The sequence below is a fragment of the Camelina sativa genome, chromosome 2, assembly GCF_030686135.1.
Source record: "Camelina sativa cultivar CO46 ecotype springtype chromosome 2, ASM3068613v1".
Classification (NCBI taxonomy): Eukaryota; Viridiplantae; Streptophyta; class Magnoliopsida; order Brassicales; family Brassicaceae; genus Camelina; species Camelina sativa.
This window is the reverse complement of record NC_141881.1, coordinates 12,797,256-12,869,344: the sequence shown is the minus strand read 5'-3', so window position 1 is coordinate 12,869,344 and position 72,089 is coordinate 12,797,256. Positions and strand designations below refer to the sequence as shown.

The following is a 72,089-nucleotide window of genomic DNA, read 5'->3' as shown; positions in this document are numbered from 1 at the left end:
GCTACAGAATCAGGTTGCATAAAGACTATCTAACATTATATGATCGCTTTGGAAATCTTTTGTTGAAAGCTAGTAGATTCAGAATCGGCTCTACAAAGTTGCCATGTAAGCAATTGAAACACCAAGGTATCTTCAGCTGATGGAGCTAGATGATTCAACAAAATGGCATTCACGATTAGGACACATAGATGTTAACACCATCAAAGTGATGATTAAGAAGGAGTTAGTCATAGGCATACCAAATATACCGATTGAGAAAGAAACCTGTGTGTCGTGCTTACTAGGAAAACATACCAGGCAATCGTTTCGACAAGCGACTTCATATTGTGCATCTAAGGTACTAGAGCTCATACATGGAGAGTTGTGTGGTCCCATTACACCATCTACAACCGCTGGTAACAGATACATCTTCGTCTTAATTGACGATCACTCTAGATATATGTGGTCGCTTCTTTTAAAAGAAAAGGGTGAAGCTTTCCAAAGATTCAAGAACTTCAAGAAACTGATTGAGCAAGAAACATGAGCTACCATTAAGACTTTCCGAACGGACAGAGGAGGAGAGTTTCTATCTCATGAGTTTCAAACATTCTGCACCGACCATGGTATCGTAAGGCATCTAACCGCGCCATATACTCCTCAACAAAACGGAGTTGTTGAACGACGGAACCTGTTACTTGAGATGATGAGAAGTTTGCTAAAACTCATGAGGGTCTCTAACTATCTTTGGGGAGAGGCGGTGAGACATGCGACGTATCTCATTAACCGAGTCGCAACAAGAGCTATGGTCCTGCAGACTCCGTATGAGGTAATGAAGGGCAAGAACCAAGCTTAGATCATCTTCGTCTATTCAGATGTATTTGTTACGCTAAAATCGATCTTCCCTATAGCCTCCACTTTGTTGATTACCATAGCGCCCTCGTCCTCTACCTCTTCCATAAAAACGTCCTCCCTGTCTTCGTCCTCTTCCAGCACCATAATGATATTGGTATGATTGTGTATCCATATTAGCATACAAGAGTTTTCCTTGATCACTGGATTGATCTTCATCATCTTCAGCTCGAATTCTCTCTTTGTATGCTTTCAGCCACCCCACAATATCTTCAAAGCTTATAGTGTTGAGGTCGAGAACTTGCCCAAGTGCAGCGATGATCTGTATATACCGTTTCCAAGGCAAACTCATGAGAAATTTTGTCACAATTTTGGATTCGTTGATGTTCTCTCCTAAGGCTGCGGATTTAGTGGCTATCTCAGAGAGCTTGCCGGCAAGGACATCGATGGTGTCTATTTATTTCATCTTGATTCTTTCGAATTCAGCCATGAGCTGTAAATGAGCCTCCTTCACCCTGTCAGCTCCAACATGTCTTGCCTTTATCGCATCCCAAATTGCTTTGGATGTATCAAGATCTCCTACTGCAAGATTAAAGCCTCCAGTATAGACTGGAAGAGCAACGCTCTTGCCAAATAATCTTTCTCTTTGTCGCTAGTTCCTGGTTTGACAGCTTCCCACACCTTATGCACTTTAAGTGCAATCCTCATATGCATGGACCAGACCGTGTAATTAGTCGTATTGAGCATCAGACATTGGATAGACGAGAGACCGCCTTCCTTGGTTTGAAATCAACAATTTCACTCATCTTGAAAAGTAACCAAGGATGCTTAGTTTCAATATTGCTCTGATACCAATTATTGAATATAAGCACCTAAGATTTAAGAGATTGTTTAGAAAAGACTTCTTCTTATATTGCTTTAGAAACTGACTCAAAACTAAAGCTCACAAAACTCTCTCAAAACTCATAAGTTATGCAACACTTTTGCATCTCCTTATATATAGAGTTTCATAAACTAATCATAACCCTTTTAGGATATATATAAGTCTAGATAACTCCTAAACTAATGTTTTGATAATCCTATTCCTTTAATAACCATATCTTGGTAGGATTAGGTTTTAACTTGTGGCTCAAGCTTTCTTCAAGCTTAAGCCAACAAGGATCTGGCAACCCAAACTCATCTGTTCTGGTGTAACTGCTATGACCCTCTCTACTTTGTGTCACAGCCTGTCAACCAAACTCCCTTCCTCGCTCTCGCAATGAGTTCTGTTTGGCACAAGCGACTAGGGTATCTGAGTAGCTATTCTCTTTGTCGTTTAGTATTCTCTCCCTCTTTGATTTCAAGCAATAAATGCACTAACAGTCCAATGTGTCACACCTGCCAACTTGGCAAACACACTAGACTGCCATTTTTTTCTTCTACTTCTCTTGTTTCTTCTCCTTTTGAGATTATTCATTCCAATTTGTGGACCTCTCCTGTGACAATTTTTAGTGGAATAAAATATTATTTGCGTTTTCTTGATCATTATTCTCAATTTGTTTGGATTTATCCTCTTAAACGCAGAAGCGATATGTTCAGCAGATATCTCCACTTCACGGCTTATGTTAACACGTAGTTTCAATGGTCCATCAACGTTCAATGCGACAATGGTGGGGAGTACAACAATTGCCCAATGTTGGAGTATCTTGCATCTGAAGGCACAACTATCTATTTCTCATGCCCTCACACGTCACATCAGAACGACAAGGAAGAACAGATGCTTCGTAAAATTAAAAATATTGTTCGTATATTGCTTGTTCAAGCATCCATGCCACTGAACTTTTGGGTTGAGGCGCTTCACACAGTTGTGTATCTGTTGAACATCATCCCTTCCGCAGCCATCCAAAATGAGGTTTCATTTTCTCGGTTGTTCAAAACACCAGTCTCCAATACTCACCTTCGTATCTTTGGTTATCTTTGCTATCCAAACCTTCTTTCCGTCACATCACACAAACTCGCCTCGTTCGACTGCATGTGTTTTTCTTGGATACCCACATGATCATCGTGGTTATCGATGCTTAGAGTTCTCCACTCAAAAAATAATTTTCTCTCGGCATGTTATCTTTGACAAAAATGTGTTTCCTTTCTCCTCACCTCTGCAGCCAAACGACCAGCCACAAGTTGTGCCTCTTATGCCACCATCTCCAATTCCTCGAAAAATCTCTCTTCCACCCCCTCAGCCAAATTTGCAGCTCATTAACCCAGTGAGTTCTCCTCCCCCTCCTCTGTCAAATATGTAGCCCAATAATCCACCTCCATCCCATCCCATCCCATGACCACTCGAAACAAAAGAGGTATAACAAAGGCGACACATCGGCTTAATCTTAATGTTTTGACAATATCTCCACTTCCTTTCTCTCATATTCAGGCTGCTAAAGATTCAAATTGGAACAGAGCCATTACCTCAGAACATTGAGCTCAAATTAAAAATAGGACGTGGGATCTTGTTACACGACCAGTTGCTAATAATATTAACTTTTATATGTTGCTTTACAGGCACAAATATGATGTACATGGCAACCTTGTGCGATACAAAGCTCACCTCGTTGCTAATGCCCGCTCAGAGCAAGTTGGCATGGATTGTGATGAAACCTTCAGTTTCGTGGTTAAGCCGGCTTCCATAAGCGCAGTTCCTGGGGTTGCGGTCTTGCGACTGGCCTTTTCATCAGCTGGATGTTAAAAACGCTTTTCTCAATGGGGGTCTTGAAGAAATGATCTACATGCATCAACCCCACTTTGATCACTTGAAATCTAATCACGTTTGCTTGTTGCGTAAGTCACTGTATAGACTTAAGCAAGCTCCTCACACTTGGTACAATCGCTTTGCCACCTATGCTAAACGGATTGGGTTCACGCAAAGTAAGTGTGATCAATCTCTCTTTGTGAACAAGGAACTGGCCTATCTTACTTTACGTTGACGACATCGTGCTCACAACATCTTCCTCACGCCTTTTTCACTCCATCATCTCCTCTCTCAATACCGACTTTGAAATGATGGACATAGGAAAACTTCACTATTTCCTTGGGATTGCGATAACATGTGATGCCTCCAGTTTGTTCTTACAGCAACAACAGTATGCCACTGAGATCTTTGCTTGGACTTGAATGTCCAACTGTAGTCTATGTACTACTCCGGTGGATACAAAACCCATGTTGCCGGTTGATGTCGGTCCACTAATCGTTGATGCCATGTTGTATCGCAGTCTTGCTGGTACCATTCAATATTTTACATTCACTCAACCAGTATCGCCAATGCTGTTCAACTAGTGTGCCTTTACATTCATGATCCCCGAGAGGAACATTTTAACGCATTAAAACGCGTTCTCCGGTATGTCAAAGTCACTTTAGCTCATGGCCTTTGATTGTATCGCTCTTCGGCGGACAACCTTGTTGCATATTTGGATGCTGATTGGACAGGTTGCTTCGACACGAGATGCTCCACCTCCGATTATTGTGTCTTTTTTGGTGATAACCTGATTTCCTGGTCGGCTAAGCGTTAGTAAACCGCTTCCCGGTCAAGTGTCGAAGCTGAGTATCGTGGAGTGGCCAATGCTCTGGCCGAGGCAACATGGCTTCAAAATTTATTTCTTTTGCTTCATCTTCCGCTTTCCAAGGCTATGATAGTCTATTTTAATAATGTTAGTGTCATTTACCTCTCTTCCAACCCAGTTTAACATCAGCGGACTAAACACATTTTGACATTCATTTTGTCCGGGAATGCGTTGCTCTCGGTCAGGTTCGCGTCCTTCATGTTCCGTCTGTCTATCAATATGCTGACATCTTCACCAAAGGATTACCTTCTCCTTTGTTCCTCGACTTTTGATCCAGCCTAAACGTTCGTCAACCTCCCGCTCTGACTGTGGGATTGTGTTAGAATAAGATATGACTATATCCAATATCTTTATTGTTGTATAGATTCTATTCGGTAGTTTAGATACTCTTGTACTCACTATATATATTGACATATCAATGAGACTAACGACTCACAGAGATTAAACAAAATCTTACAGATAAATCTTTCTTCGTTTTCTAAACCCTAGCTTCATCAAGGTTGTATAGTGCAAAACCACCATCATGTGGAAACAAAATCAGCCATGGAGATTTATCTTTTCAAGACAACGTTTGTTTCTAACACAAATACAAATTCGGGCTCACCATCTTAGCGCGGTTGAAATCCACAAAATTCAGACGTTCCAACATAGATCTTAATATGTCCATAGGAAACTCCCTACTAGTTGATAGAATGCTTTTTAATAAAAGTGGATATGTATATGTAAGATGTTGATTAAAAAATTTCGTTGAAGAAGAATTTATGGAATCAAAAGCCTATGAAATTGTTGCAGTGGAGATCTGAGGTAAAGGAGATTAGAGATGTAGAAGAATCTGTTGTTGCTGAAACCGAGTTCTTGTGCAGAACAAAGGGATTTTAGAATAAATTTATTGGAAAATGCCAAAAAAAACCGAAGTTATTTTTATGTGGACGTTTAATACCCAATTGTTTTGGATTGGAATAAAAATACACCAAATAATAAAAACATGTTATTTAAAACCCAAAACAATAAGTGTTGTTATTTTCGTACCCACAATTTTTCAACAAAATTAAAATTCCCATTTTACCCTAGTTATATAATTAACTATTAATTTTTAATATAAAAACTTTCGGTTTTCTGTTAACCATATCAAACCGGAAGTTAACCATAGTTATCTACTTCTTTCTCTCTTCTTCCTCCTCGTCTCTCTAATCGTCGCCCCTCCTCTTTTTCATCTTCAATCGCCATCTCTGCCTTCTTCTCATGTCCTTCTAGATAATGATGGACAAATCATTGAACCACACTCCATTAGTTCCTCTACTCCAAAAGAACCAAAGCTAAAATCAAATCTTCAAGAGAACAAAAAGAAGTAGAAGATGTAAAATTTACTTTACTTTTCATTCTGATTAACCCTACACCAATACCTAAATCGAAAAAATTGGAGAAATCATCTCCACAACTGAGAATTCTCAGCTTGATCCAAAGCAAAAACACAAATTTGTTGTCTTTAAATCGACACCTCTAATCTCCTGCCAGCGTTAATAAAAATAAGAATAGATCTGTTCTAGTGAGGACAAAGCTGTTCTTCCATGTACACTCTTTTTTTTTTTGGCTTACCCTTTCACCTTTAAAAAAAAAATTGAAACTTTGAGATTTTTTTGGCTCAGGCACGTAACGGAGGCTATACTAGTGGAGATTTCATGCCACCCAGACAGAATTTGCATGTTGTCAAACCTTCAACGTCGGTCGCTGATGGTAATTATGATGGCTAGCAGATTTAAATAGAGAATCTCACTAACCCTGCACTGATGGAGTGTGGTTCAATGATTTGTCCATCATCATCTGGCAGGAGATGAGAAGAAGGCAGAGACGGTGATTGAAGGTGAAAAGGAGGAGGAGCAACGACAATTAGCAAGAAGAGGAGGAAGAAGAGAGTAGGAAGTAGATAATCGGGATTAACTCTGGGTTTGATATGTTTAACAGAAAATTGAAAGTTTTTATATTAAAAATTAATAATTAATCAGATAATCGGCTTAAAATTGGAATTTTGATTTTGTTGAAAAATCGTAGGTATGAAAATAACAATACTTATTGTTTTGGGTTTTAAATGACACATTTTTATTATTTAGTCTATTTTTATTGAGAAATTCCTTTAAATACCACTTAAAAAGTTTTTTCCAAAAATATCACATTTTAGTTTTTTTCCAAAAATACCACATTTTAGTTTTTTTTCCAAAATTACCACAAACACAAAAAAAAATTGAATTTTAAGGATGTAGAATTATAATTTTTATGTTTGGGTTGACAAATTTAGTTTTAGGGTATAGCTTTTAGGGGTAGGGTTTAGTATTTATAATTTAGGAATTAGGTTTTAGTATTAGAACTTTACTTCAATTATGTGGTATTTTTGGAAAAAAATACATTTTAGTGGTATTTTTGGAAAAAAACTAAATTATGGTATTTTTGGAATAAAAACCTATTTTAGTGGTATTTATGACAATTGCCAATTTTATTCCAATTCAAAACAATTAAATATTAGACGTCTAAATAAAAATAATTTTTTGAAGTTTCTTTTAGCATTTTCTCCTATTTATATATTAACAAGAGCATTTGGGCCTCTCGCTAAGAATTCCAATGATCTGAAAGAGTTGTTTTTTGGAAAGTCATCATCTTATTATATTATATAAAGTTGGGTTTTGAAAGTTAGTCATTAACAAGATTTTGACATGTGTCAAGTTATCTATCTCAGATTTTGACATGTGTAAATATTAATATTTAATGGGAAAAATTTGATTAAAACAAAATAAAGTATTTTGTTATAAAAAATATTAATGTAAAAGATAATTATTAAAAATTACAGAAATTCGAAATTATAATATAATTTACTTATTTTTAATTTTAAGTTATTAATTCTACAAAAAAATAGAAAAAGGGATTAAAGAAAATATACAGTTAATTATTAATTCTAAATTTTTGGGACTACTCACTTCTATATAAACATAGATTGTCTTAAATTTAAATAATTTATTAAAAACACTGCTTTCAACTATGTTTAATTGGGAATTTTTTTAATGAGAAGTTAAATTTTTCTTATTTTTTTTTAAAACAAAATTTTCTCCTACTTTCTCCTTTTTCAGTTGGGAATAGGTAAGATTAATATGTTGACCCAAAAAAATATTAATATATGCGTCTTCTTTTCAAAATACTGTATTTTAAAATTTATTGTAGTATTTTTAGATTGTAATTAATATATGCGTCTTCTCAACTTTGATTGGTTGGTCATAAACCCTTCTTTTTTTGCAAACATAATTGTTACCATTATTTATTTAATCCCAAAGAGAGATAACGATTAGAAGTGCATCAACCTAATGGATGTATAAAATAGGCTAATCAAACACAAGCTTACAACAAACATAAATTGATAGATTGGAAAAACATAAATCATTGTTTATAGATCCATAGGAGCTCAAAGACTGTGACACCCTGGTTTGCGGAAAGGTTTAAAATAATTGATTTGGCCACATCACCAAAATGCACTTATTTGTTCGGTTAAGGGTCCTGAGAGAACTTCATGATGGGTGACCTTCCTGGAAGTGATTGTCAGAACTGTGCGAGTGAGGACAAAACACATGAAAAAATCATTTGTTGATTTGTAGGATCGGTAAACAAGTTTTTAAAGCCTCCTAGACATAACAAACCCGCCATCGAATATGGGTGGGTCCACAGGCTGGGAATAGATGTAGAGCCCATTTAGGAAGGTGGGTCCATGGACTAAGAGTGAACATGGGCTCACTAAGCAAGATGGCAGTTGAGGCGTTACAAAGATAGAGGCTACATCATGGTGTGTCAAAGACACGTCCACGAATACATTGAAAAATTTAACATTAATTACTATCAAAAGATTTTGTGACGATATAAATTTTTTTCTACTTTTATTGGTTGTCGGAGCAAGCTATTTTGATATAGCAAAAAGACGTGAACATGTTCTCTCCACACAGGAGGAGGGCAAAACCAAGGTTATCTCTATGGTGGAGAAGGTTGGACAAAAGGTTATCTCCCCAAGGGAGAAAGGTGGAGGAGGTTGGACACAAGGTTATCTCCCCAAGGGAGGAAGGCAGAGCCAATGTTCTCTCCATAGTGGAGGAGGTTGGACGTAAGGTTTTCTCCAAAAGGGATGAGGGCAGAGCTGAAGTTTTCTCTATGGTGGTCATACATTATTGTGATGATACATCATTGATTAGTATATTATGTAATATATTTTTTTATTCAAAATATTTTTTGAGCCAACAATTATAGTAATTAAAAAACTATATAGAAGTGAAAGTAAAATAGTTGGCTTAATGTGTTCATATAGACATTTTCTAGGTGGGGGATAAAGAATATATTTGTAATATAGAGTATATTTAGGCGTAAAAAATACACTTTTAATGGTAACATACATAAAAGATTTATAAATAGATATAAATCAGTGTATTATAAAAAAAAATTTATAAATAATGAATAATAAATTTTAATTTAATTTATAAAACTTTAAATGCGCACATCGGACGGATCCTCATTTAGTTATAAATACAAGAAAGTAAGTCACAAAGATTTTTGTGGAACCCATTGGTTTTTTTTTTCTTGTATCATATAAAGGGAACTTATCTTTTTTATATAACTTAATACTCGTCTATAAAAACATACTATACTAAGAACACGACCAGATGCTCAATTTGCACTCAAAAAAATTAAATAAATGAAAGTGATTTTAGTCTCTTTGTTCTTAACAACTTCCTTAGCCATTCTCTTTCTAAAACATATCCTCAAACGAACCACCAAGGCAAACCTACCACCGTCTCCGTGGCGGTTTCCGGTGATTGGAAACCTCCATCAGCTCAGCCTCCATCCCCACCGCTCTCTCCGTTCCCTTAGCCTCCGATATGGGCCGCTTATGCTTCTCCACTTCGGTCACGTCCCTATTATCCTAGTCTCTTCTGCTGAGGTAGCTAGTAATGTCATGAAAACACACGATATAAAGTTTGCCAATCGCCCGAAAACAAAAATGGTTGATATACTTCTTAATGGTGGGAGAGATTTTGTATTTTCTCCCTATGGAGAATATTGGAGGCAGATGAAGGTATTTTATTTCCTTAATGTTTTTTATTTTAATTTAGAGGTTTGTGTTGTCTTGAGGGAGAGAATAGGAAGTAGATTAAGGATCTTTTTCGTTCTCAATTTTAAAATAAATTATTTTTATGTCAATAAAAGTTTTGTGTTGTTTGTGTCGCAAAACTGCAAAAGCCATTCATACTTTCTTAATTAATACCCATTATTCTTTGTTTTTTAATAGCTTTATGGTAAAAATATATATGCGCATTCATCAACTAATAACCGACTCTAGAAATACACACAATTTTCTCGAGCTTCGAACAATTTACCAAAAATCCATTTTTCATGAAAGTTTGTTTGTAATTATTAAATTATAGATAGTGGAAGTCTCTCACCAATATTAAAATAATAATGGAAAGAAGGAGAGATAGGAAGCCTTCTAAAGACTCATTTCACCCATGTCAACATTTTATTGGTTTTGCTTTTTTTTTTATTTATTATAAATTTTAATTTAAGAGACTTATAGGGTTTCTACCAATGCTCTTACTCATAAAAGTTGTTAGAGACATATTCATTTTATTGAAAGTTTTTAAAATTTAGGATCAATATTAATCAGAAGAAAACAAAAGTAACGCTTTGAAAATTACCTCTTTTGTGACGATCTTAACGCTTTGAAAATTTGTATTCAGTTAAATTATTTGAAATTTGTTAATTTTATATTTTTGACGACCAACACCGAATCCTTAAGTTTTTACAGTATTATTTGTAATCGGGTCAAACCTGTTGTTGTGATTTGTGAGCATTATTATTTAAGTGAATCGAATTATATAATGCCATTAGAATTTTTAGAATTTTACACATGTTAATTATCTCCAATTAATGTCTCCATTGGGATGCATGTAACACATGTAGAGTATCAGGTCCTCCTCAACAGCAAAACAGTCAGGTCCTTTGAAAATATAAGAGAAGACGAAGTCAATGTGATGATGGAAAAGCTAGAGAAAGCGAGTTCTTCCTCTTCAACGGTAAATCTAAGCGAGCTCATCTCGGATCTTACAAACGATGTTATAACTAGAATTGTCTTCGGAAGAAAATATAGTTTTAAGGAAGGTAGTGAGTTTTGAAGGAGCATATTAAGGAAATTCATGGAGCTCTTTGGTGCTTTTCCTCTCGGCGAATACATTCCTAGCTTAGCATGGATCGATAGGGTACGAGGTCTTGATAACAAAGTAAAAGAAGTAAATAACCAGATTGATGGGTTTTTAGAAAGAGTGGTGCAAGAACATGAAGATGCTGATAAATTCAAGTCAAGTTTTTTTAGTATATTGCTAATGGTGCAAAGAGATAAGACCGCACAATTTGAGCGGGTTAAAAATTATGCTCTTTGTAAGGCAAACTCATGTTTTTCCTTTAAGAAAAGTGAAGCTTGCAGAATCAACTTAACTAATTTGTAAATTTATTTCTTTTTGTAGGATATATTGCTTGGGGGTTCGGCAACAACTTTCACACTACTTGAATGGACGATGACAGAGCTTATGAGACATCCAGAGTGTATGAAGAAACTCCAAGATGAAATTCGTTTAGTTCCAACGCGTAGTTTATATGTATCAGAGAAGGAAGTTGAGAAAATGAACTATCTACATGTTGTTATTAAGGAGGTCCTTAGGTTACATCCGCCGGCTCCATTACTTCCCCGGCTATTGAGTGAAGATGTCAAATTACATGGATATGACATAGCTGCAGGAACACAAGTAAGACTTTACATCTAATAAAATCCATATCGAAGTTCATGTCTAAATTAAAAATATGGTTGGTAAGAAGAAAAGATTATTTTGGGAACATAGGTGCTAATCAATTTGTGGACAATCCAAAGAGACACTAAAACATGGGGAGCAGATGCAGAAGAATTTAGACCGGAGAGGCATTTAGATTCACCTTTGGATTTTCAAGGACAAAATTTCAGTTTCATTCCATTTGGATCTGGGAGAAGGGGCTGTCCTGGAATCGACTTTGCCTTGGGTTTGGTCGAGGTGACACTTGCCAACCTAGTCAACCTGTTCGAGTGGAGAGTCAAGGGAGGTGGTAAGTGTAAAAACAAAGATGTAGCCAGTAATGAAAAGAACTTTCTTTCTTATTAAGAATCACTTAAATAATCTTACAAAGAGTGTTTAATCAGTTTTACACACAGCTAAATTAGCTTGTCACTGACCAATTCTTAATCTACCCAAAAACCCAAGAAAACCCCAAAGCTTTTTCTCTCTAGAGTCTTAACAATCTCTCAAGCGGCCAAACAACATGTTTGCCCTAACATCACAATATATAGGAACCACCCATAACCTACTTTCCTTAAACAGGATAAGCCCAAATCTTTTCCTTCACACGACAGTATCTTGATCTTCAATTAACAAATCCCCAAGTGTAATGCCACGTCATTCATCCGTTGTAACTTGGCAAGGCGCGAGCCAGAGTTCTACAATGCAGTCATGTATCATCAGAAATCTTCATGCTTACATTCTCCCCCTTTTTATCTGAATGTGACATCTCAAGCAAGTGACGATCAACCTGCTAGTTGTCAGTTTAAAAAAAAACAATCCAAGAATCTCACTTGAGAATGTTAGAGTTAGTGATTAGCTTCATAAAAGAGAAGAGAACAATAACATAAGCTGAGTCATTAGAATAGAGTACACAGACTGTATTCCACAAATAAAAGAAACATGAAACAAAAAACACAAAACACCAAGGCATACTTCAAGGACCCTAATCGAAACACAAACGCATTCTTAGTACACTCTCAGCTATCACTAACTCTCCCCCTCACTTGCTTCACCACCTCCATCAGATTCGACTGCATCATCATCACCATCACCATCGGACTCATCATCCTCACCATCACCATTGGCAGCATCATTCTCTCCATCGGATGCAACAATAGCATCATCGCCATCATCATCAGCGTCAGAATCAACCGGATCATCGTATTCTCCCCCTGCTTGAGTGCACATTCATATAAACCAGAAACAATGAAGACTAACACCGCAGGAACAAGGAAAGACAACACTTACCTGCAAGGCGTGCCTTCATCTTGAGGAGGGGTTCAATGACATCAGACAAATCATCTGCAAGCTCCATACGAGGTGTGATGTTGAGCGGAGTGTCCAACTGAGAGAAGTTTTTAGGATCGAGAGCAAAGTATTTAGGATCAACAGAGAACTTATCAGTGGGATACACAGGAACCTCACGTTGGAAGCATAAGAGTTGATAAATCAGATTCGAAAACGGAAGACGTGCGCTGCTGGGTCCTGAGTTACCACCAATCAAGCGAACGTGATCATAGACAAACTGACCAAAGTTGAAGGGTTGACCGGTGGCAATCATGTAAAGCAACTTAGACCTCTCATGCTGCAGAGAGTTCTTGTTGGTGGTAGGAGACCAATTAAAGCAACTAATCTTCTGCAACATGATCATTGGCTTGTCAAAACGAGAGGTGGTCAAATATTTCCACCGTTTAACATTCCCAGCAGACAACAGATCAGCAATCTCATTCATAGAGACATCGACACAAACAAGAGGCTTCTTGGGATCCACAGCAGTAATATCAATATCAAACATGCGATTGATAAGAGAGGGTGAGAATTCAAACATCATACCACGAAGATACACTTGTGTGAACCCATTTTTGCGAATATCCAAATCAGCAAGGTTGGCATAGAACTCATACACCACTTGGATATTAAACGGTTCCACATCTCGCACAGTGCGAAGCAATCCAGCCTTGTCAATCAACTGCTGAGCCTCATACATGGAAGATACACCCAAGGGAAGTATTTTTTGAGCAATAATCTTTCTCCCATCAAAATTCCGGTAACGGCGAACAGCTTGAGGCGAGGCAAACCGAAGATTGTGAGCGCGCTTTGTCGGTCTTGTCAAGATGGGGTGATGGCGGTCGCAAGCAGCAACAAGCAAGCGGTTGGAAGCACAACGAGCTGGAAAGGAGAGACAAGAAACACCAGCAAAAGGACATCCGGCAGCAATATCGAATGTGGGAGGACATACATCATCTTCGGGTACATCTGCAGACGCTGTAGCATCACTATCACCCAGATCCATGGGTTCGGACGGCGGTGGAACAACCGGAGGCGGAGACGACGAACCCGGAGCAGGCGAGTCATCACGAAGGACCAATTTGGGAACGGAGGTGCGACGACGAGAGGAGGAACGGCGAGGAGTGGTGGCGCGAGATGGCAAAACACGGCGAGATGAAGACGAGGACGCCATTGGAGTGAATCGACAGCGGAAACAGCGGAAACAAATCGGAGAACTCACACTGTCGAGGAGCGGCGGCAAGAGAGAACCAAATTGGAGAACTCAAAAACCAATGTGTTACAACAAGGGTTTGTAGAGAGAGAAGCCGAAAGAGCTCGGCGCAATGTTCAAAAAACAAAAGCAAGGCTTAATGGGCTGAAAAACAAAGCTTAAGAGCCTATCAGTAGTAACATGGCCGAAAGGCCTTAAGAAACCCATCATTCCAACAATCACTTTAACCAAAAATAACAATCATTCTAATCCATCGTTCTAATCCATCATTCCAACCCATTAAGACATTACGACTGCTGCAACCACACAACCACACGGAATCAGTGAAAATAAAAACCATCAAAGAAATCACCTCAAAAACCCCGAGACCCAGCTGGCATGACTATTAGGATCAAATTAGGAACAAATTGGAATGCAAGAGACTAATTACCATCAAGACTCAACAAGATCACATTGTCGTAGTTGTTCAGCACACGACCACCGTGAAGCTCAACTGTAAGGATCTCTAAACACGAGAATGAGGAGGACACCACTCTCCCAGATTAGTTATGGACTTTTAAACTCACCAATGGACATCACTTCCTTTGTACCGAACTTATCCCCTGTTTGGTGTGGACACTTATCACACTGTGGACCAGATAAGCTCACCCGTTCATCATGAATAAGACACAAGAGGATCATTGGATAATCTGTGCACAGGTAACAAGAGGAACAAATGAGGTAGATGAGCTCACCCGTTCATCATTATCAAGACACATGAGGATCATTGATCAATCTACGACATTGTGTTTTTTCCCTTTTTTTTTTTTTTTTTTCTTTTTTTTTTTTTTTGAGTTGAAGCTTTCGAACAAGTCCAGGAGACAGAAGTGGGTCATCACCACATCCATCGACAAGACACCCTTGAAACTACTCACAGAGCAAGAAGAAGGTGAGACTGAACTCCTTTGTACAATGATCACTTGAAGAGCAGAGCAGCTAGCATTCACCAATACTTAGAGAATTCTTTAGACATGTAAAAGTAGCAAGGTCAAGCGGTTTTGTGAATATATCAGCCAGCTGTTTCTCAGACTCAACATGAAGTAATTCCACAAGTTTTCTTTCAACTAATTCACGTATGAAATGGTGCCGAATATCGATATGTTTGGTACGTGTGTGCTGAACTGGGTTTTTTGCAATATTAATAGAACTGGTATTGTCACAATGAATTAGAAGGGTTGGTGTAGTGATACCATAGTCCGCCAGCATTTGTTTCATCCAGAGAAGTTGTGTGCAGCAGCTTCCCATTGCAATGTACTCAGACTCAGCCGTGGACATGGAAACAGAATTCTGCTTCTTGCTATGCCATGCGATGAGATTATTGCCTAAGAAAAAACAACCACCAGTTGTACTCCTGCGGTCGTCTGTAGAACCTGCCCAATCTGCATCACAAAAACCAACTAGACTCGAGTTAGTTTGTTTTGTATAGTACAATCCATGGTCCAGAGTACCTTTAACGAATTTGAGAATTCGTTTGACAGCTGCCAGATGTGACACACGTGGACTTGATTGATAACGAGCACATATTCCCACACTATAGCACAAATCAGGTCTGCTTGCAGTAAGATAGAGCAAACTTCCTATCATCCCACGGTAGAGCCTCTCATCCACTTTAGGACCATCTTCATCTCTGGTGAGAATGCACGAAGTACTCATCGGGGTGGTTTTAGGCTTACTAGTTTGCATTTCAAACCTTTTCACAAGCTGTTTAGCATATGTACTTTGAGAGATAAAGATGCCATCATCTGATTGGGTGATTTGCAACCCCAGAAAGTAACTCAGCTCACCACACATACTCATTTCAAACTCCTTCGTCATGGTCTTCACAAACATATCAACGAGTTCCTTTCTTGTGCTTCCAAAGACTATATCATCAACATAGATTTGAACAATGAGAATCCCAGAGGAAGTTTGATGTATGAAAAGTGTTTTATCAACACTCCCTCTTACAAAGCCCTTCTGCAGCAGGAACTGTGTTAACCTTTCATACCAAGCACGTGGAGCTTGCTTAAGACCATAGAGTGCCTTCTTTAGCTTGTAGACATAGTCAGGATGTTTGGGATCCTCAAACCCTTTTGGTTGTGACACATAGACCTCTTCTTGCAGCAACCCATTCAAGAATGCACTCTTGACATCCATTTGATAGAGCCGAATGTTGAATAAACATGCTATACCGAGTAACAATCTAATGGATTCTAGGCGTACCACTGGTGCAAATGTCTCATCAAAGTCGACACCTTCCACTTGTGAGTATCCCTGAGCTACCAATCTAGCTTTGTTACGCACAGTGTTTCCCTCATTGTCAATTTTATTCTTAAAAATCCATTTTGTGCCAACTACATTAACATGAGCAGGTTTTGGAACAAGATCCCACACATCAAGTCTTGTGAACTGTTCTAATTCTTCATGACAGGCATTGTACCAGAACTCATCATTAAGAGCTGCCTGAATATTCTTTGGTTCTAACTGAGACACAAAACAGAAGTGTTGAATCAGTTCGACCTATGCTACAAAGCAGGATTGTTGTAGCATTTCCCGAAAATTCAACTTGACATTTCGAGTTGTCCGCTCATCCATGTTTCCAATAATGTCTGCTGCTGAGTGATTTTTATGCACTTGTGGCTGATTTAACACATCCAATTCTTTTGATGATTGCTCCGTCTCAATTTTTTCACATGATCCCGACTCCTCCGTTTTCTTTTGAGTTTGTGGTTCTGCAGCAGGTAACTGTTGAACCTCTTGGTCATCATCTTCAAGTTGAACCAACGTAGGTCTACTCCTGTCATCAAATACAACATTGACTGAATCAACAACCATCCTTGTTCTCTTGTTAAAAACTCTGTAAGCAGTACTGTTAGTTGCATAGCCCAAGAACAGTCCTTCATCACTTCTAGAATCAAATTTACCCAGATGATCTTTATCATTTAGTATATAGCACACACATCCAAAAATATGAAAATAGGCTAAATTAGGTGATTTGCCTTTCCAGATTTCATATGGAGTGGTCTTGGTTCCAGGTTTAACATAGACTCTATTGATGACATAACATGCCGTGCTTACAGCCTCTGCCCAGAATTTTTGAGGAACATTGTTACCATGGAGCATAGCTCGAGCCATTTCTTGTAGAGTTCGATTTTTCCGTTCTACAACCCCATTCTGTTGTGGTGTTCTAGGTGCTGCATACTGATGACGAATACCTTGTCTGTGACAGAATTTCTCAAATTCCTCATTTTGAAACTCACCTCCATGATCACTTTTAATCTGAACAATACTACCTTTCTCAGTTTGAAGCTGTAATGCAAGGATCTTGAAACTCTCAACTGCTTCTGATTTTTCCCTTAAGAAGCGAACCCATGTATACCTTGAGAAATCATCTACCAAAACAACTGCTTCTTCCCATTTATGCTCTCTATCTGGACAGGACCCATGAGATCCATATGAATTAACTCAAGTACCTTCTTTGAAGCAATGTCCGGAATTCTTTTGTGATTCACCTTGATTTGTTTCCCTTTATTACATGCTTCACACACAGAATCAAGTTTGTCACCAAGTTTTGGTACTCCGCGAACCAGGCCTCCATTGACTATTTTGACAAGACTTTGCACATTCATGTGTCCTAATCTCTTGTGCCAAAGCTCAACTTCAGACACAGTTGCAGCTAAACATGTTGAAGAAGGTTTCCACATGTAACAATTATTGCCAGATCGAATCCCAAACAAAATGGTATTGTTGTTCTCATCTACTGCTTGACAATCAACTTTAGTGAAGATCACTCTCAACCCTTCATCACACAGTTGGCTAATACTGATCAGGTTAGCTTTTAATCCTTCCACATAATACACATTAATCAATGACGGCTGACCAATATCTTCAAGTTGTCCTTTACCTCTAATCGACCCTTTTCCACCATCACCAAAAGTTACCTTTCCTCCTGGTATTTCCTCATAAGCAGTCAAGATATTAGGATTTCCAGTCATGTGTCGTGAACATCCACTGTCAAAGTACCAAGGATTACCACCTTCACTGCTTGTAGAAGTAAAAGCTACTTGTGCTCTAGATGGTTCTTCTTCACTGATTATCATAGAGAGATTACAACACAGATTGATCTCCTCAGATTCTCGAATGGCCTGATCATACTTTTGTTCATTGTTCTCTGTCACCTTGCTGTACAGATCCTTTTTAGCCACCCAGACTTGAGAAAAGTGAAATGGATCGATAAAGCATTTTCTAGCCATCCAAAGCTCCTTGATTTATTTTTGAACTTGATACAGAATCTACGAACATGACCTGCATTGCCACAGTGAAAACAGATGAACTTATTCCTTCTTTGCTAGAAATCAGTCCAGTTTTGTTGAGGATTTCCAGACTTGACTTGAGGTTCTCTGGTTTTTGCAGGTACTACAACTCTCCTCTGTAGTTCAACATTGTTTAGAACAGTTGCTTCCACAGCATGCGTTACATTGCTTTTTACAAAGTTCACAGACTTATCTCTTGAAAGAAGTTCAAGGTCTTGTTGTTTGTTATACCCCAAACCTCGATGTTGAGATCCAACAGTTCCCATGGACAAAATTTCGTCTAGCTTGTTTCCACCATTGTTCAACATTCTGATTTTTTTGTAATTCTCGTTCAGCTCTCTTTCTAGTCTCGTTGATTTTTCTTTCTCTAAACCATATAGTTCTTGAAGATTTCTCAGTTTTCTCTCAACTAAGTCCTTTTCAGCAGGGAGAGGTTCCTTACAGATTGAAACTTCAGACTTGCATTCTCCTTCCAACATATTGACCTTGGCTTCCAACTGCAATTTTTCCTTAACAAGTAGCAATTTTTCATTGCACAGCTCAACCCAATTGTCGTAAAGTGCACAATAGCTTTCTTTCGTAATTGATTCTTCCTCATCATCATCTGAGCTCTCAGCAGGTACATCATCACTCTTAGCACTAAAGGCAAATAAATTCAACATCCCTTCTTCTTCATCGCTATCAGATTCTGAATCACTGAAACTAATAAACGACTTGTTCTTAGCTTTTTGTAAATTTGGACATTCTGTCTTCACATGTCCAAAACCTTTACATTCAAAACACTTCATCTCCTTCCTTTTTGTCAGAGGACATTCAGGTTTGTAGTGACCAAAACCACTGCACTCATGACATTGAACTTCTTTTCTGTGATCAGCCTTCTCTTTTTCTGTTCTATTGAAACGATTTCCAGACCTATCTCCGTCGTTCCTGTTCCAACGAGAAGTTTCTCTTCCTTGACCTTTCTCAACTCTCTTTAGAGCTTTCCCAAAGTTTCTAGCCATCAAGGACATGTTATCTTTGATTTCTTTCAGTTAGTCATTTGTATCATCTGCCTTGAATGCAATTCCTTTGCCATGAATTCTTTGTTCTTCAGCAACCTCCATCTCTTCTGACTTTAACATACCGACCAGATCTTCAAATTTCAAGGTATCAGTGTTTCCAGAGACTCTCATGACAGCTTTGTGTGCCGCGTACTTAGAAGGCAGACATCTAATTAGTTTCTTAACCAACTTAGTGTTCTTGTAGACTTTACCCATATTTTTAGCTTCATTGGCGATAGAACTCATTTTAGCACTGAATTGAGAAATTGTCTCCTCTGGATCCATCCTTAAAACTTCAAACTGCGAAGCAAGCTGATCCAATCTTGTTCTTTTAACACTTGAATTCCCTTCATGAGACTTTTGCAGAATGTCCCAAGCTTCTTTAGCAGACTCACACCCCTGAAAAAGTTTGAACTCATCATCATCAACAGCCCCAAATATTGCATTAAGTGCCCTTGCATTGTATTTGGACAAGCTCTTTTCTTCCACAGTCCAACGTGCCTTTGGTTTAATGATCTTGTCACCCGCTTCAGTCTTCTCATAGGGAGGTTCCCATCCTTCTTCAACAGCCGTCCAAACATCTTCACCCAGATTCCGGATCAGCTGAACCATACATACCTTCCATCGACCATAGCCTCTATCATCCAGCATGACAGGCTTTTGTTGTATCACCAGTTCATTAGCAGACTCCATCTTTTTCCCAGAATCTCAACCTGTGTTGAGTATAAAGCTCTCGTCGGTTGATCGCTCTGATACCAAATGTAAAAACAAAGATGTAGCCAGTAATGAAAAGAACTTCCTTTCTTATTAAGAATCACTTAAACAATCTTACAAAGAGTGTTTAATCAGTTTTACACACAGCTAAATTAGCTTGTCACTGACCAATTCTTAATCTACCCAAAAACCCAAGAAAACCCCAAAGCTTTTTCTCTTTAGAGTCTTAACAATCTCTCAAGCGGCCAAACAACATGTTTGCCCTAACATCACAATATATAGGAACCACCCATAACCTACTTTCCTTAAACAGGATAAGCCCAAATCTTTTCCTTGATACGACAGTATCTTGATCTTCAATTAACAAATCCCCAAGTGTAATGCCACGTCATTCATCCGTTGTAACTTGGCAAGGCGCGAGCCAGAGTTCTACAATGCAGTCATGTATCATCAGAAATCTTCATGCTTACAGTAAGCCTGATGTTTTTGAAGCAACTGGTATTGAAGTTTGCCGCAAGTTTCCTCTTATTGTATGTCCATCTTCTACTTTATTCTCTACGTAAGACTATTTCTGAAACGACTTATTTTTTTTTTCTGTTTTTTATACATTCATCAATGGTCCCATCTCCCATACTTATTAACAAGCCTACTGAATTAACCGAACCAATTATCAAGCAAACCATCGAATAAACCAACGAAAATAACTTAGACCAAATGAAGCAGGAATAACAAAACATCATAAATCGAGATTCAGGAAACCATCATCAACTTAACATCCGTTCTAACAACAATTATTTCAGGAAAACTAACATCCTAACACCAACCATAACAGAACAATCACAACACCAAAAAGTGCATAGATCATCATCTTCCTCATTGCCATAATTTCACTGTCATACTTTGCCTTTACCTGTATCAAACATAAAAAAATGCATAAATATTAGTATATTACCAAAAATATTTAGTGAGATATGTAATAGTAAAAAAATGATTGTAGAGATATTTTAGGAACAATCAGTTAATATGTCGGACTGGTGTGAAAATCAACAAAATCTAATACAATAATAAAATAATATTTTTTGGAATCTCTAAGAACTTTTTTTAATAAGATAACTAGGATTTAACTCGTGGTACACCACCAGATAATTATTTTATATATAATTTTTCTTTATTTTGTTTTACAAATAGAGTGAGTTTCTAAGATTTTTAGTATTGATGTTACAATGTTATATATGTTTTGGTGTTTTCTATAATAATTGAATAGTATTTGTTATTGGATTTATGTGGGTTGAATTTGAGACAACTATAATTATTTGAATATTTAAGACTATATGATATCTAATATTTAATGGTGACGTACGATTTTTTTCACTAATATATTTTTGCCTTTACCTTTCGCGTGTCTGGTTTGATTGGGACTTGTTTATGACTGTTGTTTGGTGATTTGAGATCTTATTGTTTGTGTGTATAGCCCAGTAGATAGGAGGATTTCTTCACTAAGTATTTTTGGAAATACTTATGCATCTCTTTTGTGTTGCGGTGCAGGTAAAGGCAAAGTGTTATCATGGAATCAAGGCGATGAAAAGAAAGATGTTCTAGTGGCTCGATTGATTGATGTTTGGATTCTGTTAGGTTGCTAGAGTCAAGTCAATAATATGTTGTTAGGATGCGGGTTTATTGCTTCTTAACATTGTTCGATTATGAGTTGTTGATTATTTATTGAATATTTGCTGGTTTAATGTATATGGTATTTTACTCTGGTTGAATGGTTTGTTGTAGGTTGTTAGTGGGTACGAGACCACTATATAATAATAATTATTATTAAAAAGTTGGTTGGTTTGTTTCCATATTAATTAAGGTTATTGCCAAAATTTACCAAAGTCTTTTCTTTTTCAAAATTCCAAAAAATTAATTATGTAAATAAGTATAATTTAAAGGGCACAACACCAAACATAATTGAAAAAGGTTAATATAGAGAATTTGATGATATTAATTTTTTTGTATATTAATGAGACTAAATATTTATATAAGTTGATGATATTAATAGGTCCTTATCATCGCTACCTTGGCCATCAAGTCAGCATAATCAACAATCAGTTTTGATCAGAGCATTATAATTAAAGTTCAGATAGGTTATTTGATTTATTTTATTGTTCAGTCCGGAATAACATGGTTGATTTATTCGTATATCAAAACGCACGATCAGAATTGTTGAGTGTGAAATAGACTTTTTTTTGTTGATCAACACCTTCTTAGTTGTCCGTCGACACTCGTGTTTGATAACACCAAGAACCCTATTGGTGTTGATCGGTACTTCTTCTGGTGTCAATAGCCACCTATCATGATCATACATGAACATCAACCTTAGTGTATGCGTTTATGTTGAAGACGATAAATACAAATGTACGATAAATTAACGATCTATTTGATATCTTGGAAGATCAACATATACTTTTATATCGAGAAAGCTGAAGATGTAGTCTCGGTAGCAGGTCGTTGCTGGTACAAAGAGCTGCGAGGAAACAAGACTCTGCATCTGTTAGGAGTCGTGTGATGCATGACAAGGAAGCGCAGCTTGTCATGATCGTGGTGAGCTGGATATGGAGATAAAACAGAATCGAGAGAGAAGTTATTTGGAAAATATACTTCTCAACATCTAAGGAAAGGATAAGCCTTGATGGACAAGCAATTGCCATAGAGGGAGATACGAAGACATTCGGGTTAGGATTGAGCGAGGTCAAGTATAAAAGGGCCTAGGCGTAGTCGTAGAAGTTTAACACTTCAGAACTTTTGGTGAGAGATTGTAAAACTTCAAGGCTATCAAAAAAGAGCTAAGAAGGTGAGTGTTGGAGTTATTCTCTTACATCTATACTAAGGTGAGTTTAGATAGAAAAGAGGAGAGTGCTTAGATTTATTCTTGTATTCATTAACTTGTTTATTAAGAATAAATATAAAAGTGTTGGCTTGGCGTGTTTCCAAGCAGAAATGTGTGTGTTGTAATCTCTATACCCTTTCAATTGGTATCAGAGCAGACACCTGATAAAAGTTTAATCGTCTTTTCAACAGGTGAGATCTTGTGACAAAGGTATGGAGAAATCACTAGGGTATGTTGCACTACCAAAAGTACTGAAACTGGATCCGGAGCACTATGGACATTGGATAGTATCGGTCAAGCAGGCTATTCAAAGCATTGACATGGAAGCCATGTTTGCTGTTGAAGATGGTTGGACAGAGCCGATGGATAAAGATGACAAAGGTGAATTGGTGGCCAAACCATGGAAAAATGGACTGAAGAGGAGAAAGCTGAAGCTAAGCACAATTCACAAGCCTTATTTGTGATCTTTAACTCATTGCCACTGGATCAGTTCAATAGTGTCCAAGGATGTGTGTTGGCTAAAGAGGCTTGGGATATACTTCAAGTTACCTTTGAAGGAACTAGCAGCGTGAAGCAAACACGTCTAGACTATCTGGCCTCAGATTTTGAGAATCTGTCGATGGGAGTAGGTGAAACCATTACCGGATTCGGTTAATTTCTATAGCACAAGAAGTTGTACTCTTGGGAAAGCGTTACAAGGATAAAAAGCTGGTGAAGATGTTTCTCAGGAGTTTGCCAGATAAGTTTCAACCACACAGATTTGCTATTGATGTATCGCAAAACTCTGATGAATTAAAATTCAGTCAAGTAGTTGGGATGATGCAATCGTTTGAGATGCAATTGAAGAAGAAAGAACAGCGTTTTTAACGATCATTTGTGTTGAAGGCTGTTGAAACGCAAAAAGATTCTGATACACAGGGTGCTGCAGATGAAGAAAAAGTGAGGCTACTGGTAAGAAAATTCTTCTGGAAGATGGAGCGAAGTCAGCGCAGAGGATATTCATCATCTGCTAGATCTGAATCAGAGAAGGATTTTAAAAGTGGTGATACAAGAACGACAATGCCTGGAGTGCGAAGGTTATGGACATCTAAGGATGGAGTGTCCTAACAATAAACGCAGAGGGTCACTCCAGTGTTATGGGTGCAAAGGATATGGACACATTAAGGATGAATGTCCTACCAAAGAAAGTAAATCTAAATCTTTGTCATCTGGAGAAATAGTGAGTAAGGTGATGAGGAGCAAGATGGTGAAATACTCAATAATTATGTTTTCCAGCTAGGAGTAATTGAGGAAGATGAGGATGTTGAGCCGACTGTGGAAGTCAAACAAACTGTTGCGTCTGACTCAAAAGACAACAAAGCAGAATTATCTGCTGAAGAACAAGTTGCTTTGCTTATCTTGAGTCTGATTCAGAAGAAGCTAGAGAATGATGAGTTGTTGGCTGAAAAAGAAGCCTTGACAATGAAACTAACTATACTGTCTACAGAACTTGAGGAAGAAAGAACCAAGTCTCAGAGATTTGAGAAACTATTGGAAGAACAGCTGAAAAACATCAGGATGCTGAGCAAAGGAACAAAGGATCTTGACACAATTCTGAGTAATGGGAGATTAGGTAATATGAAGTGGGGTCTTGGCTATCAAGGTGAAAATGGCTCAACGTCCACTAAATTTGACAAAGGTCTGAACTCAAGAGACAAACCTACTGAAGTCCAAGAACCGTCACTCAAGACACAAGTACCTGTACCTGCTAAGGATAATTATCATCAGACCAGAAGTGTCTTTCCTCAACGGAGGTTTCAGTCTGCATACAGAGCACAATACAGAGTCACTCCTAACATTCACCCGCTTGCTGCATACGGGTCAGCTGGCAATCCTTATTCAGTACAGCATGCGTATGGTCCAATCTTCAATGTTTATCGCAGTCAAAAGAATGGATGTTGGTACTGTGGAAATCTTAACCATTTTAAGGCACGGTGCTATGGGTACAACAATCGTTTGTCAAGGGTCGTACAACAAGAGCAGCACCACAGAATCATAAGAGCAAACAAGCCGCTGTATGCCAAGAAAAATTATTTGTACTGTAATGTTGCTCGTTAAGATGATAGATTTGGGTCTGATCAGACTAAATGGTACTTTGATGGTGGGTGTTCCAGACACATGACTAGGGCTCATACCAATCTGTCGGACTTTGAGGATGTTACAGCTGGAAGTGTTACCTTTGGAGATGGAGCAAAAGGAACAATCAAAGGTAAAGGTGTTAAAGGTGGAGAAACGCAGCCCTGTCTCAAAGATGTGTTTCTTGTTGATGGTTTGAAAGCAAATCTCATAAGTGTCAGTCAGCTGTGTGATAAAGGTCTGGATGTTACATTTACTAAACATCACTTTAAAACTGTTGATCAACAAGGGTCGGTGAATCTCGAAGGTAAGTGATCTGGTAATAATTGCTATATGTGGAAATCAACAAGTCATTGGTATCATATGTCTATAGATACATACACTGAACTGTGGCACCAGAAGCTGGGTCATCTGAACATTCGCACAATGCAAAAGCTGGCACATCAATAAATTGTGCGAGGAATACCGAAGCTCAAGACTGATCAACACTTTGTGTGTGGACCATGAAACAAAGGAAAAAAAAGTTAAGGTGTCAGACAAGCCTGTGTCTGATGTTCGAACCAGTCATGTTCTGGAGGTGGTTCACATGGATCTCATGGGTCCCATTCGTGTTCAAAGTATGACTGGGAAACTGTTTATTTTTCTCATGGTCGATTACTATTCTTGCTACACATGGGTCAGATTTCTTTGAGAGAAGTCTGATACACTTGAGGGCTTTTGGCTTCTTGCGTTACAAATCAAGGGGAAAAAATGGGCCATCAAGGCAATTCGCAGTGAACATGGTGGTGAGTTTCAAAATGATTTGTTCGATCATTTCTGCATAACACATGGTATTACTCACCATTTCTCAGCACCTATAACACCATAACAGGATGGTGTGGTTGAGCGCAAGAACCGAACCCTACTGGAGATGGTTCGTGCAATGCTTCATTGGAATCACATTTCTCAACACTTCTGGGATGAGGCTGTCAATACTGCTTGTTACACTATTAATCGTGTGTACGTTCGACCAACTACACTCAAGACACCCTATGAATTGTGGAAGGGCAAAATTCCTCAATTTGTTATTTTCATGTTTTTGGGTGTGTTTGCTACATATTAAATCACAAAGACCAAATGGGAAAGTTTGATTCCAGATGAAGGGTTGTTCATGGGATACTTGGAAAACAGCACAGTATTTCTTGTTTACAACAAACGTTTGCGCACTGTTCAGGAAACTGTGAATGTTGTCTTTGATGATATCTCTTTTCAACGAGTGTCTTTCATTCCTATCCCACACACCAACGATCTGGTAACTGCTGCTCCTGAGACATCCACTTCTGTTCTTGAACCTACTCTTGCTGCAGATGACACTATGGTACGTCCTCTTGTCCCCTCAGAGACATGTGCTCTTCCGGAGGTTTCTCAGGTGCATCGGAATCACTCCTTTAACGATTTTATTGGCGAGATTCAGGGGGAAGAGTTACTAGAGGAAAGCAGATCGATTTTCTGCATCTGGCTGGGAAAAAGCAGAAACCTGTCTCTGAACATGTATCCCAGAACTCTGAAGTAGTTTAGTTTGCCTATTTTGTTACCTCAATTGAGCCTAAGAATCATAAAGAAGCCTTGGTAGATGAATTCTGAATAGGTGCAATGCCGGAAGAGCTTGAACAGTTCACTCGCAGTAATGTGTGAGAACTCACAAGGAGACCAAATGATGTTAAAGTTGTAGGGACTAAGTGAATCTTTAAAAACAAGAGTGATGGAAATAAGTGTATTGTGAGAAACAAAACTCGCCTTGTTGCTCAGGGTTATTCACAAGTAGAAGGGGTTGATTTTGACGAGACTTTTGCACCAGTTTCAAGGTTGGAATCTATTCGTTTTTTGTTTGGAATGGCATGTGCTTTGAATTACATGCTGCATCAGATGGATGTCAAGAGTGTGTTTCTCAATGGAATCCTTCAAAAAGAAGTCTATGTGGAGCAACCCAAAGGTTTTGAGGATCCTCAGTATCCGCAACACGTGTACTGAAACGACCGACCTTTTTTTTTTCTTTTAATAAATAATAATTAATATAAATATATAAATAAACTACAACTAGTGATCCCATACCAACTAGCCACCTAACCACATTCACAATCAACAGCGGAACAATAACAAGCAATATCCAATAATAAACCAATAATACTCCAACAACAATCCAATATCATAGCATAAACAATAACCAAATACCAAACAACAAGAAACAAGGAACCAGCAACCTAGCAATGTTTCTAATGACTCAACTCTAGCAACCTAGCAATGCCAGACAACATCCAATCGAGTCCCTAGAACATCCTCCTCTTCATTGCCTTGATTTCACGATCACACTTTGCCTTTACCTGCACACCACAAACAACAATTGAGATGCGTAAGTATTACCATAAATACTTAGTGAGGCAATCCTCCCATTTACTGGGCTATACACACAAGCAACAATGATTCCAAAGTTCCAAAGCAAGCAACAAACAAACACACAAACCAGGAAAATCAAACATCGTCTCGCTGGAAGGGAGGTATCGACCGACACCAGCCTAGTGTCGACCAACACTGGCCTTGGTGTCGACCGACACTACCCCACAGTGTCGATCGATGCCCAATTTGCTGGTGTCCATCGACACCAAGTGGTGTCCATCGACACCCCTTCTGCAACTGCGATCCGCGCGAAGTTGAGAGTCGAATCTGACTCCCAAATCTCCTCCAACCTCGTCCAATACTCGAAACCCAGGTCTTATACCACCATAGGAACCTGTATCAACCAATCCCAGCAAGAAAAACACACAAACAAGCAACAACAAGCAACAACAAGGAAATCAAAGGCTTAGATTAGCCATGGTCATGCACTCACCTCTTGCAGGAAGTTTCTGACCAAGAATGGATGAATCCACACTCCCAGCAAGCTTCCCACACGTTCTAAGCCTTGAATCCTCACTCCCACAGCAAGATCTCACCCACAAAGCCTTGAAATCTCACAAAACTCCCAAAAACTCAAGAACGATGTTTTTCTCCTCTTTCTCTTGTTTTTCAGCGGCTAGACAACACACAACACGACCTAGGTCGTTTTCCCCACTTAATAACACGGTTTAATGGTTCTTCCTAAACCAAACCGGTCCAAATCGATCAAAAATCCAATCTGGTCGAACCAGAAATAAGTGGTGTCGACGGACACTACCCCAAGTGGTGTCCATCGACACCCATCCCCAAAAACCAGTTTTTGGTTCGCGGATGTTACAATTCTCCCCCACCAATCTAGATTCGTCCTCGAATCTCAAACAACCATAAGTCAAGGACTCCCGTGCAGCCGTCTCCACGGCCCACACTCCTCCGACCGATCTTACAGAAGGTCACCTCTAGGCGATAGACTCACGCTCCATGCGTAATTTACTCTTGACTTTTTGGACTTTCCTTTACTCGTAGGCCTAAACCTTGAGTTTTTATTGGCTCCTCATCAGACCTAAGTCTGCATGCCAAATGTTGGCTCCTCATCAGGCCGAAACCTGCATGCCATAATATATAAGGAAAAGTCCAAACTCGTCTCTCGGGTTGCCACCCTACAGCACGCCCCCGGATCGTCATCCGAAGTCGATATACCAACCACACTCGTGAGCCACAAAGTCTCTGAATATGGCAGTACTAGGAGAACCTAAGTCCTCCAAGAGTCGCGAGCAAACGATTTTGAACACGTCTGAGTCCTATCCCTATCCAGGTTTCCTTCCCGTGGCTCGCGTAAAAACATCTCAATGTCCTACCAACCACATATTCCCTCACTGGAATACCTCATAACCACACAAGGATCATATACACGCCACAAGGACCGCCACAAAGGCCAAACAAAATGTCCTAAAGAGGACCGCCACCAAGGCCAAACAAATGTCCTAAATAGGACCGCCACAAAGGCCAAACAAATGTCCTAAAGAGGACCGCCACCAAGGCACTCTGGCTAAAAAGCCCGCCACAAAGGCCATCTGTCCCGAAGGACCGTCACAAAGACCATCTGTCCCGAAGGACCGTCACAAAGACACTCTGGCTAAACAGCCCGCCACAAAGGCCATCTGTCCCGAAGGACCGTCACAAAGAGACTCTGGCTAAACAGCCCGCCACAAAGGCCAAACAAATGTCCTAAAAAGGACCGCCACCAAGGCCACACAAATGTCCTAAAGAGGACCGTCACAAAGACACTCTGGCTAAAAAGCCCGTCACAAAGACCACACATTGTCTAAAAAGACCGCCGCACACGGCACACTGACTCAAAAATCCGCCACTAAGGCAACACACAAGCCCCCTTTAAGGCTCTCTACCGCTAAAATGGACAAATTCTAACTCCCATAAAACTTTCCATATTTAGCACTTTCCATTTTTGGAAACTTTCCACTTTTGGAAACTTCTCCTTCAGGAAACTTTCCTTCACAACCCCGCCTCACGGAAACTTTGTACCCCAACACCACCTCATCTCGTTACTGAGTCGCACAACCAACCACCCCAAGTGACCGAGTAACAAGAGAGATGGGCTGGAATACTCCATTCCTGCTCCAGCCACGGATTACAGATGGGACCAGGCTAAACAAGCTCAAGTCGCGGCTTGCTTCTCATACCACTTCTTGAACCTTGCCTTCATCTTTGCCTCAGGCTCCCAAGTCTTCTCCTCAACACCATCACAGTCCCACAGGACTCTCATCAAAGGAATCTTCTTCTTCCGAAGTTCCTTGATCCTCCTCTCGAGAACCCTCACTGGTCTCGCCTCCAAAGTCATGTTAGGCTGAAGATCCTCAGGAATCTTAGCCAACACCTGCTCACCCTCACGGAGACACTTCCGCAACATAGACACATGGAAGACCTTAGGTAACTCCAATCTATATGCCACTGGTCCAACCCGCTCAATCACTCTGAATGGACCCATATACCTCGGACTCAACTTAGTCTCTGATAATGACCTGTTCGGACCCTGCAACATGGCCATCTTGAGGTACACTCTGTCTCCTACCCGAAACTCAAGATCTCTCCTCCTCCTATCTGCATAACTCCTCTGCCTATCCTGAGCCTCCTTCATGTTCAGCTTGAGAACCCGAATCTTCTCTGAAGTCTCCTGAACAAAACTAGCACCAAACATGCTCCTCTCCCCCACCTGAGTCCAGCATAATGGTGTACGACATGGCCTCCCATACAAAGCCTCATAGGGAGCCATCTTAATACTCCCCTGATAACTGTTGTTGTAAGCAAACTCTACCAGGTTCAGGTGATCTGCCCAATGGCCACCCCAATCCAACACACACATCCTCAGCAAATCCTCCAGCGTCTGGATCGTCCTCTCAGACTGTCCATCTGTCTGGGGATGATAAGCTGTACTCATATGCACCTTAGTGCCCATCTCTGCCTGAAACGCCTTCCAGAACACCGAAGTGAACTTGGAATCTCGGTCAGACACAATGCTCGCTGGCACCCCATGCAATCTGACAATCTCCCTCACATACTTCTTAGCCAAGACCGCTGCTCCATCAGTCTTCTTAATGGCCAGAAAATGTGCAGACTTAGTCAACCGGTCGACAATGACCCAAATAGCATCAAAAGTCCGTGACACTGGCAATCCTACCACAAAATCCATGGTGATCATATCCCACTTCCACTCAGGAATGGGTAAACTCTTCAGTAACCCGCCAGGAACCTGATGCTCAGCCTTCACTAGCTGACACACATCACACCTCGAAACCCAACTCGCTACATCCTTCCTCATCCCGACCCAATGATAGTACCTCTTGAGATCACGGTACATCTTAGTCGCTCCTGGATGAATGGACAACTTGCTCGCATGAGCCTCTCTCAGAATCTCCTGCCTCAACTCCTCATCCTTGGGCACACACACGATCGTGCACCAAGATAGTACCATTATCTGAGACCTGATACTCTGAATCCACATCCTTAGAGGCATTCACCAGCCCCAAATCCTTCTCCTGAGCCAACCGCACCCTACTCAGAAGATCTGCTCTATCTACTGCTTCCAAACCCAACGGTTCCTGTGAAACAGCACACAAGCTCAAAGCACTAATCTCCCCTACCAGAGACTCCATCTCCTGCTCCTGAGCCGAAGCTACCCTCTTCCGACTCAGAGCATCTGCAACCGTGTAAGCCTTACCAGGATGATAGGCTATCTCCAAATCATAATCCGCCACAAGCTCCATCCACCGCCTCTGTCTCAAATTCAACTCAGGCTGAGTGAATATATACTTCAGGCTCTTATGATCTGTGAACACCTGTACCTTTGCACCATAAAGATAAGATCTCCAAATCTTCAGGGCAAAAACTACAGCACCCATCTCCAAATCATGGGTAGGATAGTTGCCTTCATGCACCCGCAACTGCCGCGAAGCATAGGCAATCACCTTCCCATGTTGCACCAGAACACAACCCAAACCAACTCTGGATGCATCTGTATAAACCACATAGGGTTCTCCCTGCTCAGGCAAAGCCAACACTGGCGCAGTAGTCAACATCTCCTTCAGGCTTGCAAAGCCTTCCTCACACTCTTCTGACCAGACAAAAGGAACATCCTTCCCTGTCAACTTAGTCATAGGACGTGCTCTGCTTGCAAACCCCTGCACAAATCTCCTGTAGTAACCTGCCAATCCAAGAAAACTCCTGATCTCTGTGGCATTCTGCGGTCTAGGCCAATCCCTAATAGCCTGAATCTTCTCTAGATCTACAGAAACCCCCTCAGCAGAAACAATGTGACCCAGAAACCCCATCTCATGCTGCCAAAAACTACACTTGCTCAACTTGGCAAACAACTTCTGCTCCCGCAGCTTCTCCATAACTGCCCTCAAATGCACTGCATGCTCCTCAGGACTCTTAGAATAAACCAGGATATCGTCGATGAAAATGATGACAGATACATCCAGAAACTCCTGAAACACACAGTTCATCAATCTCATAAACGCTGCTGGCGCGTTAGTCAATCCAAAAGGCATCACCACAAACTCATAGTGCCCATATCTCGTCCTGAAAGCAGTCTTCCTCACATCTGCCTCATCTATCGGTATCTGATGATAACCCGATGCCAGATCTACCTTGGAGAACCAAGTAGCACCCCTCAACTGATCCAACAACTCATCGATCCTAGGAAGAGGGTACTTGTTCTTCACAGTGACCCGGTTCAGACCCCGATAATCGATACACAACCTGAAACTCCCATCCTTCTTCTTCACAAACAACACCGGCGCTCCCCACGGTGATACACTAGGACGGATGAATCCCTTACTCAGCAAATCCTCTAGCTGCTTCTTCAGCTCTGCCATCTCTGCTGGAGCCATTCTGTAAGGAGCCCTGGATAACGGCATCGTCCCTGGTTTCAATTCAATGGTGAAAGGATCCGACCGAGATGGTGGTAATCCCTGCAAAGACTGAAACACATCCTCAAACTCCTCCACTACCGGAATACCGCTAACCGTAGACTTCCCCACTGACTCTGGCATAGATATAGTAACCAAATAAGCCTCACGGCCCTTCTCGATCATCTTCCCAGCCTGAATGGCTGAGATCACGAGACTCCCTGAAGTCGGTCTAATACCCTGGAATACCAACTTCCCTCCTGAACGCTCAAACTCCACTCTACCCCGATGGCAATCCAAATGCACCCTATGTCGATGCAACCAATCCATCCCGAGAATAATGTCATACAGCTCCACTGGACTGATAAGCAAATCTGCTGGCCATGACTCTCCTGCGATTTGAATATCAATTTCTCTGGCTCGTCCAATCACTCTCAGAAACTCGCCTCCCGCAACTCTGACAACTCCTGCACGCTCTCCAGGATCCCCGCTGATCCCCGCACACTCTGCACACTCTGGAGTAATGAAGCTATGCGAAGCTCCAGAATCAAACATAATGTGGGACATAAACCCGCCCACCAACAAGCTCCCTACACAAACCTCATGTGTTGAGAACCTAACACTTTATCACAGGAAACATACACAATCTGAACCTACTAAAATTCACAAAGTTAAAGTACCATAAAATATACCTGTGATCGCCCTGGCACTGGTTCCACCAGTCTCAGCTGTCGTGTAAACTCGTGGCGCCTGCTCAATCCGTGCCACCTGCTGACCTCCAGGCTGCACCTGCTGCAACGCTGCCACTGCTGTCGGCTGCAACTTGGGACAAAAAGGCCTGATGTGCCCTGTCTCCCTACAGTGATAACATACCCGAGGTCCTGCCGTTGGAACACTCCTCTTGGGACAACTAGCAACCCTGTGATCCCTGCTCCCACAATCGAAGCAACCTGCACCACTCAGCTTCTGTGTAGCCTCCCACTTCCTCTTGGTTCCCTGAGCATGCCTACCGCCCCTGCTAGAACCACCCTGCTGCTGAGCCTTACTAGGCTGAACTGCTGGAGCTACCGCCACTGACTGTGCCCGGATATCCTCCTCAATCTCTGCTGCAGTCTCAACCAGCTCTGCACGCGTAGCATAACTCCTCCCTCTACAGTGAACTCTCAAGTCATCACGTAGAGCCCTCAAGAACCTCCTGATCTGGGGCTCTGCCCCTACCACGACCACGTCCGCGACCACGACCACGTCCGCGACCACGACCACGTCCGCGTCCACGACCTCGACCAGCCACAGCATCCTCTCTAACCATCTGCACTACCATGAACAGAAGGCTCAGCAAACAATTTCTATTATAACACAGAAACATAAACTCACCGTGGAATCACACACTCTGCTCGAAGAGGATGTTCTAGGACTCCATGCCACACACAATTGACTAACTTATATAATCAATCAAGACATGCAATCCCAAACATCTACAACAGAAACCTAGTGAACCCAAACCTAGAACCGTAAGGGCTCTGATACCAAAATGAAACGACCGACCTTTTTTTTTCTTTTAATAAATAATAATTAATATAAATATATAAATAAACTACAACTAGTGGTCCCATACCCACTAGCCACCTAACCACATTCACAATCAACAGCGGAACAATAACAAGCAATATCCAATAATAAACCAATAATACTCCAACAACAATCCAATATCATAGCATAAACAATAACCAAATACCAAACAACAAGAAACAAGGAACCAGCAACCTAGCAATGTTTCTAATGACTCAACTCTAGCAACCTAGCAATGCCAGACAACATCCAATCGAGTCCCTAGAACATACTCCTCTTCATTGCCTTGATTCCACGATCACACTTTGCCTTTACCTGCACACCACAAACAACAATTGAGATGCGTAAGTATTATCATAAATACTTAGTGAGGCAATCCTCCCATCTACTGGGCTATACACACAAGCAACAATGATTCCAAAGTTCCAAAGCAAGCAACAAACAAACACACAAACCAGGAAAATCAAACATCGTCTCGCTGGAAGGGAGGTGTCGACCGACACCAGCCTAGTGTCGACCAACACTGGCCTTGGTGTCGACCGACACTAACCCGCAGTGTCGATCGATGCCCAATTTGCTGGTGTCCATCGACACCAAGTGGTGTCCATCGACACCAAGTGGTGTCCATCGACACCCCTTCTGCAACTGCGATCCGCGCGAAGTTGAGAGTCGAATCTGACTCCCGAATCTCCTCCAACTCGTCCAATACTCGAAACCCAGGCCTTATACCACCATAGGAACCTGTATCAACCAATCCCAGCAAGAAAAACACACAAACAAGCAACAACAAGCAAGAACAAGGGAATCAAAGGCTTAGATTAGCCATGGTCATGCACTCACCTCTTGCAGGAAGTTTCTGACCAACAATGGATGAATCCACACTCCCAGCAAGCTTCCCACACGTTCCAAGCCTTGAATCCTCACTCCCACAGCAAGATCTCACCCACAAAGCCTTGAAATCTCACAAAACTCCCAAAAACTCAAGAACGATGTTTTTCTCCTCTTTCTCTTGTTTTTCAGCGGCTAGACAACACACAACACGACCTAGGTCATTTTCCCCACTTAATAACACGGTTTAATGGTTCTTCCTAAACCAAACCGGTCCAAATCGATCAAAAATCCAATCTGGTCGAACCAAAAATAAGTGGTGTCGACGGACACTACCCCAAGTGGTGTCCATCGACACCCATCCCCAAAAACCAGTTTTTGGTTCGCGGATGTTACATGTACAAACTGAAGAAAGCCCTGTCTGGATTCAAGCAAGCACCTAGACCTTGGTATGAAAGACTGACGACGTTTCTTATAGATCAAGGATATATTTGTGGGAGTGTGGACAAAACCATGTTTGTTCTCAGTCTCAATGAAGATCTGATGTTTGTGCAAATATACGTGGATGACATTGTCTTTGGATCAACTCATCAGCAGCTTGTGGATCAGTTTGTGAGGAATATGACTGATGAGTTTGAAATGAGCATATGTGGTGAACTAACATACTTCTTGGGTTTGCAGGTACAACAATCGGCTGATGGGATTAATGAAAAGGTTTGGTTTCACATTTAGTAAGGAGGCTAAAATTCCTATAAGAGGTAATGAAAAGCTCTCAAAGGATGAAACATGAGAGGATGTGGATGAGAAACTGTATCGAGGAATGATTGGCAGCCATTTGTATTTGACAGCAAGTCGGCCAGACATCTGTTTGGCTGTTGGTGTTTGTGCGAGATACCAAGCAAGGCCTAAAAAATCACATCTCCTGGCGGTAAAGAAGATCATCAAGTAGATCAAAGGAATAATAGAGCTTGGCATCTACTATACCAAGGACACAACCACTAGTTTAACAGGGTACTGTGATGCAGACTGGACGGGCTCTGTAGACGACCGCAGGAGCACTAGTGGTGGATGTTTCTTCATGGGTAATAATCTGATATCATGGCATAGTAAGAAGTAGAACAGTGTATCCCTATCAACTGCTGAGACGAAATACATACCCTTAGGAAGCTGCTGCACTCAGCTGATGTGGATGAAATAGATGGCTGCTGACTACGATATTGCTTCTGACATTATCTTAAATCATTGTGATAATCAAAGTGCAATTAACATTTCAAAGAATCCTGTCCAACATTCACAAACCAAACATATAGATATTAGACATCATTTCATTCATGAATTATTTGAGGCGAAACTGATTGAGATTGATCATGGAAGCACTGAATTTTAGTTAGCTGATTTATTTATCAAGCCATTGGACTTTAACAGATACACGAATCTAAGAAAGTCCATTGAAATTTGTGAAATCTAGTCCTTTGTTTAAGTGGTGCTGATTGGATGATAGGGACACACACCAGATCAGACCATGGAAATCCTAGGATACATAAAAGATCAGCATGTTGCTTTGTGCTTAAAGACTGTGTGGTAAATAGCTACCTATCATGCCGATCCATGCCTTTTGTAAAACGTAGTCATGTCATTAGGAGGTCAAAGAGCTGAGGAGAGACAAAGACTGGTAACTCTATCAAAAGTCTAAACAAGATTCACTGATTGAGAAGTCAAGTGATATCACTGAATTACAAAGTTGCATAAAGCTCTGTGTGGTGCTTGAGAAAACAAAGCCTTGTGGAACATCAGAGATGTGTCTTTTATTATTAAAAAAAAAAAAAAAAAAATTGTTGCATCTTGCAACTGTGATCTCTCCAAAGGATATTCCAGCTGTCTGTGCATGTTTGGATGACATAAAAAGATTGAAGGCATGATAGTGTGAAAGTCTAACCACCAAAGTCGGCTGCTGTTTCTTTGACAATTTAGAAGGTTGTGGTAGTATCTGGTGTGAGTTCTAAAGAAGAAAATTGGCACTACCAGGTACTCAATTTTACAATAATATTGCTTAGTGTGTCAATCTCTTTTTGGGTCCCTAAACTCAATTATCTATGATGTCTGAATCGATTAAGCAATGATCTGTAATAGCTTAGATGTTTGTTTTACTCAAACTCGTTATTAAGCATTATTGCGCTAAGTTGTTTGGAAATGGCTGTAGGTCAATATGAGCTTTTCAAAGTGATGTATCTCAGGCCCATCTTGGCTTGCTGCACAGAGTATATAAGAGGATCAACACCTAGAGTTTTCTCATCTCATCTTCTATGAATTCGAACAGTCCATTGAATGATCCTCGTTTCTCCTTTTCTTGATCTTATTTGTTCGATTTCTTTATCAATATGTGTTAATCGTACTGCAGAGATGAAATCCATTCTGAGTGGTTTGCAGCAATTCGTGCAACCTAGGCAAGACATAGCCCCGGTGGAACATCAACCATCTGGTGGTGGGTCAACTTCTTCGGAGACGACTCCGGCGACTCCTCCATGTACAGCCATGGTTCCCTATAACCCGATGGGCTGGAAACTGAGGAGATCTCTGAGAACTTCGCCACTGCATCCCCGCTTGATGGTCCAGTTGCCCCGGTGTTCGATCCGCCTCATTCCACTGATGCATGCACATTTTCCTCTGCCTCTCCACCACAAAACCAAGGCACATTTATGTCTCTGGTGGTTGAGTTCTCAGACTCAGAACCGTCGGTTGAGATTCCAGGTCCGAGTGTTTCATCTCATCTTCGAAAGTGACAACCGGAAAGAGATGCTTCGGAAGTCCCTGCTAAGCGATCATGTCCTGCCAGGGAGTCTAGCAAGTGTCGGAGTCGTGGTCCATTTCTCACCCCGTTCGACCGAAAGCGCTTCACTTCTGCTGAAGCAGCTCGTAGGCACGTCTCCTTCTCTGCTCGTACCATGGCTCCTGAAGCCTGCTCTGTTTTTTGGCGATGATGGGAAAGGTCAGATCCCTGATTGCCAAGTCTAGATTTCTCAAGACCGTGACAGAGGTAGGTTTGTATGTTGCTGATGTTGTTTATGATTTTTGGGCTAATCTCCCAACAGTCAAGGTGGATACTGACTCTGTGGATGCTCTTGTGCGTGATTGGGTGTATGATTTCTCTCATGCGAGAATCAATGCGTTTTTTGGGCTCCGATAAGTGGATATTCATGAGCAACATCAGTGCACAGCTGCGATCTTGGAGGAAGACATAGCTCTATTTCTCTCGGATGGTAAGGTAAAGTAGTGTAAATAACTGGTTCCTACAGTAGTTCGAAATCCGGTCATCAAAGAGCTGCACAAGCTTTGTTGCAGCAATTGGACTCCTACGGCCAACAACGGTTATATCTCGGCAAGCCGAGCTATGGTTATCTACATGGTTATGCATCAGATACCGTTTGACTTTGGCATGATGGTCTATGACCAGATTCTCCAACTTGGCCTGCAAGCTCAGTCAACATTCCGGTTGCCATTCCCCTCTGATTTACCAACTGTTCCAAACTCAACATCCTGTGGTAATTGATCAATAACCACCTCCACGAAAGACTGCGTCTAAGACAACGCTGCCCAAACTTGTGCAACCTGATTCTAAGGCTGATCCAGTGGCTGATCGTAAAGCCATGCATCTGGCTATCAAGATTTTGCAGTTGGCTCTCGCAGCAGGTAAGTTTGTCGTTTTGTGTTGCCTCAACTGTCTGTTTGCTATCTCAATTGTTTGTATTTGACTCATTTTTGCCAAACAAGCAGGGGAGATGTGGACTCGGATTCTGATGAGTGAAGGGGTTGTTAGTTTGTGGGGGAGCTTATTTGCTCGTTGTTTTTGCTTTGTTTTCTTTTGTTTTTTTTATCGCTGAACTTGAACCGTTTTCTGTTTTGGTCTGTAATAAGTTTGAACCTGGTTTTGGCACTTTGATTGTGTATTGTCTTTGTGTTATTTCTGGCTCATGTCTTGTGTCCTTGTGTTTCCCATGTTCCTTTCTGGTTATGGTGGATCAGTTGCTTGTTTATCAAACTGAGTCAAAAAGGGAGAGATAGAAGATGCAGTTTCAGTAGTAGGTCGTTGTTGGTACAAGGAGCTGCGAGAAAACAGGACTCTGCATCTGTTAGCAGTCGTGTGATGCATGACAAGGAAGCACAGCTGACAAGTCATGAACGTGGTGAGCTGGATATAGAGATAAAACATAATCGGGAGAGAAGTTATTTGGAGAATATACTTCTCGATATTTAGGATAAGGCTTGATGGACAAGCGATTGCCATAGAGGGAGATACAAAGATATTCGGGTTAGGATTGAGCAAGGTCAAGTATAAAAGGGCCTAGGCGTAGTCGAAATGGGAGATATTGAAGATGCAGTCTCGGTAGCAGGTCGTTATTGGTACAATGAGCTGCGAGGAAACAGGACTTTGCATCTGTTAGCAGTTGTGAGATGCATGACAAGGAAGCGCAGATGACGAGTCATGAACGTGGTGAGCTGGATATGGAGATAAAACAGAATCGGGAGAAAAGTTATTTGGAGAATATACTTCTCGATATTTAAGAAAAGGATAAGGCTTGATAAACAAGCGATTGCCATAGAGGGAGATACGAAGATATTCGGGTTAGGGTTGAGCGAGGTCAAGTATAAAAGGGCCTAGGCGTAGTCGTAGAAGTTTAACACTTCAAAACTTTTGGTGTGAGATTGTAAAACTTCAAGACTATAAAAAAAGTTATGAAGGTGAGGTGTTAGGTTATCCTCTTAAATCTATACTAGAGTGAATTTAGATAGAAAAGAGGAGAGTATTTAGATATATTTTTGTATTCATTATTTATTTTGTTAAGAATAAATATAAAAGTGTTGCCTTGCCGTGTTTCAAAGCAGAAGTGTGTGTTGTAATCTCTATACTTTTTGAAAAGCTCGGTAGGGCGTAGCTTTTATTTGTTAGCTTATCTTTCATCAATACTTAATAAACCGTACTAGTGATGACAGAGACTTAATTCGTTTTTATCACGTCAATCATATAAATTTATTAACATTTTGCCAGTGGCGGTTTCTCTACAATATAATTCGTCACTAATACGGGTCTACATAATCAACCGACAATAACGTGTTGACAGTGAAAGTATAACAACCATTGCAGTGGTTACTAATACTATTAATCAGTTTCAACAAAGATAGTATAAACTATAAAGTAAAAATATTTTAATATAAATACGTTTGATATGTTTATCAAAAAGAAAAAAAAAAAAAGGGGTTCGATTCACTAACTAGCTCATTGGAAAATAAACAAAGTGGATTTGATTGGTATCAATTACTAATGTTGTTTGCAAACAAACAGTTTGGCTGGAAATCTTGGTTGGAGAAAGTGGGTTAAAGCTTAATTTTGATGATTGCTAACACCAATTTCAGTCACTTAAAATTTAAAAAAACCAACATTTGGTTTTTTATATAACTGTTGCACAGTTTTATTTTGTCATTTGCTCTTTATTTTTGGCATTAATTATTTTTATCTTACAAAAGGGAGAAGAATAGTGAATATAATTTGATTTTTCTCATACTTTTCAGAAAATTTATTAACCTTTTGTATAAAAAAAAGTTATTGAGAAGAAATAGAAACAAAATTTTCCCTCCTTCTCATATATGTATGTGTTTTGGTATAACACCATTTTCATTATACAAGTTTTCTTCCAACACGAAAAGTAAAAACCTCAAAAATTAGTTCTTATTTCACAATCAATTATTGTAATGACAAAAGTAAAATTTTAGCATCATAAAAGTTTCTCATTTAACTATATAATTATTTCATATTATGAATAAGATAATGATTTATTAGTCCATATTTTCATTTAAAAATAATTGATTTCATTTTTATAATTTATTATGATTTATAGTATTCATTTACTTTTTTATAATTTACTACAAAATTTTATAATTTATGATAATTTACTACTATAATCTATTGTCATAATGAAAAAATAATTCTTTAGAATTATAACAATTATCATTTAACAATGTTCATATTTCATATCATGAATTAGATAATGATTTAATACTCTATATATAACATTTTGTAACTTAACCAATTTTATATTTTATTATTATTTATTATAACATATATTATTCAACCATTACAAAATTACTAATCAAAGTTACAAAGTTACTCAACCATTCCTCTTGTACTGTATCGTTTTTTTTCTTTTGCTATGTTTAATTGTTTTCTTTTTAAACGTCATTAGTACAACTGTTATAGTTTTATTAATACTTTGTTTAAACGTGGTTATCAGTCAGAAGTCTGTTTTAGAAATCGCTAGGCGTTAGTCGGACGGTCGGGGTGAACCTAGTGCCTAACGAGATAATCGGTGATTAAACGTGGATTAATCGGGGACTAGTTTTAGGATTATTTTATTAAATTAATAATAAAATAAAAATAGATAGTATTAAATATATGTACAATTCTGTTTATGTTAAAATAAAAATATCAAATAAAATATAAATCTATAGTATTGTATTTAAAACTACGGTAAACACATAAGAACATAATTTTAAAAGAAAATTTATGATTTTCATTAAAAGTTTGTACATTAGTTATTGTAAAACATCATAAACTCTTTATTAAAATGTCTAAATAACAAAAAAAAAATACATATTTGATTTATATTTGGCTCTAAAAATAATCATTATATAAAAAATTAAGCGGTAAGTAATCGGATTAGACAGGCTATAATCAAATTAGACACGTATAGTTGGATAATCAATATTAAGCGGGGATTAGTCATTAATCGAAGCGGAGAAGGTGGGCTTACCAATTTTGCAGAGTATAATCGGTGTTAGGCGGGGATTTTTAAAACAAGGATTCTGAATCAGAACCAATATATAATTATATACAGACAAAGTAGCTAGACAGATAAGCACGTTTTGGGATAGGTCTTTGATTGATATCATAACTAATTGGTTGCTTAATCAACCACATTTTATGTAAAAAAATATTTTAAATGAAGAAGTGGAAGTTCCCAATATTCATAGTCGAATCAATGATATTTTGTGTACACAAATTTGATAATGGTCGATGAAATCATTAAAACAGTACCAAATCTTTTATGCAAAATATTTTAAATAAACAAGTGGAAGTTCCCCATATTCATCGTGTATCACATGAACTTTTTATATGCAAAATTTTAGTAATAGTCGATGAAATCATAAAAGCAATACAAAATCTTTCATGCAAAGAAATATTTTAATAAACAAGTGGAAGTTCAAACTCATCGTCTAATCACATGAACTTTCTATATTACCCAAATTTAATAATAGTCGATGAGATAAAACCAATACCAAATCTTCTTATATATCTACATTAGATATGCATGCAAACGAGTGTTTATTTAAATTTTTTATAACTCGTGTAATAGAAATAATAGTTAGATGATACGTGAAATAAAATATATATATTTTAAACCATTTTCATATTCTTAATTTTCTATTATGTTGATTGCAATTATTTTTTTTTTCACATTCTTTAGATATTTTGGTTTTTATTCCTATTTTGAATGAAGTTTAACTATAAATTTTGTAATTTATCTTTTAATTTTTTTGACCAATTGATTATCTTATTCTTATTTAGCTCATAAGCTAATCAATTGAAACCCACGCTATATATTATAAGATAATCAAAATAAAAATCTATTACCCTGTTTCCCAATTAAATGTTATTTTAGAAATTTTATCTTTGATTTATAAAGAGTGTCATGCACTGTACAATTTCAATATGATTTTTACATACACTCTCTAATTTACTTTTTCCCAAAACTATTTTCAATTGAATTATTGTACATTTTCAGTGTGATTTTTACATACACTCTCTAGTTTACCCACCCAACACTATTTTTTACTGAATGATATCATTAATCACTTAGTAAATATGAGCATATAGATACAATTCAGAAGTTTAATTAATTTGTGTGGAATATGTCAAAATGACATTCTTTATGTAAGAAAGAGACTAAATAATAAAATCAGAAACTTTTAAAAAAGAAACAATTATGTTAACACTTAATATAGTTTACCAATATAAAACGGTTAAAATAGTTGAAGACTAAAATTTAACCCGCAATACACCACACAACAATTTTTCTTAAGAAATCATGATTGAGTCAACTTTATATAATGTCTAATATTATATGATGTCTAATATTTTAATGTTGGTAGTATTAACAAAATAATAAAATTATGATACAATACAGGTCAATGATATTTGGATTTATAGTAATGTCTTGTAATATCCGCAAACCAATATATGAGTTTTGGGGATGGGTGTCGATCGACAGCAATATTTTTTGGTTCGACCAGTTCGATTTAATTATCAATTTATTAAACCGAGTTATTTAAGTGTTTTGTCGAGAAAAGGGTTTTGGAAAGGTGGTGTTGTCGTCGTTTCTCTGGTTTTTGAAAGAAAATATAGAAAAACAAGTGTTCTTGAGATTTTGGTGATTTTTGAGAAGATTGTTGGCTGTTCTTGGGAAATCTAAGGCTAGGAGGGTGATAGAAGCTTGCTGAGAGTGTGGGATTAGTCATTGTTGGTCAGAAACTTCCTGCAAAGAGGTGAGTGCATGATCATGGGTTATCTAAGCTAAGATCTCTAGTTTTTCTATGATTTGGTGCTTATGTGTTTGTTTCCTTTGAGTTCCCTATGGTTTTTCGTTGCTGCTATGGCTGGGTTTGGCTTCTGAAGATGCATGGAGCGGATTGGAGAAGATTAGAGGCGAGATTCAGAGTTTCTGATCGAAGGAAATCGATGCTCGGCATCGGTGTTGATCGACACCAGTTGGGGTATTGGTCGACCCCAGCGCGAGGACGATTCGATAACTTTAGGGAGTGTCGATCGACACCATGTGGAGGTGTCCGTCGACACATACTAGGGTTTTCAGGAATGTCGAGCATGGTGTCGGTTGACACCAGATTGTCAGTGTCGATCGACACCATTTGTGTTGGTCGACACCCTTCCTCAGATACGACGGATGATGGAATGCTTTGTTTATTGCCTGGTTTGTTTTGTTGATTGTTGTTTGTGGCATGTAGAGATCTTATTGCTTGTGTGTATAGCTCAGTGGATGGGAGGATTGCCTCACTGAGTGTTATCAAATACTCATGCATCTCAATTTCTGTTTGTGGTGCAGGTAAAGTCAAAGTGTGATCATGGAATCAAGACAATGAAGATGAGGATATTCTAGGGACTCGATTGGTTGTTGTCTGGCATTGCTAGGTTGCTAGAGTTGGGTCATTAGAATATTGCTAGGTTGTTGGTTCTATGTTTCATGTTGTTTGGTTATTGAATATTTGCTATGTTTTGAATATTGGTTATTTAATTATTGGATATTTATTGGTTATTGGTATTGGTTATTTCCGCTGTTTTGGTTTGATTGTGGTTAGGTGGATAATGGGTATGGGACCACTAGTTGTAGAGTATTTATCATTTATTAAAAAAAAATCGGGTCGGATCATTTCATGTCTATCCAAACTCTGTTCATCATATAACTCATCCCGAGGTAATTTAACCTTTTATAGATTCAAATATTTTATAGTATTTCAAACATTTTAAACATTTTAAAATTATTTTCTGGTATAACTAAACGATTCACTAAATAACTGAAAAACTAATAAAAACTTTTAATTTAGATGTTTGTTTAGCTTAGTTACAAACCCACTTGGATTCAGATTCAGATTTAATTTGGTATTACTATAATATGATTTGGTATCATTGGCTAAAGTTTTTAACTGATATGGTAGGTTGGAAGCAGTGCTGTTTAAGGCTTATGATGAAAATAAATTAGAAAGAATTACTCAAATGTTATCCAAAAGTTGGTTTATTACTCATATCTATAAATCTTTTGAAAATTACTAGAATGTTTAAGGCACTGGGTGTAATTACAATTTACCCCTTGGATTTAGTTTTTCGATTTAGAGTAAAAAAAAAAAAAAATACACATCAACAAATTAAAATACACTTCATTTTCGATTTTCTTCGTCACTAAACAATTTTTTTTCAGAATCAACAATTGCTTATTTTGAGTAAACCACAAATCTAACCATGGTTAAACCAATTTTTTACTAAACCCTAGAAAATATCTTAACCTTGAGTCTCAGCCTCCCTCACCCCCATTATAAATTGGAGACTTCGTCTTCTTCATTCTTCACAAATCTCTTTTGTCCCTCGCTGTTAAACCCTAGATCTTCTTCTTTCTCAAAATATTTCAATAGTGTCCGCAGATGTTGAGATCCGGTGCTTCGTTGAAGGTCTAGCCTAGACCACCGATGACAGAGCTCTTGAGACAGCCTTCTCTCAATACGGCGACCTTGTTGATTCCAAGGTCTGTTACATGCCGAGATCGAGGCAATTTACTAATGTGTCTCTGAATTTGGGTAATTGTACCGGAAATTGATAAGTTTGGTACGGAGATCCGGTTTAGTGTGGTTTGATGGATCAAGCTTTGAAATTGGGGGAAAGAGAAAACCAAAATTTCTCGCTTGTTCTTGTTAGAGAGAGAGAGAGAGAGAGATCGCCGGAGATGGGTTACGGATGGGCGATCTTCGAGGGGATAGTGGTGATGGGATCTCTGTGTCTGTTTCTCAATCGGAGGCTTTACAAGGAGTACGAAGAGAAGCGAGCCTTGGTTCAAATCATTTTCAGCATCGTCTTCGCCTTCTCTTGCAACCTCTTACAGCTCATTCTCTTCGAAATCATCCATGTTTTATCTCGAGAGTAAGCTTTTCCCACTTGCTAGTTTACTTTATCGATTGTTCCACAGCTGAATTTGATGAGTGAGTAACACAAGCAGCTTTGATTCATGTGAAAACTTATATTGCTGAGTAATGTGTAGTATCGTTGATTAATTCTATCATTTAACATTATATGTCAGGGCTGTGAAAATTACATCAATTTAGTTCTGCATTAGATCCGAGACATATCATCGCACCTATTTATAATTTTTTTTTTTGTTTTTTACCTTTGCAGGCAAGGATACGGTGGTGGAAGACGTGAGGGTGGAGGAGGATACGGTGGTGGTGAAGGAGGAAGTTACGGAGGAAGCGGTGGAGGAGGATGGTAATTCCATTAATTAGATCGGGGATTATTCTGAAAACTCTCTTTATCACTCTCTCTCTCTCTCTCGTTATGCTTCTGTTTCGTTGTGTTTGGTTCCTATCGTCTCTTTCAGTTCTTTGTTTCAACTGTTTAGATTTGATGTAACAGATTTAAAATAGAATTCAAAAATTTTGCTTCCTATAAATTTTGTAAAGCGTTGCACATTATTATTATACCATCACGTTTACACTCTTTTAAACATAATTCGTCACTATGCTCAGTTCGAGATGAATTGTATTTGGGTATGTAAAAGATTGATTTGTCTATGGCTGATTTATTTCACACGGCTGAGTTGAATTATGGAGTTATAAGATATTAGTATGTATTCTTCTTTTTTTTTCTGGGTTTTTTGTTCTATCATATTTCTAATAAATTATCTAATTAAAACGTCTCTCGATAGCATAAAAAATGTTGTTGGGGAATCCCAAAAAATCACTACTAAATACATAAAGTTAGCTTTTCTTACAATATATTATTCAAATTAATTAAAAAAATTTTGAATTCGAATTGCGAATAAAAAAAATAAAAGTATTTCTCAAACAATTGAATGATATGGCTGAGTTATCGACATAAACGGCTGACTTATGAAATATTTGTAAATTAGAACTATTATAACTTAAAATTAAAATATAGAATGAAAAAATGAATATTACAATCATTATAAGCAATAAAAAGTAATAATTATAGACAAAGATTGATTTTTACACAGTCTGATCAAAATGTGTAAAACATTCAAAACATGACATTTAGGGGTTAGGGTTAGGGTTAGGATTAGGGTTTGAGGTTTAGGGTTCATATTTCTAACATTATGAGTTTTAATATAACAGTTTGGTTTTTGTTATATTGGTGTTTGGTTTAAGGTGGTAATTTGGATATACTAATATGATAACCATTTGAAAATTTAAAAAATTTTGAAATTAATTTTCGGTTATTTCCAGTTATGGGTCGGTTAGATGAATATATAACCATAAATAATCCAAATGTTATCCAAATTAGGCGGATTAACTTAATATAACCGATAGCGAGCTCAATATAACCGTAATTAACCGAAAATAATGGAAAAGAAAATGTGGTTCGGTTCGGTTTGGTCGATTATTTAGTCATTCTAATTTAAGGGTTGGCTGAGTTATGGTAAATTTATGGCTGAGTTATGCAACGGATATATTAATTTATTATATACCTTCTCGAGAATACAAAAGTATTGTTAGGGACACGCAAACAATAATTATGTTTATTGTTAAGAACCACACGCGTAATAGATGAGATTTTAACGATTTTTTAATTAAAAAGAATTCAAAATTTGAATTTTTAATTTTTTTTATTAATAAAAGTATTTATCAAAAAATTGACTGATATGGCTGAGTTATCGACATAAACGGCTGACTTATGAAATATTTGTAAATTAGAATTATTATAACTCTAAATTAAAATATATAATGAAAAAATGAATATTACAATCATAATAAGCAATAATAAGTAATAATTATAGACAAAGATTGATTTTTACACAGTCTGATCAAAATGTGTAAAACATTCAAAACATAACATTTAGGGGTTAGGGTTAGGGTTAGGGTTTGATGTTTAGGGTTCATATTTCTAACATTATAAGTTTTAATATAACAGTTTGGTTTTTGTTATATTGTGTTTGGTTTAAAGTGGTAATTTGGATATGATAACCATTTGAAAATTTAAAAAATTTTGAAATTATTTTTCGGTTATTTCTGGTTATGGGTTGGTTAGATGAATATATAACAATAATAAATAATCCAAATGTTATCCAAATTGGGTCGATTAACTTAATATAACCGATAGCAAGCCGAATATAACCGTAATTAACCAAAAATAATGGAAAAAATAGTTTCCGGTTCGGTTCGGTTTGGTCGGTTATTTAATCATTCTAATTTGAGGGTTGGCTGAGTTATGGTAAAGTTATCGCTGAGTTATCGTTTAGGGTCTTCTCAATAATATTAAAACGTATTTTTCTTTCTTTCCTGGGTCTTTTGTTTTGTCAGATTCCTAATAAGTATTAAAACGTCTCTCGATGTCACAAAAAGTGTTGTTAGAGAAGTGCAAAAAATCACTAATTCCGTGCTTGCTCAAATCCACACGCATAATAAATTCATCAAGTGAGCTTTTTTTACAAGATATTATTTTCTGGGTCTTTTGTTCTGTCAGATTCCTAATAAGTATTAAAACGTCTCTCGATGTCACAAAAAATGTTGTTAGGGAAGCGCGAAAATCACTAATTCTGTGTCTGTTCAAATCCACACGCATAATAAATTCATAAAGTGAGCTTTTTATCACAAGATATTATTGCAAATAATTAAATAATTATTATTTGAATTTAGAATTTTATTTTTCTATAAGTATTTCTCCAACAACTGAATATTAAAATTATTATAACTCAAAATTTAAATTTAGAATGGAAGTATGTCTATTATTCGGTTAACTGATGGTTTGACACCAAAATATCGCTTTACGGCTGAGTTATAATCATTACGGGAAAACGAAAGGTCATGTGACGGCTGAGTTATAGTGAGTTATGGCTGAGTTACCACAAGAAACAATCTGAAAGTAAATGGATGATATATATGACTTTACGGCTGAGTTATAATATTTACGGGAAAACGAAAGGTCATGTGACGCCTGAGTTATAGTGAGTTATGGCTGAGTTATCACAAGAAACAATCTGAAAGTAAATGGATGATATATATGACTTTACGGCTGAGTTATAATATTTACGGGAAAACGAAAGGTCATGTGACGGCTGAGTTATAGTGAGTTATGGCTGAGTTATCAAAAAAAACAATCTGAAAATAAATGGATGATATATATGAGTTTACGGTTGAGTTATAATATTTACGGTAAAACGAAAGGTCATGTGACGGCTGAGTTATAGTGAGTTATGGCTGAGTTATCACAAGAAAAATCTGAAAGTAAATAGATGATAACATGTGTTACTATTGACTTAAGTTGAGTTATGGACTTAACTCAAATTTTATTCAAAAATGTTACTAATCACTAACAAAACTAACTTTTTTAATTAGTTATTTTATTTCTCCTAAATTATTATTTTTTATTATCATTTGAAATGAAAATAGACATAGACCTAAATTTTATTCAAAAATATTACCAATCACTAACAAAACTAATTTTTTTGAAGTTGAGTTTGAATAATCATGTGTTATGGTTGATGTACAAGTTTGAGGTATATCCTTTGTAAAATTGTTAACTCAAAAGATTATTCAACATCGTGGAAATTTTCATGAGTTAAAGATGTGGTAAGTTGAGTTATCTATTTTTTTTAATTAAAAAAAACGAAAATTCAGTTATATAATACAAAAAAATTATTTGCTCGTTTTTATTTAATTCATATATCAAGAAAAATAATTTTTACTGTTTTTCTTTTATTTAATAACTTTTTTAATTAATTATTTTATTTCTCTTAAATTATTATTTTTATTATTATTTGAAATGAAAATAGACATAGACCTAAATTTTATTCAAAAATGTTAGCAATCACTAACAAAACTAATTTTTTTGAAGTTGAGTTTGAATAATCATGTGTTATGGTTGATGTACAAGTTTGAGGTATATCCTTTGTAAAATTGTTAACTCAAAAGATTATTCAACATCATGGAAATTTTCATGAGTTAAAGATGTGGTAAGTTGAGTTATCTATTTTTTTTAATTAAAAAACCAAAATTCAGTTATATAATACAAAAAAATTATTTTTTCGTTTATATTTAATTCATATATCAAGAAAAGTAATTTTTACTGTTTTTCTTTTATTTAATAACTTTTTAATTAATTATTTTATTTTTTCTAAATTATTATTTTTTATTATTATTTGAAATGAAAATAGACATAGACCTAAATTTTATTCAAAAATGTTACTAATCACTAACAAAACTAATTTTTTTGAAGTTGAGTTTGAATAATCATGTGTTATGGTTGATGTACAAGTTTGAGGTATATCCTTTGTAAAATTGTTAACTCAAAATATTATTCAACATCATGGAAATTTTCATGAGTTAAAGATGTGGTAAGTAGAGTTATCTATTTTTTTTAATTAAAAAAAAAACCAAAATTCAGTTATATAATACAAAAAATATTTTTTTTCGTTTTTTTTAATTCATATATCAAGAAAAATAATTTTTACTGTTTTTCTTTTATTTAATAAAATTTTTAATTAGTTATTTTAAAATTGTTAACTCAAAAGATTATTCAACATCATGGAAATTTTCATGAGTTAAAAATGTGGTAAGTTGAGTTATCTATTTTTTTAATTAAAAAATGAAAATTCAGTTATATAATAAAAAAATATTATTTTTTTCGTTTTTATTTACTTCATATATCAAGAAAAATAGTTTTTACTGTTTTCCTTTTATTTAATAACTTTTTAATTAGTTATTTTATTTCTCCTAAATTATTATTTTTTATTATCATTTGAAATGAAAATAGACATAGACCTAAATATGATAAGATTTTAAATATTATGGCATGCATTTAGTTAATTTTTTAATTTGCAACGTAACAAAAAAGTTTAGTTAACAATGTAACTCAGCCACAACATGAAAAACATTACAGTAATTAAAAAGCAAAAAAAATTGCTGCCAAACTCAGCCGCTTCATCAACTGAAAATATGTAACTCAGCCGTATCGTTTGATAAGTCAGCCGTAACTGAATAACATTCTAGTAATTAATCTTTTGCTAATAAGTCAGCCGTCAAACGGCTGAGTTGTCGATAAGTCAGCCTATGACGGCTGAGTTATGCTCATAACTCAGCCAGATTTAATAAGTCAGCCGTAACGCTTGGCTGACTTATGAGCATAACTCAGCCAAATTTTTGACAACTCAGCCGTGTCGTAGTGATAACTCAGCCAATATTTTGACAACTCAGCCATGTCGTAGTGATAACTCAGCCAAAATTTTGACAACTCAACCATTAGGTGAAAACTCATCCATAAGGACGGCTGAGTTAGCGCATAACTCACCCAGATTTAATAAGTTAGCCGTAACGCTTGGCTGACTTATGAGCATAACTCAGCCATATTTTCATAAGTCAGCCGTCCGCTCTTAATCAAATGTTTTTCTGATAACTCAGCCACAACATACCTATAACTCAGCCGCAACATACTCTGTAACGCGTTACGGCTGAGTTATGGTTACACGTCAGCGATTACTGACGTGGCGTGTGACGTGGCAATGACATTTTTGTAATAACGTTTTTTCCGGTAACATAAAATAGGGGCACGCTGGGTATTTTGAAAATACCCGAAACATTCTAGTAATAAAAAAGTTTTTTGTAGATTCTGGTAATATTACCTAAAATGAGTAATATTTGCGTAATTTACTCAATAAATTATGGTCTGTTTTATCTTTAAATAATAAATTAAAAAAACTAAAATATAAAAGAAAGAAGAATAACAAAGCCAAGTTTTCAAAAAATATATTAGAATAAATATTACTAAAATGTATATAATTTAAACAATTTATATTTGGAATTGTGGCCTAAAATACTTGTTTTTGGTTGGTGGCCTTGGGCATTTGCCCATTTTTCCTTTAGGTGAGCAGGGCTCTGGTTGGACACACACATTTTCTTCATTAATTAAATAATATATTTCTGTTTTAAATATGTATCAGAGCTTTCTGTATTATTAATTAACTATTTAACAAAATTCTAAACTAATAAAATATCATAATCCGAACATTATTAATTTATGGAGTTTTACTATACAATGAATTCGCTAATACATCTTCTTGTATTGTGTCAATCTAGTAATGAGATGCTATAGTATGTCAATTGAGTTATTTTTACCCAAATTTGGGTCAATCTAGTATATTTTCACAATACATTATGGGTTATGTCCAAACTTAAATTCCACTACGTTATATTGTCTAATACTTTTGGCATCGCGAAATTGAATTGACCTCAATTTACTCAAGATGGACGATATAACTAGAAAAGGACATTTCTAAGAAATTCTCAACATTATTTTATTAATAACATTGGAATATTTTGATTTAGAGTTTTACATGGAAAATAAATTAGAATCTGGATAGATAATAAGAGGAAACTTGCGACAAACATCGATACCATTTGCTTCGACCAGATCAGGCTTATCATCTCCAAGTGGTCCTATCTTGACTCTCCAGTCAAATCGTTTTACAATGTTTGCAATCGTAAGCTCGGCCAAGGCCAATGCAAATCCTATTCCAGGACATTTTCTTCTCCCTGATCCAAAAGGAAAGTACTTAGAAATCTTGACCTTGAAAATCAACAAAAGAATCCAAATGCCTCTCAGGCCTAAATTCCTCTGCATCTGATCCCCAAGTTACAATGTCTCGTTGAATCGCCCATACATTGATTAGCACCTGTGTTTGAAAATAGAACTTCTTTAAAGCATCTTGTGTCATTGTCATTTATATTTTATCTTTATAAGATATAAAGACTAACTTGTGTTCCTGCAGCTATGTCATATCCATTAAGCGTGACATCTTCACTCAGTAGTCGCGGAATTAGTGGACCTGAAGGATGTAGCCGAAGCACCTCCTTGATCACAATATTTAAATAGTTCATATGCACAACTTCTTTCTCCGATACATATAAAATACTCTTCGAAACAGAACGAATCTCGTCTTGGAGTTTCTTCATACACTGTGGATGTCTCATAAGCTCTGTCATTGTCCATTCTATTAGGGTGAAAGTTGTTGATGCTCCCCCAAACAACATATCCTGAATAAACAAGAAAAGTGTTTTTAACAAACAAACAGAAAGAAAATTGAATAAACAAGAAAGTTGTTGACGCTCTTATAATTGTTCTAAAAACTTATTTTCCTTGAAAGAAAATGAAATCGTTTTACCAACAGAAGGTTTTTCAAAGCGGTTCTGTCAAGCTTGATAGGCGTCGTTTTATCTTTTTGAATAGAAAGCAACATATCAGTGAAGTCTGATCTGTTTTCCTCTGCATCAACATGTTCTTCCACCACCTTTTCCAAAAAACTACGGATCTCATTTTTTACTGTCTCCACTTTCTTATCGAAACCTCGGATCTTGTCTATCCATGCCAAACTAGGAATGTATTCACCGATAGGGAAAGCGCCCATTAGCTCCATCAATCTCCTTACTATGTTCTTTGAATTTTTGCCGCCTTCCTCGCTGCTATATTTTCTTCCCAAAACAACTCTAGTCATTACATCATTTGTAAGAGTCATGAGGATTTCGCTTAGATTAACTGGGGAAGAGGAGGAACTGGCCTTCTCAAGTTTCCGAATCATCACGTTGATCTCTTCTTCTCTTATATTCCCAAACGACCGTACCGTTTTGTTGCTAAGTAGATTCATAACGCATATGCTCTGCCTACATCCCAAGTAGATATTGAAGAAAAATTAGCAATACTATTTGGGATCTTAATCCTAAAATTTTGTATACTATTGTATAGATTCGATGTACGTAATATTTTTGTTCTATAAATAACAACAATAGGGAACAATCTTGTGAATAATACCATATATTTTAAAATACATCAACTCATTGTTAAATGAATTATAAAAATGATAAGAGAGTAGAACAATAAACCTTAAAGTGCCTCCGATATTCTCCGTAGGGGGCCAAGGCCAAATCTCTCCCACCATTAAAAAGTTTCTGGGCCACTCTTGATTTTGGCCTATTAGAAAATTTTATGTCGTGTGATTTCAAGACTTCATGAGCATAGTCAGCGGATGAGACAACAAGGATGGGGACACGGCCAAAGTGAAGGAGCATTAGTGGCCCATAGTGAAGGCTGAGGGAACAGAGAGAGCGGTGAGGATTTAGACTTAGCTGGTAAAGGTTTCCTATAACTGGAAACCGCCATGGAGATGGTGGTGGGTTAAGGTTTGTTTTGTTAGCTCGTATGGTCAGGATTCGCTTTAGGAAGAGAAAGGCAAATAGAGTTGTTAAGCACATAGAGAGCAATATCATGTCCACTTTATTATTATTTTTTTTAATTACCAAAAGTTGATTTCAAGCTCTTCTATTTAGAGTGATTTGTTAGCATTTGAGTTCTCTATACTATCTTTTATTATATAATAACTAGGATCGGATCCATGCTACAATGTAGAGAAATATTCATCAATATGTAATATAATTTGTAGTAAAAGTATGAATATACATAATGTTATTATTTAAAATTTAGTTTAACAATTACTCATTAACAAGATCATGATATGTGTTAATTGTATTGATAAGATGTCGACACGTGTTAATTCTAAATTTACTAAAACATAGAAATAAAAAAATAAAATTTCTAAACCTATCATGAAAAGGACTTTTATACACAAGTAACAACAAATAACTGATATATACAAAAAAAAACTAATTTTTAATTATAAACCTAAATTTGATAGATTTTTTTTTTGTATTTACTTAATAAGTAAGATATATATAAAGGGTCGTTTCAAAATTATCCATTAACATGATCATGAAAAGTGTCAAGTCTTGACACTTGTCAAAAAAAATTAAAAAGAAAAGCTAACAATTTTATTATATAAATATTAAAATATATTTATTGAAAATTAGTCATTAATGTGATCATAATATATGTCAAGTTATCGATTTAACATGTTGACACGTGTCAAAATATGTTGTTGACGTGATCATGACACATGTCATTATACAAAGTTTTGTTTCAAAATTTATCATTAATATGATTATACTTATATTACTAGGGAAGTACCCGCGCTTGAAGCGCAGTATTAAGATTTTAATAACAACAGTTTTGTTACTTCATGATATGTTACTTTTCTGAACTAATATGTAATAATTGACATATTTAGTCTCAATGTGAAATATTAATTGAGTCTTTTAAATAAACAACTAAACATTAGTAAACAGATATTGAAATTCAATAAGTAAATCCAAAAATTTTAAAAGCGTAAGCAATTTCCAATAGTTCAATATTATAATGTATTATCTCAATTACAAAATAAAGATGAGAGTAATGCAAAGTTGTATTTCAAGTAGCGGTTAATACAAACATACTAAATTTAGACATTCAAAAAGAGAAAAATAAATGGCCAACACCCCATTCTTTACATTTGAGTGTCTGAGATTTCACCTTGTTGCTTAATCACATGGTTTATGTAATAATGCCCAGCAAATTCAGACTTGTAAATATATAAAGTGTTTTAAGAAGTTTTACTTTAACATCATACCGAACTTGTTTTAATATACATAATTACATCTTACATAGCCTGGTGATGCTCTAGTCCTTCAAACTCTGGTTTTATGAAGATCTTCGAAGAGGTCAAGGTGTTTTCAAGACATGGTGCACCTATAGACATTTAGAATTTAAAGTGAATATATTGGTTCCTTATAATGATTATATCAGAACCAATTCATGTTACATACCTTCATATTCTCCCACCCTCATAAACCACATTACATAGAACACTACTGTAACATCCGCGAACCAATTTTTGTAATTTTGGTGTGGGTGTCGATCGACACCCTTGGTGGCATCGATCGACACCATGTGTTCCGGTTTGGTCGGGTTCGTTTTAATTGTCGATTGGTTCGGTTTGGTTCAATTAAAATCCCTAAAATCGTGTGTAAAAGGGGAAAACGACCCTAGGTCGTGTTATTTGGTTGGAGTCGCCGCTTTTGAGAGAAAGAGGAAGAGAGAAAAGAGAGAAAACGTTTCTGTGACTTTCTGGGTTTGTTCTTGGAGTTTTTGGAGAGATCTGACGCTGTAGGAGGGTTAGCTGTTGCTAGAAACGAAGGGGAAGCTTCTGGAGGTGTTGTCTTCCACGTTTCTCAATCCAATCTTCCTGTTCTTGAGGTGAGTGCTTGACCATGGTTGATCTAAGCATGAGATCTCCCTTGTTTTGTGTGATTCCTTGTTATTTGTGGTGTTTGCTTGCTTGGGTACATTGTATTTGTGATTTCTAGTGAATTCCGAGATGGTTAGACGTGTTTGGAGTCGATTCTGTGTTGATTGGAATCGGAGTTCGTCGCTGAGTTTCGCGCAGATCGTGTCTGCAGAAGAGGCATCGATCGATACCACTTTTGAGGAGCATCGATCGGCACCGTCTCGAGTAGCATCGATCGGCACCATTCCGGCATCGGTCGACACCAGTTCCTGTAGCATCGGTCGACACCGATTGAGCATCGGTCGACACTAGTACCTGCCGAGTCTTATTTTTCCTGGTTTGATAGATTGATTGTGTTATTGTTGTTTGTTGACTTGGGACTCTCATATGCTTGTGTGTATAACCCAGTAGATGGGAGGACGGCCTCACTAAGTATTTATGATAATACTTACGCATCTCAATTGTTGTTTGTGATGTGCAGGTAAAGGCAAAGTGTGATCGTGGAATCAAGGCGATGATGAAGGGGTGTTCTAGAGGCTTGATTGATTGTGGTCTAGCTGATGTTAGGTTGCTAGATTAAGTCATTGGAACATCGTAGGATGTTAGCTTTTGGTTATTTCTTTGTTTGGATTATGATGTTATTGGATTATTTATGTTGGAATATTATTGGAATTGTTTTATTTGGTTCTCCGCTATTACTGATTGTTGTTAGGATGTTAGTGGGTATTGGACCACTAGTAAATGAGGTATATAAAAAAAAAAAAACGGGAAGGGTTGTTTCATTTTGGTATCAGAGCCCTTACGGTTCTAGGACTAGGGTTCATTGTGCTTTTGCTGTTGATGTTTAGGATTCCATGCTATGAGTGATTGTGTGAGTCGGTCAATTGAGTGTGGCATGAAGTCCTAGAACATCCTCTTCGAGCCTGTGTTGTGATTCCACGGTGAGTTGTGTTTCTTGTGTATTAGAATTATTGTTTGCTTAGCCTTCTGTTCTTGGATGATACAGATGGTTAGGGGTGAGGATGCTGTTGGTCGCGGTCGTGGTCGTGGGCTTGGTCATGGTCGGGGTCGGGGACGAGGTCAGGTTCCTGAGGCCAGTGTGAGTGTGACCCAGAGCATGGCCAGTGAGGAGGTGGCGGAGTCACAGGTTCATCCTAGTGTGTCTGGAGACCAGGCTGGTTTGGGTGACGGCAGGGCGGATGGGCCCGGTGTCGGTCACGGTGTTGCCCCGGGTGTGGGGGTTGCAGCGGGAGGTGCTCTAGGCAGGGAGGATGTCTTGATGGACTTGCTAGCTCAGGTTTTGCAGCGACTTCCAGCAGTTGTGCCGCCAGTGGTTGGTGGGCAGGATCCAGTAGTGCCACCAGTGGTTGGTGGGCAGGATCCGGTAGTGCCGCCCGTGGGTGGTGGGCAGGGTCCAGCGGTGCAGCCTGTGGCGGGTTTGCAGGCAGGTGTGCAGCCGGGGGCCGAGGTAGTGGATGCTCCGTATGTGCGGATGATAGAGCAGCTGCGGCATGTGGGAGCAGGGTATTTCTCAGGAGGTACCGATCCGAGTGTAGCGGATGAGTGGAGAGAGCGGATGGAGGATATTTTCCTTTCGCTTAGGTGTCCCGACCGGTACAGGGTGGATCTGGCAGTGTTTTACTTGTCAGGAGATGCTCGGGTGTGGTGGAGGTCGGTGACAGCACGGAGGGTGCAGAGGGGTATGTCTTGGGGAGATTTTGTGGGGGAGTTTAACTCCAAGTATTTTCCTCAGGAGGCTCTTGATCGTATGGAGTCACGGTTCTTGGGTTTGACTCAGGGGGACCGTACAGTGCGGGAGCTGGATGCAGAGTTCAGTCGGCTTGTGGGGTATGCAGGCAGGGCATGGGAGCCAGAGGCGGCTCAGGTGCGGAGGTTTTTGTTGGCGCTGCGGGATGATTTGAGGACTCGGTGCAGAGTGAGGAGCTATGCCACGAGAGCAGAGTTGGTTGAGGTTGCAGCTGGGATAGAGGATGACTTGAGGTCACAGGTGGTTGTGGTCAGTTCTTCGGTGCAGCCACAGCAGTCTCAGCCGCTTTCTGTTCCTAGCAAGGGCGGCAAGCCTGCGCAGGGGCAGAAGAGGAAGTTTGATGTTATGCAGAGATCAAGGCATGGGGGTGCGAAATGCTTTGGGTGTGGTAGTAGGGACCACAAGTTGTCTAGCTGTCCACAGAGAGGTGAGCAGCGGGCAGTGACAGAGCAGCGGGCGGTGACGGAGCCGCGGACAGATACTCGGGTGTGTTACTACTGCAGAGAGACGGGGCATATCAAGCCTCGTTGTCCCAAGTTGCAGCAGAGGGCAGTAGCAGTGTTGCAGGCTGGAGCTCAGCCAGGGGTGCAGCAGGGTGTGCAGCACGGTGTGCAGCCGGTGGGTTGGATTGAGCCGACGACTCAGGTGTACTCGACTCAGGAGCCCGGTGGCACTAGTGCAGGAGCGATCACAGGTATAACTTCTGAGATTCGAACTTAGTCAATTCAATAGTTCAGATTATATTTGTTTTTGTTTGTGGTCAAGTGTTAGGTTCTCAACACATGAGGTTTGTGTAGGGACCTTGTTGGTGGGCGGGTTTAAGTCCCATGTTATGTTTGATTCTAGAGCTTCTCATAGCTTCATTACTCCGGAGTGCGCCGTGAGTGCGGGGATCAGAGGGGATTCTGGAGAGCGTTCAGGAGTTGTCAGAGTTGCTGGAGGCAAGTTTCTGAGGGTTATTGGACGAGCTGGAGGAGTTGATATTCAGATCGCAGGAGAGTCGTGGCCAGCGGATTTGCTTATCAGTCCAGTGGAGTTGTATGACGTTATCCTTGGTATGGATTGGTTGCATCGGCATAAGGTGCATTTGGATTGCTATCGGGGTAGAGTGGAGTTTGAGCGTCCAGGAGGGAAGTTGGTTTTTCAGGGTATTAGACCGACTTCGGGGAGTCTCGTGATCTCAGCCGTTCAGGCAGGGAAGATGATCGAGAAGGGCCGTGAGGCCTATCTGGTTACTATATCTATGCCAGAGTCAGTGGGGAAGTCTACGGTTAGCGGTATTCCGGTTGTGGAGGACTTTGAGGATGTGTTCCAGTCATTGCAGGGATTACCACCATCTCGGTCGGATCCTTTTACCATTGAGTTGGAACCGGGGACGATGCCGTTATCCAAGGCTCCTTACAGGATGGCTCCAGCAGAGATGGCAGAGCTGAAGAAGCAGCTGGAGGATTTGTTGGGCAAGGGTTTTATCCGTCCTAGTTGTTCACGTGGGGAGCTCCGGTGTTGTTTGTTAAGAAGAAGGATGGGAGTTTTCGGTTGTGTATTGACTACCGGGGTTTGAACCGAGTTACTGTGAAGAACAAGTACCCTCTCCCGAGGATTGATGAGTTGTTGGATCAGTTGAGGGGTGCTACTTGGTTCTCCAAGATCGACTTGGCTTCAGGTTATCATCAGATCCCTATTCATGAGGCAGATGTGAGGAAGACAGCCTTCAGGACGAGATATGGGCACTATGAGTTTGTGGTGATGCCGTTTGGGTTGACAAACACGCCAGCTGCGTTTATGAGATTGATGAACAGCGTGTTTCAGGAGTTTCTGGACGTGTCAGTCATCATTTTCATCGACGACATCCTGGTATATTCTAAGAGTCCTGAGGAGCATGCAGTACATTTGAGAGCAGTTTTGGAGAAGCTGCGGGAGCAGAAGTTGTTTGCTAAGCTGAGTAAGTGCAGTTTCTGGCAGCGTGAGATGGGGTTCTTGGGTCATATTGTTTCAGCTGAGGGAGTTTCAGTGGACCCAGAGAAGATTCAGTCCATCAGAGAGTGGCCGAGGCCGCAGAGTGCCACTGAGATTCGGAGTTTCCTAGGGTTAGCAGGTTACTACAGGAGGTTTGTTCGGGGTTTTGCGAGTATGGCTCAGCCGATGACTAAGCTTACAGGGAAGGATGTCCCGTTTGTGTGGTCACCAGAGTGTGAGGCAAGTTTTGCAAGTCTCAAGCAGATGTTGACTACCACGCCGGTGTTAGCATTGCCTGAGCAGGACGAGCCTTATGTTGTGTATACAGACGCTTCTAGAGTGGGGTTGGGTTGTGTACTTATGCAGCAGGGGAAGGTTATAGCCTATGCTTCGCGGCAGTTGCGGAAGCATGAAGCTAATTATCCTACCCATGATTTGGAGATGGCAGCAGTGATCTTTGCTCTTAAGATTTGGAGATCCTATCTGTATGGTGGGAAGGTACAGGTATTTACAGATCACAATAGTCTGAAGTACATTTTTACTCAGCCTGAGCTGAATTTGAGGCAGAGGCGTTGGATGGAGTTAGTTGCGGATTATGATTTGGACATAGCTTACCATCCTGGTAAAGCTAATCTGGTTGCAGATGCCTTGAGTCGGAAGCGGGTGGCTTCGGCTCAGGAGCAGGATATGGAGGCGTTGGTAGGTGAGATTAGTGCATTGAGTTTGTGTGCTATCTCACAGGAACCTCTGGGTTTGGAGGCAGCTGATAGAGCGGATTTGTTGAGTAGAGTGAGGTTAGCTCAGGAGAGCGATAAGGGGCTGGTGAATGCCTCTAAGGCTGCGGGTGCAGAGTATCAGGTTTCTGCTAATGGTACTATCCTTGTGCATGGTCGGATCTGTGTGCCCAAGGGTGAGGATTTGAGGCAGGAGATACTGAGAGAGGCTCATTCGAGCAAGTTTTCTATTCATCCAGGAGCGACCAAGATGTACCGTGACCTCAAGCGGTACTATCACTGGGTCGGGATGAAGAAGGACGTAGCTGACTGGGTGGCAAAGTGTGATACTTGCCAGCTGGTGAAGGCGGAACATCAGGTTCCTGGTGGTTTATTACAGAGTTTACCCATTCCAGAGTGGAAGTGGGATTTGATCACGATGGACTTCGTGGTAGGTTTGCCTGTGTCGAGGACGTTTGATGCTATTTGGGTCATTGTGGACCGTTTGACTAAGTCTGCGCATTTTCTGGCCATCAAGAAAACTGATGGAGCAGTGGTTTTGGCCAAGAAGTACGTGAGGGAGATAGTCAGATTGCACGGTGTGCCTGCTAGTATTGTGTCTGATAGAGATTCCAAGTTCACCTCGGTGTTCTGGAAGGCATTTCAGGCGGAGATTGGCACGAAGGTGCATATGAGTACAGCCTATCATCCTCAGACTGATGGTCAGTCAGAGAGGACGATCCAGATTTTGGAGGATTTATTGAGGATGTGTGTGCTGGATTGGGGTGGTCATTGGGCAGATCACTTGAGCTTGGTGGAGTTTGCTTATAACAACAGTTACCAGGCTAGTATAGGGATGGCTCCTTATGAGGCCCTGTATGGGAGGCCGTGTCGTACACCATTATGTTGGACTCAGGTGGGGGAGAGGAGCATATTTGGTGCAGATTTTGTTCAGGAGACCTCGGAGAAGATTCGGGTTTTGAGGCTGAACATGAAGGAGGCTCAGGATCGGCAGAAGAGCTATGCTGATAAGAGGAGAAAGGATCTTGAGTTTCAGGTTGGTGATAGAGTGTACCTCAAGATGGCCATGTTGCGGGGTCCGAACAGGTCATTGACAGAGACTAAGTTGAGTCCGAGGTACATGGGTCCGTTCAGAGTGGTGGAGCGGGTGGGACCAGTGGCATACCGGTTGGAGTTGCCTGAGGTTATGCGTGCGTTCCACAAGGTATTTCATGTGTCGATGCTGAGGAAGTGTCTTCACGAGGGTGATCAGTTGTTGGCTAAGATTCCTGAGGATCTTCAGCCTAACATAACTTTAGAGGCGAGACCAGTGAGGGTGCTCGAGAGGAGAGTCAAGGAACTTCGGAAGAAGAAGATTCCTTTGATGAGAGTCCTGTGGGACTGTGACGGAGTAGAGGAGCAGACTTGGGAGCCCGAGGCGAGGATGAAGGCAAGGTTTAAGAAGTGGTTTGAGAAGCAGACCGCAACTTGAGCTTGTCTAGCCGGGTCCGAGTTGTAGTCCGTGGCTGGAGCGGGTACGGAGTATTCCAGACCATCTCTCTTGATATTTGGTCGCTTAGGGGTGGTTGGTTGTGCGACTAAGTATCAAGATGAGGTGGTGCTCGGGATGCGGGTTGTTGGCTCCGGTTGTTGTATTTTTGGTTTTTCTGATGTAATTTTGTTGAGATTGTAATGATTATGACATTTTTGAGATTAATAAGATGAGTATTTTTCTTTATGTTTGACTGTTGTTGTCATGGGAAAAGAGAAATAGCTCGGGTTTCTATTTTTGGAAAGTTTCCATAAATAGAAAAGTTCCACAAAAGGAAGGTTTCCATAAATAGAAAGTTTCTAAAAAGGGAAAGTTTTGTGGAAATGTTGAGGTAGATCTAGCCGGGAGATACTCGTTGGCATCAGTGTCTATTTTTGCTCAAGGCCGTGCGGGCCCAACTCACGTGATACCGATAGCTCGATGGACTTTGTGGCCAGAGAGTGGGAGTGGTATGTTGCTTCGGATGACGATCCGAGAGCGCGCTTGAGGGTGACGACCCAAGAGCGGGATATGTGAGGCTCCCTGGATATCGTAGCTGTGAGCCGCGGCTCGGCAGTGAGCCGGTATGTCTCGAGGGTTGCGACCTGAGAGCGGGGGGAGTGGGTGTGTGAGACTCCCTGGATACCGTAGCTGCAGGCTGTGGCCTGGCAGTGAGCCGGAATGACTCGAAGGTTGTGACCTGAGAGCGGGGGGAGTGTGTGTGTGAGTGACTTCCTGGATGCCGTAGCTTAAGGCGGTTGGCCTGATAGCGAGCCGGCATGATTCGTTGGTTGCGACCACGGACGGGGGAAGCACTGAGTTGTGAGCAAATAGTGTTTATGATGCGAGTATATTGGCTAGAGGGAGACCTCGAGGGTCAGTCGGAGGTGTGCGGGCTGTTGCGATAGTGGCACGGGAAACCTTGGCTGACGGTGTTTAGTCCGGTCTGGGGACGTGCGGGCCGTGCTGACGGTGGCACGGAGGTCCTTGGCAGATGGACGGTATTGCGGGATTCGGGGATGAATCCATATTGGTGGGGGAGAATTGTAACATCCGCGAACCAATTTTTGTAATTTTGGTGTGGGTGTCGATCGACACCCTTGGTGGCATCGATCGACACCATGTGTTCCGGTTTGGTCGGGTTCGTTTTAATTGTCGATTGGTTCGGTTTGGTTCAATTAAAATCCCTAAAATCGTGTGTAAAAGGGGAAAACGACCCTAGGTCGTGTTATTTGGTTGGAGTCGCCGCTTTTGAGAGAAAGAGAAAGAGAGAAAACGTTTCTGTGACTTTCTGGGTTTGTTCTTGGAGTTTTTGGAGAGATCTGAGGCTGTAGGAGGGTTAGCTGTTGCTAGAAACGAAGGGGAAGCTTCTGGAGGTGTTGTTTTCCACGTTTCTCAATCCAATCTTCCTGTTCTTGAGGTGAGTGCTTGACCATGGTTGATCTAAGCATGAGATCTCCCTTGTTTTGTGTGATTCCTTGTTATTTGTGGTGTTTGCTTGCTTGGGTACATTGTATATGTGATTTCTAGTGAATTCCGAGATGGTTAGACGTGTTTGGAGTCGATTCTGTGTTGATTGGAATCGGAGTTCGTCGCTAAGTTTCGCGCAGATCGTGTCTGCAGAAGAGGCATCGATCAATACCACTTTTGAGGAGTATCGATCGGCACCGTCTCGAGTAGCATTGATCGGCACCATTCCGGCATCGGTCGACACCAGTTCCTGTAGCATCGGTCGACACCGATTGAGCATCGGTCGACACTAGTACCTGCCGAGTCTTATTTTTCCTGGTTTGATAGATTGATTGTGTTATTGTTGTTTGTTGACTTGGGAGTCTCATATGCTTGTGTGTATAACCCAGTAGATGGGAGGACGGCCTCACTAAGTATTTATGATAATACTTACGCATCTCAATTGTTGTTTGTGATGTGCAGGTAAAGGCAAAGTGTGATCGTGGAATCAAGGCGATAATGAAGGGGTGTTCTAGAGGCTTGATTGATTGTGGTCTAGCTGATGTTAGGTTGCTAGATTAATTCATTGGAACATCGTAGGATGTTAGCTTTTGGTTATTTCTTTGTTTGGATTATGATGTTATTGGATTATTTATGTTGGAATATTATTGGAATTGTTTTATTTGGTTCTCCGCTGTTACTGATTGTTGTTAGGATGTTAGTGGGTATGGGACCACTAGTAAATGAGGTATAAAAAAAAAAAAAACGGGAAGGGTTGTTTCAACTACACAGAACACATGTTCGGATTGTATATGAGATGGCACCCGCTTGATTGCCATATGGTCATGAATTGAGAAGCGTAGTTGTCTTTGAGACGACACTTCACAGTCTCACACCTAAATGTTTCTAAAATAAATAAAAAATCTTAAAAGAGACAACTTTAAAACGTAACTGTCCTAAAGGTAGAGAAAATATCTTTTTACCCGCCATTCAACAACATGAGAACAACTTCATTTGTATCAATGACACTCGCAGGCCTTCTTCTATCTTCCACATCCATTATACACGCACAAACATCTAATTTGGGAAAAGGACAGAATTTAGGTTTTCAAAATGTTGCTAATCTATTTTTGGTAAAGTTTAAGTCACACTTTTCTATGAGAAGGACCAATACACAAATTTCATAAATCCTAAAAAGAATTTAGTTTTTCGAATACAAAGATACCAATTAACTATATTGACGGAGTGTACCAACATAATATAAAATCAACTAAAGAAATACTTACCGAAAGTAATTTTTAGGACTCAATGATTCGAGCAACGTCATATTGGCATCATTCGTAAATTTAATCTGATAAGGATGATGAGTATTCCTCTCCTCCATGGTTGGATTGATCACTTTGAAATTTCTAATATTGTACCACTCACCATCGTCGATATATTTCGGGAGTTTAGCGAGTGTATCAGGTAAATAAGGAGCTTCAGTTGTGTTACCCTTCACAGTTTAACAACAATTGTGTAAGAAGTCTTATATACAATAACTGTTAGAACTTGAAATTTAAGTAAAAATCATTCAACTAACGACCCTAACTTTTACATCCACAAGAAGTAGAACTCGTTTGGTAAAAAACTCTTTGACTCTCCAAGAATGTAAGACCTTGGCGTTGATACACCAATTAGTTCTTCCGGGTAGCAGATCAGCAATATAATCGAACCTCATGATCTTCTCAAATTAGGTTTCTTCTTGATTCTTCTCTGTTATCGAAAACAAAAAGGAGATTTTTGATTTGTAAGAATAAAAAGAGTCACGACTAAATGTTGTGTCTTAATCTTTTTAGTTTCTCACCTTTAGTCTGAATATTAAAATTCTAATATTATATAAATAAATATTGTTTTAGTATAAGGTTTGTCACACTTGCATGTACAAAATACAATTTATGTTAACATATTGAACATGTTTTCACGTTTTCATTTTTAAAAACTTAACACTTAGATATTGAGGGTTTGAAAACCACATTAAGGGTTTTGTTATGACATTTCCCTTCTTCATCTGTAATCAAAATCTTCAATCTTTTTCTGCTTGTCACTCTAGAAAATGCATCGTATAATTGTCCATGTGTAAATACAGGCTTGGGTAGATACAATCCAACATGTTCTAACATCTGACCTTGGCTTTTGTTTATAGTGATCGCAAATGCAAGAGCAACAGAAAACTGACGACGCCTTATACGAAAGGGAAACTTTGCATCCGGTGGAGACACAAACATCCTAGGGATAAGAACTTTATCGTTGACGTTTCTTTTACCTGTTACAATCCTTACTTCAATAACATGATTAGCCATTTGAGTGAAAATCAATCTCGTACCATTGCATAAACCTCCCTTAGGATCAATATTCCTAAGCAACATGATAGGTGCTCCCTTTTTCAGTGTCAAAACATGGTTAGATAATCCATAAACGTGAATATTGTTTAAGAATTCATGAGTGTAGATCATATTGTCGTAAGCACTTGTATCGGAAGTCTCGATGCTGTCTGAACTCAAATATTGTCTCTCTTCCCCTGGATATAATAAAACCAAAATAAGAAACCGTTTATATTGAATTTTGTTTGCCAAAAAAAAATTGCACTCTTAATATACCTGGAAGTTGAGAGAGCATATATTGATTTATTTTATCGACGTCATCATTTCTTGGACTAAGAATAGCTCTTTCGCAAAAGAATTTTGCATCGGTCCTTGTTGCAAATGATTTACCGTATATCTTTTTAACAATTGCTTGTATAGGATTGTCACATGCAGCAATTAATAAATCCTTGGGTATTTCTATTTCGACCTCACCACTGTTAGGCTCATTGATCTTGCCATCCCCAATATCGAGTAGCCATTTTGAAAACGTAGAGAGAGCATCTGCATCCTGACTTTTTTTTTGCTTTGCGAAGCCTCATGTTTTGTGTAAGCCGAAGTACTTTACAACTATCCCAAAGCAACGATGAGTTTATAGAGGCTAAAATTGTCCCAACTCTACCAGCCTCTGGCACAACCGGTAGAATTTATCTAAAATCACCCCCTAAAACAAAAACCTTACCTCCAAAAACCCGATCACACTTCTTAATATCTCGCATACTCCTATCCAAGGTTTCGAAACAAAATTTGTTCATCATTGGAGCCTCATCCCATATAATGAGCTTTGCTTTTCTAATCAACTCGGCAAGATGTGATTTAGCATCTATGGAACATATTGTATATTCGTCCACATGGATGGGTATACCAAATCTAGAATGAGCTGTCCTACCACCTTCCATAAGTAAAGCAGCTATACCACTCGATGCAACATTAAGAACAATACCACCCCTAGATCGAATATCAGAGCCAAGAATACTCCACAAGATTGTTTTTTCAGTACCACCAAATCCATGAACAAAAAACATACCTCACTTGTTACGATTCACAGCATCAATAATTTCTAGGTAGATACTTCGTTGCTCATCGGTTGACATACGTAACCACCTGTCGAAATCCTCTCTTTGCTCATCACGTTCGTTGCGTGCGTGCGCAGTAATTAGAATATTGAAAAAAACAGTTTTAACACTTTAGGATATAGTGTTTTTAAAAAAAAAAATAATAATGAAATATTTGATAATTGAAAATTTTAATACTAAATGGTTGTCATCTTAAGATATAGTGTTTTATCTTTACCAAAAAAAAAAGTTTATAATGTTTTATTGGATTGTCAAGAACCTTTTCAATTCCATTATGTTAGTAATAAAATAGTTATATCACATGCCATTTTAAATATGTATTTCTTGATTACATTAAATAATTTGTATTTAATTTATTCATATAGTAGCTATTATATAAATATTTTTAAAAAATTTATGAAAGAATTATACTCAATATAAATTATTAGTCTTTAAAAGAACAAACTGTAGTAAAAGTGTGAAAACCCATTAACAAATTGTAAAATCTTAATATTCAATTGCTCCTCCAATATTTTTATAAGTCTAAGCAACTTCCCAAAAGATTAAGATTATAATTTATATTCTCGGTTATAAAATTAAAACAAAGACAACCCATATTTGGATTTCAAGTAGCGGTTACTACAAACATTTAGTATTATAAGTAAATGTTCAAATACACATTAAAGATCTTTAAGCCTCCGCTCCTTCTGTTTGTGTCCTTGAACTCTCACTTTTATCCCCCATCACATTCAAAATCAGAACTGTAATTATAGAAAGTGTATTTAAAATTTTTACTCTAATATCATATACAACTTGATTTTAATATTCATAACAACTTACAAAGCCTTGTGATATTCAAGTTCTTGAAACTCTGGTTTTATAAAGATCTTGGAGGAAGCTAAGGTGTTTACAATACATGGTGCACTTAGAGACATTTACCATTTACAGTCAATTTTGAGATTACCATTTGTTGATTCTGTTAGATGAATGGTATGTACCTTCAAATTTTCCAACCTTCCAAAAGTGCAATACACAAAACACAGGTTCGGTTTTATATGTGAGATGACACCCGTTTGATTCCCAAGAAGACATGAATCGAGAAGCATAATTGTTTATGGCACAACATTTTACAGATTCTTTCCTACAGATTTAGCAAATTAATATAAATTCTAAGATAAACAAACTTTAAAATGTAAGTATCCTTAAAGGTAGAATAAATGTGTTTTATCTGCCATTCAATAGCGTGAAGACAACTTCAATACAATCATTGTCACTCTCATGTCTTATCATAACCATTTCAAATATGTAAAATTTTAATAGTAATCTTTTTTTTTAATAAATAATTAAAAGGTGATGATTCCCATATTTATCACTTTAATTTTTATTATATCTATCAATATAAAGATAACAATTCATTTAAGTAAATATATATAACATTTATATATATATATATATATATATATATATATATTCCTGAGAAATGTTAATTTGCTTTTTCAAACAATAGTTATTTCCATCTTTATCATTTCAAGTTAGTAAATTTATATAAATCATAAGTTTTATCTTTTTCGATTATGATTTTTACAAATAAAGGTATATAATAAAACTTGCTTACATCTTTATATCGTTTAAAATTTATGAAAATTACATAAGTTTAAAGATATACATTATTGTTCTGTCATTCATTTATGTTAAATATTTTACAACATATTAAAATTTTAATAGAAACATATATAAATAAATAGTTTCAAAAATAAAATAGTTTGACATCTTTAAAAATATGTACCAAAAAGACAATATTTATTAAATGTTTCACTATTTTATCATACAAAATCATTCAACAACAAGTTTAATATTTAAAAAGATCAACGATCAATATATTAATAATTAAACTATTGATTCATTAAAACAAATAACATTAAAATAAAGGAATAAATGTTATAGAAATATTGTAGGGTGAAACAAATTGTCTTCTTTTTGATTTTGGGTTGCATATAATCACTTTGTGACACTAAACGGATGGAATTGGAATTTTGGCATATTTGATTTTTTTTTGGCTTGGAGAGTTTGTGTATTGAATACAATCCAATCCGAGAATTTAGATCTTGTAGTCGTTGAAGGAATCATAATATCATCCATAGGACCATCTTCATTGTAGTCTTCTTTAGATATAATCTATATGATAATTTTTTAAAAAATATTTAAAACATGGATTTATTCTCAAATAATTATATAACATGATTATTAAAATAATTTACATCAAATTACAGCTATAGAAAAATACATACCCAAAAATATGCATGACTATAATCAATCATACTTTTCTTACAAATATGGCTATCAAAGTAAAAAAACAAATTATGACAATTCAAGACCATTCAAAAAAGAAGAAAAAATCAATATAAGAATTCAGATTATAAAAAATAATACTTGATATTAATTAGAATCAAATTTGTTGATCGATTCATCTGGTCCATGATACCTACGTCAAAGAATTATATATATAAATCTCATAAGATTATAATATAATTATCGAAATTTTAATCTAAAGCAAAAAAAATTATAATAATATACCTCTTTTGAAAGGTGGAAGTAGAACTTGTTGTCCAATGTTGGTGTCTTGTAAGCAGAGCTTGTTTCTTTGTAGCTTTGAGTTTATTAGAATTTGGATTGAAACTTTCATTGGCATTTACATTATATATATATAGTTTGCCTCGTGAACGGTGTCTCTGTTTTATGAAAATAATTAGTTAAATGCTAATCTTTACCCATTATTATGTGTAAATAATCTGGTTTAATTGAAACTGAATTAAAGAAAAGGGAAGTACTAATAATTAACACTATATAAAAATAAATAAAATAAAACTCTTACATAGCTTAGAAGATTAGTGCTGCACAGCGTGTATGAAAAGGCTCTATTCTCCTTCCCACTAACAATCTCAAGGACATCACCCCGAAACTAAAGATATCTGACTTTGTTGAATAGGACCCATTCTCTACGTACTCCGGAGACATGTAACCATGCATAATGCATGGAAGAAATTTTTCAAACTTTAACATTTTTTTTTTGTTTGAATGAATGTAAAATTGTATTCATAAAAAAACCTGTTTCTTTAACGTTTCTAAGTGGAAAAACAAAACTTTAAGGCTGAGAAAATAAAGCTTTATGATCTGGTTGAGAACCAGAGCATTAAGATCTCTTCATAGTCGCGGTGGCCGGAGTTTAATAGGAGAAGGAGTTTGTTCCGAATGGTTTTGACGATCCGTTGGCCTAAATGAAGGGCAGAGAGGGGGTTCTCGCCATGCCTGCGGCAATTACGCTCTTGCCATAGAAAGTACACCGTGACTTGGAATGTATATCGCAGAAGTAGCAGAGGACTCTTGCCATAGAGAGTACACCGTTGGCAAATGGATGCCAAGCAAACCATTAGTGAGCTTGCTCCAGACCTGATGAGAATATTGACACTGGAAAAAGAGGTGGTTTCTTGTTTCCAGTGGTGCATTGCAGAAAGAGCATGAGGAATCAGCATTACCATTCCACTGTAGCATACGATCACCTGTTGATAGTATGTTAAACATTCCCAACCATGTGATAAAAGCATACTTTGGTGTGCCCTGTGAGAACCAAACACCCTTAGTCCAGGCGCATTCTGGTTTCCCCATGCGTAACTGATGCCAGGTATCCCTGGTCGAGAATTTTTGTTTGAAGCCTGATCGCCATTTCCAGAGATGCACGTCTGCAGTATGCGGCTGCTGTTGCAGTTTCGCTGATGCAATCGCGGATTCAACCCTGTTCAGAACCTCCACTCTACGTCGTCGTGACCTATGATTTAGCATCACGGATGCCACCGTCTCATGTGTGGAGATCCCAAGATCAATACTGCCCCTGTTTCCTAAGAGATCAAATAGAATTCCCATTGAAGACCAACGATCATACCTTAATTAAAACAAAACCATATATATATATATATATATATATATATATATATTGTAGTTAGTTTGAGAGAGGTAACCAAAGTTTTTGATTGATTGCTTACTAAGTACCAGACGGCATCGTATTTTTAGTCTCCCTCTCGCTCCTGTCACTGATTCTTGCCAACCCGAAATTTGAAATTTTGGGGATCATACCTCTATCAAGCAAGATGTTTCCTGGCTTAAGATCCCTGTGAATAATCATGTCTCGCGAACCTTCTTGCATATACGCAAGTCCTTGAGCGATGCCCTTAATTATGTCAAATCTCCTCTGCCAGTTCAGCTCACATGAGTTTTCGCCTCCACCTATAACGCGGTTAGAAAACAATTCGATAAATTAAAATAATAATATAAGGATGTTAACTTAATTATTATATTATATATTGTATAAATAAGTCACCAAAAAGTCGATGGTGGAGGCTTCCGCTTTCTACGTATTCATACTTTAACCGAAATAATCAAAACAACCCTTAAAACACTTGCAAATGGAGAGAGATTAAATTTTTAAATGGAGAGAGATTTGCTTACATGTTGGGATCTTCAATCAAAAGAAGAGTCTCTTGAACAAAAGTATCTTGCAACTCAAGCTCCTCTTTCTATGCTATATTGCGCTGCCATTGAAGATAAAGCTGGAATCCCTAAATTTCTCTCTTTACTTCTGCAAAAACTTCACCTCCTCCAACTCCAATCTGTAGATCAACCAAAGATCCATCAAACTAATTGAAGAAACACAAACGATACAAAGCCTAGAAAAACTTAAAACCCTAAAAGTGGTGATTTTTCAGTAAAAAAGAATTATTAAATTTATAAAACTATAAATTCAAGAGAAAGAGTTTTTTTTTTCTTTGTTGAATTATGGTGAAAGAAAACGACTGCATTGTATTTATAGTTATAAAAGACCTATCTTTTTAGGGTTTCCAGTAAGGAGGTGTATTATCATCAGGTTTTTTTTCCTGCAGAAGCTCATTAATTTTTAGATTAATGTCGGTATACAAACAATCTAAGCCCATTAATTATATCAAATTTGTAGAATTTATAGTATAATATAGAACCATAGTTGTAAAAAGGGTGTTTTCCAAAAAATATAGGGATTAATTTAGCAAATTCTATTTTTGCAATTAACTTCTTATGCAATTAGATTATTTCTAAACTGAATTTTGATTTATTTTTAATGCGAAAATAGGTAATTTTACGTCCAGTGGCAAAATATTTCAACGTCAAGGGCAATTTCATTAATGGTATAATGGTAAAAGTTTGCTGAGATGGAATGTGGGACGTTTTCACTTCTCATTTAATATAATTGATACATTTTGTGTTATAATTATATCGTTAAAAATATTGTATATGAGATTACAACATGTATAAAAGATGGTGACATGTTTCATGATTTTTTTATAAATATTATAATATTTAATTTTGGTTTCTAATTTTTAATCTGTGATGACTAAAATTAATATTTAATATAGTTCATTTGAATTTCTTTTTTCAGTTAAGGATATGAAAGATCAATATTTGTTTAAATTCCTTATTTCATAATTTTTCTTTTATTATTGTAGTATTTGTAGATTTTACATTATTTATTTTAATTTGATTATCAAATTAGAATTTTGTGATGATATAATATACATATACATCTATTTAT

At 38.1% G+C, this 72,089-nt stretch overlaps 3 protein-coding genes, 1 long non-coding RNA gene and 2 pseudogenes across 5 annotated transcripts; 3 read left to right on the top strand and 3 right to left on the bottom strand.

The window, feature by feature from the left end:
• The first annotated feature begins 5,653 nt into the window (after window positions 1–5,653).
• Window positions 5,654–6,378, top strand: LOC147948524 (uncharacterized). The gene is made up of 3 exons (XR_015573684.1): window positions 5,654–5,775; window positions 6,065–6,152; window positions 6,247–6,378. It is a non-coding gene; the product is annotated as an uncharacterized LOC147948524 (long non-coding RNA).
• Window positions 6,379–12,142: 5,764 nt separating this feature from the next.
• On the bottom strand, window positions 12,143–13,763 carry LOC104749533 (uncharacterized). The gene is made up of 2 exons (XM_010471186.2): window positions 12,551–13,763; window positions 12,143–12,474 (listed from the first exon to the last, which is right to left on the bottom strand). The coding sequence occupies exons 1-2, from the start codon at window positions 13,761–13,763 to the stop codon at window positions 12,290–12,292; spliced, it is 1,398 nt and encodes a 465-aa protein (XP_010469488.2). The 3' UTR covers window positions 12,143–12,289.
• Window positions 13,764–36,498: 22,735 nt separating this feature from the next.
• On the top strand, window positions 36,499–38,578 carry LOC104719943 (uncharacterized). Its single transcript, XM_087482640.1, has 4 exons — window positions 36,499–36,636; window positions 36,812–37,597; window positions 37,701–38,298; window positions 38,383–38,578. The coding sequence occupies exons 2-3, from the start codon at window positions 36,937–36,939 to the stop codon at window positions 37,793–37,795; spliced, it is 756 nt and encodes a 251-aa protein (XP_087338766.1). The 5' UTR covers window positions 36,499–36,636; window positions 36,812–36,936; the 3' UTR covers window positions 37,796–38,298; window positions 38,383–38,578.
• Window positions 38,579–44,762: 6,184 nt separating this feature from the next.
• On the top strand, window positions 44,763–45,890 carry LOC104711836 (GPCR-type G protein 2-like). The gene is made up of 2 exons (XM_010428606.3): window positions 44,763–45,364; window positions 45,617–45,890. The coding sequence occupies exons 1-2, from the start codon at window positions 45,081–45,083 to the stop codon at window positions 45,708–45,710; spliced, it is 378 nt and encodes a 125-aa protein (XP_010426908.2). The 5' UTR covers window positions 44,763–45,080; the 3' UTR covers window positions 45,711–45,890.
• Window positions 45,891–51,781: 5,891 nt separating this feature from the next.
• Window positions 51,782–53,715, bottom strand: LOC104749518 (indoleacetaldoxime dehydratase-like; annotated as a pseudogene). The gene is made up of 4 exons (XR_015573683.1): window positions 53,329–53,715; window positions 52,614–53,105; window positions 52,207–52,485; window positions 51,782–52,124 (listed from the first exon to the last, which is right to left on the bottom strand). The product of XR_015573683.1 is annotated as an indoleacetaldoxime dehydratase-like (transcript).
• A 6,192-nt stretch (window positions 53,716–59,907) lies between these two features.
• On the bottom strand, window positions 59,908–66,514 carry LOC147948523 (uncharacterized; annotated as a pseudogene).
• Window positions 66,515–72,089: the final 5,575 nt, after the last annotated feature.

Bases quoted from the DNA above. Each gene is read 5' to 3' on its own strand.
- LOC104749533 (XM_010471186.2), bottom strand. From the start codon at position 13,763: ATGGCGTCCTCGTCTTCATCTCGCCGTGTTTTGCCATCTCGCGCCACC. The intron at 12,475-12,550 runs GTAAGTGTTGTC...GCACTCAAGCAG, and splicing joins GATGAAGGCACGCCTTGCAG to GGGGAGAATACGATGATCCG.
- LOC104719943 (XM_087482640.1), top strand. From the start codon at position 36,937: ATGATCCTCGTTTCTCCTTTTCTTGATCTTATTTGTTCGATTTCTTTA. The intron at 37,598-37,700 runs GTCAGATCCCTG...ATCTCCCAACAG, and splicing joins TTTTGGCGATGATGGGAAAG to TCAAGGTGGATACTGACTCT.
- LOC104711836 (XM_010428606.3), top strand. From the start codon at position 45,081: ATGGATCAAGCTTTGAAATTGGGGGAAAGAGAAAACCAAAATTTCTCG. The intron at 45,365-45,616 runs GTAAGCTTTTCC...TTACCTTTGCAG, and splicing joins ATCCATGTTTTATCTCGAGA to GCAAGGATACGGTGGTGGAA.